Source organism: Abramis brama, assembly GCF_963993115.1.
Source record: "Abramis brama genome assembly, chromosome: 1".
Taxonomy (NCBI): Eukaryota; Metazoa; Chordata; class Actinopteri; order Cypriniformes; family Leuciscidae; genus Abramis; species Abramis brama.
The window spans coordinates 19477893-19549981 of NC_139963.1; the positions used below are offsets into that span (position 1 = coordinate 19477893).

The following is a 72089-nucleotide window of genomic DNA, read 5'->3' on the forward strand; positions in this document are numbered from 1 at the left end:
GCCTCCTGCTGGTTCGTGCTACTGATGCTCCACTTGCTGAGACACTCATGGTCGAGCGGTGTATGGGACATGAGTGCTCTAGCTCGCGTTAGTAATTAGCTTAGTAAAAGTAAATAGAGTAGTTTACGCTCCAGTCAGCTCCCACGCTTAATAACTGCAGTTATTACATTGGTGTCAGAAGTGGGATTTAGGCTGTTTCGAAGACGCCATTATGGAGCAAAGTATAGGCGAATTAGAGCGTGCCATTCAAGAGAACAGCATCATGCTAGAGCGTCTGACGAGTGAGACGACGCGGAGGAGCAGGGCTCCGCACCGGCCTGATGGCGCTAGTGTACACCGGACAGTGTACCACTCTCCTAGTCACAGGCAGAATGAATTTCCATCCATCACACCGACACTCCAAACTAATGGCCGGCCAGGCCCCCTCACACGATCGCCCGCCAAGCTGCCACGATATAGCGGGTTGACGCCCCTGGAGCCCTACCTGGCACAAGTCGACCTGGCTGCCCTCCACGATGGATGGAGCTGTGAGGAGACAGCGATTCACTTGGCCCTCGCTTTGGAGGGTTCTGCGCTCCAGGTCCTCATCGATCTGTCTCCTGAGGAGCGGCGTGATCTCCAGGCCCTCACCGCTGCTCTCAACCGCCGCTTCGGGCAGAGAACCTCCGCAGAACAGAGCAGGGAGGAGCTGAATAACCGACGTCGCCGCGAGGGAGAGAGTGTAGGCGCTTTCGCCGCTGATATCCGGGTTTACGCCCGGAAGGGCTACCCTACCTTCCAAGCCGCAGCACGGGAAGAGCTGAGCCTCCATGCTTTTCTGCGGGGTCTTGCACCTGAGCGGCTCCGCCAACATGTCCGCCTGTTGTCACCCCGAGATCTAAGTGAGGCACTGAGAGAGGCTGAGCGAGCTGAGGAGGTGCTACAGGATGGGACGGCGACAGGTCAATCTCCACTCCGGCGTCATCTGACGAGAGCAGCCGAATGGGAGGGGGACATGGTCCGATCTGAGGAGGAGGTCAGCCGTGTTCAACCAGCAGCGCCCCCCCGACGGAGGTCGAGGCTAGACCGCTGCTACCGCTGCGGAGAACCGGGGCATTTCGCCAGGGACTGCCCTGCCCCGAGCCCCCGGCCCAGAGCAACGTCACCCCCGGGAAACGACCTCGGAGTGAGGCAGTGAGGGGACCCTCACCCCGTTCTTCAACACCCCTCCATTACGACTACCCTACTGTAGGGCGCTGCGGTTTTGCCAGAGGACTGTACCTGGACTGTGTTGTTGATGGGCAGCCCTGCAGCGCCCTGGTAGATACGGGGTCCACCATTTGCTTACTACGAAAAGGACTGTTGTCGGAAACTGCCGGTCCTCTTCCGAAGGACTGGACCCCCACCAATACTGAACTGCTCACCGTCACAGGTGAAAGGACAGTAATGCCTGGAAAGAAGCTGCTGTCTGTGGTGGTGGGGATGAGCCAGACGAGCCACGAGTTCTGGCTCGCCGATATCAGAGATGAGTGTATTGTGGGCTTGGACTTGTTGGCCCGCTGGGGAGCATGTGTTGATGTGCCGGGGGCCGCCCTATGCCTAGGTAACGAGACCGTGCCGCTCCGATTGGGCCGGGGCCGTCATGGAGAAGCTCCAGCCCCCAATCGCCACCCGAGAGCTGCAGAGACCCAGGGTGAGCCTCCGGAGACTATTACAGCTCAGACCAGTGCATCTCAGTCACTATCACCCTACTCTCCATCCACCCCCACGTCACCTGAAACTGTTGCTGCTGTTGAGGAGTTGGGGCGGCGAAGCAGTGAGCATCTGAGTGTACCACAGCAGGAGCAGTTACAACGCCTATTGGGAGACTTTGTGGACATTTTTGCTGCCCGAGAGGAGGATTGTACCAGAACAGCTCTGGTGCAGCATCACATTGATACTGGCCCCGCTGCCCCCATTCGTTTACGCCCCCATAGACTGCCTCTCGCCAAACGCCAGGCTGCTGAAGAAATGATCAGAGAAATGGCAGCTAACGGCATTATTGAGCCCTCAGACAGTCCCTGGGCCGCACCCATGGTCATGGTGCGGAAGAAAACGGGGGGGTGGCGCCCTTGCGTAGACTTTCGGCAACTAAATGCGGTCACCCGCAAAGACTCATACCCACTGCCGCGCATTGATGATGCATTGGATTATGTAGCTGGATCCTGTTGGTTCAGCTCTTTGGACTTGCGCAGCGGTTATTGGCAAGTGGAGCTGGCGACAGAGGCCCGGCCCAAAACTGCATTTACCATAGGGCAAGGACTGTGGCAGTTTAAAGTGATGCCCTTTGGACTGTGTAATGCCCCAGCCACCTTTGAGAGGCTGATGGAGCGGGTCCTTACAGACATTCCCCGCACCCGCTGTGTGGTTTACTTGGACGATCTGTTAGTCCATGCCAGAGACTTTGACCAGGCTGTACACAACTTACGGGAGGTTCTGACAGCCATTCGTAATGCTGGGTTGCGGTTGAACCCGGCCAAGTGCAACATGCTCACCCACCAGACGCTGTTCCTGGGGCATGTGGTCAGTGAGAGCGGGGTGGCTACCGACCCAACAAAGGTGGCCGCGGTGAGGGACTGGCCCCCACCAACCAACATCACTGAGCTGAGGAGCTTCCTGGGTCTGGCCTCGTATTACAGGAGGTTCGTCAGAGACTTTGCAACAATCGCCAGCCCCTTACATCAGCTGACAAACAAAGGCCGGCGATTTGGGTGGTCAGGGGACTGCGCTGTGGCCTTTCAACAGCTAAAAGCCGCTCTCATCGATGCTCCTGTCCTGGCCTACCCTGACCCCAACCAACCATTCCTTGTGGACACTGATGCCAGTAACGTGGGGGTCGGGGCCGTACTATCTCAGAGGGGGGAGAATGGAGAGCGAGTGGTGGCCTATTATAGTTGCAGCCTCAGTCGCCCAGAAAGAAATTACTGCGTCACCCGGCGGGAGTTGTTAGCAGTGGTCCTGGCGGTCCGTCACTTCAGGCCCTACCTCCTGGGCACCAGGTTCACACTGAGAACCGACCACGCTAGCCTCACTTGGATGTTGAATTTCCGCCAGCCAGAGGGTCAGGTGGCAAGGTGGCTGGAGATCCTACAAGAGTATGACTTTGAGGTCCAGCATCGACCAGGGCGGCAGCATGCTAACGCTGACGCCCTCTCCAGACGTCCATGCCTTACTGACGAATGTCGGTACTGCAGTCGCCAGGAAGAACGAGGTCTGGGGCCATCGTCGGCAGCAGTAAGGCCAGGTGGCAGTGGGGGAGATGGGGAGCCATTCACCACTGAGCAGCTGAGGCAACATCAGACGAATGATCAAGTCCTGGTGAAGGTGAGGGGCTGGTTGGAGGCCCAAACCCGTCCGGACTGGCCAGCTGTGTCCTCCCAGGGGCCTGAGATCAAGACACTTCATTCCCAGTGGGGCAGCCTGGAGCTCCACGAAGGCGTGATCTACAGGCGGTGGCAGGCACCGCGGGGGGGGGCATCGACCGCCTGCAACTCCTGGTTCCCCACGCTTTGCGGCCGGAGGTCCTCCGTTGGGTTCATGGGGCAGCTGGAGCAGGTCATTTCGGGAACTCCAAGACAGTGCGGCGACTGCGGCAGCGGTTCTACTGGCCGGGATGTCGGCAAGATACAGAGCTGTACGTTCATTGCTGTGATATTTGCACGGCACAGAAGGGACCCAGCCAACGCTCTCATGCGCCGTTGCAGCAGTACCTAGTCGGGGCGCCTATGGAGAGGATTGGGGTGGACATCTTGGGCCCGTTTCCCATCACAGAGGCTGGCAATCGCTTTGTCCTGGTCGCTATGGATTATTTTACGAAGTGGCCAGAGGCGTATGCAGTGCCGGATCAGAGTGCCTCCACGACGGCGCAGCGACTGGTGGACGAGATGTTCGCCCGGTTTGGGGTGCCGGACGAACTTCATAGTGACCAGGGGCGGAATTTTGAGAGCCGACTGTTCAGTGAGGTGTGCCAGCGCTTAGGGGTGAAGAAAACAAGAACCACTCCCCTCCACCCGCAAAGCGATGGATTAGTTGAGCGGTTCAACCGCACCCTGGCCACCCAACTTGCCATCTTGACCAGTCAGCATCAGAGAGACTGGGACCAGCATCTGCCCCTGGTCCTGTGGGCATATAGGACAGCGGTGCAAGAGTCGAGTCAGTGCACACCGGCGGCACTGATGTTTGGGAGGGAGCTCCGCACACCAGTGGACTTGGTGTTCGGGTCTCCCCCCGAGCCGGAGATTGCTGGGGGGCCAGAATTGGATTACTTCAGAAAATTGAAGGAGCGTCTGAGTACGGTCCATCAACTGGCCAGGGAGGCTCTAGAGGACGCTGGAGCTCGCCAGAAGCGGGCATACGATGCCCGGGCCCATGGGCCTAGGATTGGGCCAGGGGACAGAGTGTGGGTGTTCTGCCCCCAGAGGAAGCAGGGGTTGTCACCAAAACTGACTCATCATTGGCAGGGACCCGGGGAGGTTCTGGATAAAATTTCTGAGGTTGTCTTCCGGGTCCGAATGCCGGGACGGGGTAGACGGGTGGTGCTTCATAAGGACCGGTTGGCACCATACCACCCACTGGTTCCAGAGCAAAAGACTGATGGAAGCCAGAGAGGCTCCCCAAAATCCACTCCCAGCGCCGAGATGGACAATAACGGACTCAGGGCTGAGCCTGGCGCTGGGGGTAGAACACCAGGGAGGTCGAAGCGTGTTCGACGCCGACCGGGACATTTGTTGGATTTTGTTGTGGGAGATTAGGGTTGTGGGGACACTAACCCTCTTGAGTGGGGGGTTATTGTAATGACCTGGCAGTCAGCGCTAGCAGCTAGGTGCATTATGGGTATTTGTTTGTTGGGGGTTGATTTATGCGTTATTTAAGCAAGATGGTTGGGTTTTTGTGTTAGTAAAGTTATGTGTGTTTATGTTTGAGTTAGTTTGAGTGTTCTTGGTTCATTTACTGCTTTATGTAAAAATGTGGTTCTCACCGTCGTGGTAAGAGATGTGTAAGATGGGGTTTTGCCTGTGCAGTTCTTATTCTGTGGTTCTGAATAAAAGAAGAGTAAGATAACAGTACTGCCTCCTGCTGGTTCGTGCTACTGATGCTCCACTTGCTGAGACACTCATGGTCGAGCGGTGTATGGGACATGAGTGCTCTAGCTCGCGTTAGTAATTAGCTTAGTAAAAGTAAATAGAGTAGTTTACGCTCCAGTCAGCTCCCACGCTTAATAACTGCAGTTATTACAATATGATGAGTTTAATAAAGTTTATTGTACATCACACAAAAGATGAAGCGTCAGTTTTACTTCACAAAATCATTTTAAGAGCTGAGTAAACACAGTAAGTTATAAGAAGTGCGCAAGTACATAAACGAATTTCGGTAGAGTTGAGGAAGCATTTTCTTTAAAAACAAAATAATTCCACCTCGTCTTAAGCGGCTGCCTCAGATTTCGGGAGTAAATAGAGAGAGCTATGTGGATTAATATATCCAGCCACACAACACCTACAACTCTTGGGAGACATTCTCGTCAGTGCAGCAGCTGTGAGCTCGATCAGGGCGGGTCTATGTTGAAACGGCAGTGTCTGTCAACACTCGTGGGCGGGGCCTGTGCTTAGTGACGTCACTAAAACAGCATTCTGAAAACAGGTTGTTGGGAGACACTGCTGATGATTTATGGGGATTAATAAAAAAGGAGTGAGTGGATTTTTATCACTATTGGCTGGTTGTGTACATACACTGCCAACACATTTATGTCAAAACAGCATGCAAAAGTGAATTTTGCATAATAGGGGACCTTTAAATATTGATATTTATGGTACTTTTAAAAAGTTTAAAGCTATAAAATACAGCTTTAATTTGCATAGTATGTTTTCAAAAAAAGAATTCCGAAGCTTTAAATTGATTTTAAATTAACTTTCATTTAAAAAAAAAAGTAATAGCATTCTATCAGAGAAATAACACTAGCAAAGAAATGTTTATATATATATATATATATATATATATATAAAGGTTGTAAAACAAATACTTTCCTAAAAGTACAGTATAAAAGGAAATGTCAAGCATCTTAGGGTGTTGATTTGGAGAAGGAGGGGGTTCATGGAATAAACGTGGTTGAGAACCATTGCATTTGTCCGATCAGAATATGCTGCAGGGTGTCTGGCTTTATTGTTAATTATTTTTTTTATTTTATTTTTTTACTGATTTTGATTTGCTTTATTATATAGCTATATGTAAAAGATTTAATATTGACATTATTATAAGTGATGTAATTGAAAATTACAGTTTTGAATGAAGTGACATTATTGTAACGTCTTTGGTTGGTAGGTCAGTCTTTGTCCATTAGTCAGTGCACTATTGAGGTTGCCTTCTTTACACACCTTGTGGTATAAAGGTGTTTGATGGCAGGAAGGTTGGCATCAGTGATATGCTGTGCCATCTTCACTACCTACTGCAGGGCTTTCGTGTCAGATGCTGAGAAGTTTCTATACTAAACGGTGATACAGCTGGTTAGTGCACTCTCAATAACGCATCTGTAGAAACCAGTTAGTATGGAGACTGCTCTTTTCAACCTCCTTAGGAAATGCTGGGTTTTCTTTACTAAGATAAGGTGTTCAGTGACCATGTGAGGCTGTTGGAGATGTGATGTGCAAACTTTACTATGCTATTGCTTTGGTGTTTTGCGATGCATGCAGCCGTGAGTCAGCAGGCCAGGGTAAATGACAGTGGACTCAATACATAGCCCTGTGGTGCACCGGTGCTCATATGTGATGGGTTGAGAGAGGTCTGTGCCATTCTGTTCATTCTGTAGTTGTGCAGGAAGTATCTAGTTAATCAAGGTTAACTTACCATCACATATAACCCAAACCTTGCTTACTCTGGGAATGTCGGTTCCAAAACACACATGAAACATTAGTTCAAGCAACCTCCAATTGGTAACCCAGAGTTAACTTGCGCACATAGTGAGTACATAAAGACATTGTCACAGGTGCCAATTTCAGGAGTCACCATGGAAACGGACGCTAAGAAGAAGCCCACAGCCCGCCATAATTCTTTTTTCTTATTCTTTTGTTTAATGGTGTGTTACAGTCTTAGTGCATCAAACTCACCTGTCAGTGTAACTGCATCTGCGTTTCCATTACCCTTCAAATTGGCAAATTGAAAATGCAAATTGAAAATACGCCCAATGGAAACATGTCAACTTCGCAAATGAATAACAGAGCTTGTTAAAAAAGGCAATAAGGTGTAATCATACAAATGTGACACTGCTTTTCTCAGTTTGTAACAGGTTGAATCACCCATATGTGAGGAAATGTATAAATCATATGTAATCACCTTCAGTGTGTCCAGAGTGGATGTTTGAAATCAGCACTAAAAACACATTATAGTCAGTTGATCAACTGTGCTTTATTTTTCAGAGCCCCTCCTTGGACAGCACGCCAAATACACATATTTCAATTAGGGCTGTGAAACGATTAATCGCATCCAAAATAAAAGTTTGTGTTCACATAATATATGAGTGTGTACTGTGCATAATTATTTTGTATATATAAATACACACACATGCATGTATATATTTAAGATTTTTTTTTTTTATTTATACATAAAATATTTATATTTATATATAATACAAATTATATTTACAGTATATTTAAGCAAATATTTCTTAAATATATACATGCATGTGTGTGTATTTATATATACAAAATAATTATGCACAGTACACACTCATATATTATGTGAACACAAACTTTTATTTTGGATGCGATTAATCACGATTAATCATTTCACAGCCCTAATTTTAATATATCTGATTATATGTAAGTGTGAACTCGTGAAATTATATGGGGGGGGGGGGGGGGGGGGACGCTATAACTTTATCTTGCACTTTACGAATTAACCATAAATTGTAAAAACTGTTGTATACCTCAGTTATGTTTTACCTGATGGTTTTCTGCATGCACATTATTTCATGTTTACTATATTAAAATCACTGTACCGTTTGTTATACATTAAAAAGTGCAGTTTGGAAATTAGATTGAGCCTTGTATTAAAACGTATATACCCATTTATAAAGACATAACATGGGAAATAGATTTATGCCTCGTTTTAATTTCAGCTTTAGTCATTTTGTTGTCCACATTCGTCATTTTTACTGTGGTAACCATAGTGAAAAAAAAGTATACTTTATTGTATTTGAAATATATTCCCTTTATCAATAGTACATTGCAAACATACTAACACAGTTTTTTACTATCTTTAAATATATTAAAATTATATTTTTATCACTCTTTTTTCCTATTTTCACAATACAACTTTTAACACACTTTAAAATAATTGTACTATTGTATATTATTAAAGAATATGTTTTCTAAAAATAAACTTGAAGTGAAAATTCTGTTTATTTTTAAAAGTGTGTTTATTTGCACATATTTTTAACTATATTTTTAACCGTGTACTAAAAAAAATTATCATTGTAACAATGCATTGAAAGTATACTTTCAAAATACATTATAGTATACAATAGTATATCGTACAAAGTATAGCCAAGAAATATTTGTTTATTAATGTGCATTTTTTATTGAAAACAAAATGTGCAATTTGTAGTATTTGGAATAAGCCAAAGGTGTTACTGAGCATATACTTTTTACTCAAATATAATACACTTATTATGGTAGCCTATATTGTTTGTATGTTTTGAAGACACTCGTAATGAATTTGTAATGTACTTGTAACACAAATAAAGTACACTTTAATATCACTAATCAAGCATGTACAGTAATTAGTCCCTACACAGGTATATAAAGTATAGTAAGTACACAAAAGTACTGTAAATACACTTAAAGTTATGCTTTACTACAATTTAATTACAACTAAAATATACTTAGTACAAAATTAGTTGTTTCAAAATAGCACACTTCAAGTTAACTAATCATTAACACACTTGAAGTAGGTTACTGAATTAGTCTAAGTATTTTATTATTTTTTTCACCAGGGAACAAGTAGGAAAATGGGCCAAATCCACGGAATAAGAGAAAAAAAAACCTTAAATGAACAGTTGGGACTGATGAAACTGTATCATGTCTCAACTCAAAATATCTTCTTTTATCTAGCCTACTTCTGACTAGATTTCTCTTGTTTTTGCTGCTATTAGTTTTATTTGTGCATTTATTTGTGTTGTTATGCTTATATTTGATTATGAGCCAAGGAAAGGAGCTTTATAAAGAAAACATTATATTTTTAGGCTACTTTCATCAATTTAATCCATCCTCGGCTGACTATCAGTTTCTAACAAGTATTCAGAGCGATTCTAAACTTCTGAACAGTGTATAATGATTGAACGACTTATTTTAATTCAAATAAAATACATATAATCACTGGTCGTGATAACAGACTAATGAATGTGCGCCACTTTTTAAAAGAAAGGAGGAAGTTGACGCGCGTTGCATTGTGGGATGTGGCATCCAATACACTGCGTTCTAAATCGAATTACACTGTTGAACGTGCTTTAATAACAACTACAACGGAGTGAATAGAGAACAATTAATAAAAAGATCTATCTAAATTATTTTCGCAGCCTTGCAATTTTCCTCCGTTATGAAATACAGCACCTCGTCATGTGACCTGATGTGAGCAGCCGTCATTTAGATGCATGAATCTGTTCTGGACATTTGCTCAGTTTAGGAACGGCTTTGGATCTTCGAACTCTGGAGCTTTTAAAGGTCTTGTTAGATTCTGACTGACATTGCCTTGTTTAGTTGCGGTTATTTTTACGTAGCTCCCTTCTGCTCTTGGTTCCAGGAACTTGTCGTTGGATGTGTAAAATGCTGAATGCTGCAGCAGCCGACAGAAATAAGGACCCGATCCTTGCTGTATTAAAAAGCAGAGTGACATCAGACAGGCATCTGATGGCTTTGGAAATCTCTTCTGGCACGGGACAGCATGTCATTCACTTTGCCAAAGCATTTCCGAATATTACATGGCAGCCGTCTGAATTCGAAGCACAGTCAATATCGAGGTGAATATGCGCAACATCAAACTTCATCTTGAATTCTCGGCTTTCTATGTAACATGAACAGCTCTGCATATGAATCTCTTATTAAAAGATTCTCTGCTGCAGAAACGCATTGATTGATTGATACTTACCTATTCAGGTTATGAAATCGTAAAACATTTACTAACTGATGAAGAGCAGGTCGTTGAAATTAATAATAATAATATAATATTATGTTCTTTATTTTTTCGTTTACTGAGTACAGGTGCAGAGCTCTATGAATAGATGGCGCTGTTTAGTCACTTATAGAAACATGAGTGCTCTAGTGAAAGCTTATTTTGAATGCTTAAAGCATTTTAGTTTTTATTTATGAATGAAATAAGAATAAGTCAAAATCCACGATATTACTTAATAATGAATGAATGAATGAGGCATTTATATAGCACATATAGGTGCCACACACCAGCTATAAGTGGAGAGGAGAGAGAGTGATAGAGCCAATTCAATGGAAGGGGATTATTAGGAGGCCATGATTGGCAAGGCCCAATGGATGGAATTTTGCCAGGACACCGGGGTTACACCCCTACTCTTTTAGGAGAAGTGCCATGGGATTTTTAATGACCAAAGAGAGTCAGGACCTTAATAAACGTACACATTCTTGTCAGTGCACACTATTCCAAAGAACAAAAACTTTGTATGCTAATCTAATCTTTCACCTGCAATCAATTGCTTCGATCCCCTCCGAAGCTACTTACATTAAAGTTTTGGCTGCGCGCGTTTATCCATGTAGCCATTTAAGTATGCTAGCTATTGAAAATTGTCCCATCCTAGATGTATATGACTCTCTTCTTTCAGACGAATACAATCAGAGTTAAATTAAAAAATATCCTGGCTCTTTTATAATGAGAGTGAATAGAGCCTGAGATTTTGAAGCTAAAAAAAGCACATCCATCCATTATTAAAGAATCCATACGGCTCCATAAAGGCCTTCTGAAGCGATGTGATGCGTTTTTGTCAGAAAAATGTCCATACTTATAACTTGGTAAAGTATAATCTCTGGCTTCCGGTAACTGCCGTCCGTGTTTTCAGGAGAGAGTCGAGCTCCGGCGTATGACGTAGGTGTAGCGTAAGCTCCGGTGAGAAGTGACGAAGATCCGTATGGATTACTTTTATGATGGATGGATGCGCTTTTTTGGCCTTAAAAAAATGGCACCATTCACTCCCATTATAAAGCTTGGAAGAGCCAGAATATTTTTGAATATAACTCCGATTATGTTTGGCTGAAAGAAGATAGTCATATACACCTTGGATGGCTTGAGGGTGAGTAAATTATGGGATAATTTTCATTTTTGGGTGAATTATCCCTTTAATGCCAGTTTAATAACAAATACGACAAATTTTGAAATTTTGAATTTACCATTGGGAAAAGGACATGCATGTGCTGTTTCAGGATCGAAGACCTCCACAATCCACTGCAAACTTTCAATTCTCGATTGAATGAAGTCCTGCCCTACTTTTTTTGATCTGATATCTGTTCTCCTCTAAATTGCTCCGTAACGAGCCGAGAAAAAAGAAAGGAGTATAGTGCAGTGATAAACACTTGTGACAGAGCTGTGTTAGTTCTATATTAGTTCAGAGTTCACTCTTGATTGTTCTTTAGATTAGGCTTCATACCATAAAATGTTTCCTGCTACTCAATACCAATATGTACCCCCAGTTTCACAGACAAGGCTTAAGTCTAGTCCCAGACTAGAATACATGTTAGAGATACATATCTACATATCTTAAAATATTTTGTCCTAGTAATATTTGTTTTTTTCTAAGGCACATTTATAAAAGCTACTTAAATGTCCTAATTGAACTAAACTTAAAGGAACACTCCACCGTTTTTTGAAATAGGGCTTATTCACCTTCTTTCCCACATTTAGATAGGTGGGCAAATGCATTTTTGTCTCAGTGCATGCATTGTTTTAGTTTGACAGGGTTGGCACTAGCTTAGCTTAGCATAATGAATGGAATCCTTTGTTGCCAGCTAGCATGTCCTGAGTAAAAGTGATATAAAAAATAAAAAAACACACCTAATTACTTCTTGTGGCCTGCGTATTCACAACAAGTACAAATAGCGATGCAGATTAACACTAGGCGATTTCCTATGCAGATATTGACTTGGGACTATATTAGGGGGAAGCACAGGCGAAGCACTGCTACTTGGGCGCAGAGATAATATAGTCCTCAATATATAAGTCAATATCTACCTAGGAAATCATCTAGTGTTAATCTGCATCGCTATTTGTACTCGTTGTGAATACGCAGTAATTAGGTGTTTTTTTTATTTTTTTATATTACTTTTACTCAGGACATGCTAGCTGGCAACAAAGGATTCCATTCATTATGCTAAGCTAAGCTAGCGCCGACCCTGTCAAACTAAAACAATCCATGCACTGAGACAAAAATGCATTTGCCCACCTATCTAAATGTAGGAAAGAAGGTGAATAAGCCCTACTTCAAAAAACGGTGGAGTGTTCCTTTAATCCTGGCTTAATCTAAGCCCTGTCTGTGAAACTGGGCCTTTATGTACTATATTGTGATTTTTTTATTTAATTTTTTTTTGCAGCATTGAAGCATATAGACAGTATCATAGGCTGCAGAATGTAAAGCCACCCATCTATCTTGATGTGTCTCAGAGTTGGGAGACCTGGGGTGGATTTCAAGCTGAGTCATGTGACCTCGTCGTGAACATCAACATGATGCACATCTCACCTCTGACCTGCACATTGGTATCATCGCTTGCTTGCTTCTATTTCTCTTTATCTGTATTTGTTGAATGTCTGCATATAAAATCATCTAATATTCTTTCGCTTTTTAGGGTTTGTTTAATGCTGTTGGAAAAATACTGAAACGCCAAGGATTGCTTCTGACTTATGGGGTATTTGTTGCATAATAAGCTCAAGCACCTTGAATTATTATACATTTGGTTACATTTATTGGCTTCTAATGTCTTGCATCTGATATTGTTTTGCAGCCTTATGCTTTCAAAGGATCGATTACTCCTCAGAGCAATGTCGACTTTGACCAGAGCTTGAGATACAGGTTAGTGATAAAGGAAATCGCTGGCAAACGAGCAACATCTGCATTGCTGCAAAGTGGTGTGGATCCTCAATACTTTGGATCTTTGGATCCTTTTCACTGGTGTGAAAAGAAATGCTTGCAGATATAAAAAACTTATAATCAGCGTTGAGGAAATGTAATTTTAAAAGTAATGCATTCAATATTGCGTTACTCCCTAAAAAGTAATTAATTGCGGTACTTTTTATGGAAACTTTCTCGCATGGGCTGGGCTTGCTTGTTTGTTTTTAGTAACAAAAAAAGATATATTTATGCAAATGTAAATCCCTTTTACACTAAAAGTGAAATGAATAAGCCTCAGGCTGAAGAAGGAAATGCAAATTCACGCCTGTACAGTAGAGCAGCTCAAACAAACCTTTCAGCTGTGCTGCCATTCTGGATCACAGAAGAATAGGAAAAAAAAGAAACACAAATGTGATGTTTATCTAAAGTCATTTTTGATTGAATCGGATCATTTAAGGTCAGCAGCAAAGACAATGGTTAGTAAAATGAGATTAAATACATAAAGTATATTTGTGCAATTTAACGTATTTACTTATTGCAGGATTATTACATAATCTGAGTTTGCATTTCACTGTTTTTTTTTATTAATTTTTGAGGAATACTGAATCTGTTTTTGTGCAAGTGAGATGAATAAATATAAGCTCACATACAGTCTAGATCTTCACACAGCGCACACGACGCCTCTGCACTTACTCACGATTTCTGTTACTAGGACAAACTCGTTTAATTTTGTTAGATTTTTCAGAAAACAACACTTACTATCTAATAATCCTAACAGTCATGTTGCTTCTCGAGTAAATGCATCTTGTTTAAGAATGTTTTGATATTTGTACTGGAATACAAGACAAAAAAATGATTACACTGCAAAAGTTGATCTTGTCATATTTTGCTGTACCAATGTTGTTTTACAGAAATCCAGAGTGGGGTCTAAGAGATGTATCATTTCTGAAAAAGCTAGGCCAAGAAAATGGACTACGATTGGAGGAAATTGTAAGAGTGTTTATTACCAAAATGAATTGCTTGCAATGCATCTGGTGTAGTTCAATGCGAGTGCATGCTTGATGATAATTATAGTTTATGCAATGTCAATTCTCCCTTGCCTATTTCTGTTCATTACAATTCTTGCTGTAAAGGTTTTTCTTAGAAGCTATGATCTATTTTTTGACCATGATCCACTACAAATGAATCTATCATGCCTTATTCACTTCTTTCTTGCTTTTAAATATGATTGGCTTGATAATGTGATGATTCACCACCTTGGGACATTGTAGGTTTGTAAATGCATCTGTTTTTGTTTTGATTTTCTAGGTTGATATGCCCGCCAACAACCAGTGCTTACTGTTTCTCAAGGACAGTGTGGTTTGATTTAATTCAGTTTCATCGCACTGTATTTGCATATGTGTGGACTCTGCAGTGGTCAAAGATACTGAATAATACAAAGGCTTTGCTGAAATTTGTCATCACTATCTTTTTGGCAAATATGTGTTTTTTGCAGGATGTATTAATGTGGGGTTTTCCCCCCCAAACTTTTTACAAATATGTTTAAAATGATGCGTACTCAGATGAAATGAAACATAACATAATACAACATACTTCATTCCAGAATGATTTTCACTACACGGATACCAGAGAAAGTAAAATTTAAAGTGCCTGAGGTTTTATTGCAGGACATGATCATAGTTACTCTGAATTTCTTAGGACATTGTCATTGGTTGTCTGGATTATAGGTGTTGTTATTTTATATGCAGTGTTGTTATTTACCACCATATTATAGCCTACTACAAAAAAAATTGCCATGCTAACCATAGTAACTGCTTTGTGTGTGTGTGTGTGTGTGTGTGTGTGTGAGAGAGAGAGAGTGTGTGTGAAATCCAGCTCAACCAAACCGCCATGCTTCAAAAGCAAGCTAATCTAAATCTATAAAAATGTATATCTTGAATGCGAGTTGCTTTGAATGTGCATTTATGCCAAATGCATAAATGTATGCATTATTTTAATCAAATTGGTGGGTAATATAAATTGACCAGTATACATGGTGAATATTTTTACGCTTGTAGTATAATAAATGTGTAAACTCTCACATTTCAAGGCAGAATATTTGTTTGAATTTTCATGAAACACTAATACATTATACAGTTAATTGCTGCTCTTCTTTTATGCGATTGAAGATCCTTGATCAATAAAGAATATCTGTCTGTTAATGTGCACTGAGTCTGTTTATTGACTATAGATTTTTGTCTTCCTCAGACTCTTGTTTTTGTTTTTGAAATGGTTCACTGGCGATTGTAAGTCGGAACCAAAGATCATGATCTGAACGTGTTACACCGAAAATTGCCCCCAACATGGGAGGTGCAGCGGATATGAGTGGATCGCAGTAGTCGGCAAAAGATTATTTGAACACAACCCGATTTATTATACTGTATCGTTTTAATCTGATTTCATTCTTAAGACTTCAAACACACTCCTTCCGCTTCTCTGTCGAAAATCATCCGGAACAGGCAACAGTTTAAGCCACGGCGGAGCAAGTTGAGTGTCTATTTTTGTCCCCTGCCTCAAAAGCACAGTGTGTCAGTTCGTATGAAGCTTTTATTTCCATAAAGACTTGAATAATGTCAACGACATCGCTGGATAAAGAGCTGCAGGAGCGTCTGAGAGAGGCCAGTGCCATCGGAGACATCGATGAGGTGAAGACTTTAGTGGAGAGCGGAGTCAACGTCAACTCTCAGAATGAGATCAACGGATGGTGCGTATATAAACAATGATCCGACTCGGGCTAAACCACTTATTTTATTTACTTACTAGTGTACAGTTATATTAACCTTTCATTCGAGTGCAATTCACCTTTTTTCTTAAGATAAGAGAGCTCCTGGCCACAATTGATACCTGACACGTTAGAGGAGGGGCCAGGAATTTAAGTTGAATTTAAAATAATAATAATAATAATGATAATGTTCACAGATAAATCATTTATAATAATCACTGCAATTTTCTATTAAAAACAACAACAAACAAACATGACTTGTCCATTTTAATTTCATGGTAACTTTAATATTTTAGAAAAGGGGTCAAATATGATCATATTTGGGGGTCCATGGTATCTGAAAGATTGATCTAGGACACCAGTGTCAGATTCATGGGATACCCTTACCTTATACAGGCTTTTCACACTTGAGATTGTGAAAAATGCAGTATGTCATGTTAAAATACTTTCAGTTTAACATGCAGAGACAGCGAGTAAGACATTTCCTTGTAAAGTGCAAACAAACACTGGGGGTATTCCAGACAACAGGTTATTTTTCTCGAATTATATTTTTTCTTATTTAATTCTCATATCGTAGATGTCCATTCAAAAGGTTTTTGAACGAAAATGGGACATTTTCTATATAATGTAATAATGTATCCTTTGGGTTGACTGATCTTACCAAGAGGTTCAGAGTTGACAAAACCATACAAATTCAACCTGGTCAATTGATTTATCAATTTGATTGAGAGTTAGTGATTAACTAGCGAACAGCCGATCACACAGACAGTGGCGGAGCCAGGATTTTTTCATAGGGGTGGCCAGGCAAGGGCCAGCAACCAGTTTGGGGTGGCACAGAAATCTTAATTATTGTTTGATAAAAAATAATTTGAATATAATGTATTGGACTGTTTTAGTGCCTACATAACTGAATAAAGTTAATTTGTACTTAATTGTAATTGAGTTAGTAGTGAATTAGGAATCATGGAATACTAAGTGAATTTTATATTTTTTTTATTATTACCCACCACCTCATATTAAAATTAATTAAATAGTAATAAAAGGGCACACACTATAGCTAAAGTTCAACTTGCTTGTTCTACATTGTTGCATCTTCATGGATGAGATAGCATGCAGATAAATACTGTAGTCCAAAGATTATTCAACCTTCAATGCGTTTTTTATAATCAATGAACTCTTCAACCAATTCCGAGTTTGTCAAAAAAGTTTAACTTTCTATATTAGTTGTCAAAATAAATAATTGCAACAGTTCTATCATACCTAAATTAAAAAGGAAAACAAAAGTTCTCTTTTGAATCCCCATGTGCAAGAATGTGAACAAGGCGGAAGTCAACAGCACATGATGTAAAATGAACAAATTACAAATTTTTTACAAATTAACAAATTAACGCAAAATGAATGCATATCTTCTAGTACAAATGCACAGTGCTCACATTTATTTGGACATTAAAATATTACATATCAGTTTGTGCCTTATATTGTGATCTCACATTGCAGAATAATTTAATCCAGACACATGTGACGCATAGTATAACAAATACATGCATGCAGTTTTGACAGCTTTAATCGCCTTTTTGATTCTTACATGAGTTAATTAACGGCAACTACGGCTATAGCACGCCGCATTTGCGCGTAATGTGCAAGCACAGTACAACGGCTGTCAGCCATATGACAGAAAAGTTGACATTTGGCCTGATAACATCTCATTTTACCGAAGATAGCCAACTGAATAAGGACAACGCCGTTTTCTCAGCATCTGACAGAAGTGTCACAAGCTTTCACACACACCTTCTAAAATAAAAGTAGCATGAGAAAAAAAGAGAACTACGTTTGTTGTTGACTGCACTATATTCGACTTACTCAAAACGTTCTTGCAACCAACCAGTTGAGAAAGATTGACTCTATTTACTATGTGCATATCACTGTCTGATGTTCTGCTGAAGCTCATTCTGAGGTGAAGTTGGAGTGTGCGTCTGAAAAGTCGAACAAAGTTTTTTTGTGGTCTTAAAGAGACGGTTCAGCGTTTTAAAAAACACAATTTTTGTCAATAAAAAAAGAGACAGAAACAGCAGTTGTGAGAGAGGTGGCCAAAGGGGTGGCCAAGCTTAGACCAAGGGTGGCCACCCCCTAGCTCCGCCAGTGCACACAGAACATGGAGAGCGTCAGTTTGATTCCCTTCTAGCGAGAGAGCCGGCAAAATTCACTTCTCCATTGAACATGAGATGGTTATGAAAAATATCATACATTTAAATGCCTTCACAAGTCAGGAATAAACACTGCTGCTTCAGCGACAGATTGAGAAGGCAACTACTGATTATTTCAATGCAACTGAATTTAAATAATAATCTATATATGTTCACAAAGCGCTCGAAAGAAAGCCCGTAAGATTAATCAGTTTAAAAGCTTTATTTAAGCATGTATTTATATTCATTTTAATGCAAAGTTTAATATTAATTACCAATATAATAATTGTGTAATTATATTATATGAATTATACATCATTTTAATCCATAATAAAAAAGTAATTAGCAGCAAAAGAAAGGTAAAATGTCTCTAAAATCAGTTTGGGGGCCGTTTACACAACATAATTTTGGTTATTCATGTTTTGGGGGCCTGAAAACGCAAACTTTTGAAAACGGGTTCAAAAACGGGTTCAAAAAGTTTTACCGTTAACGTCTTCTTGTAAACCACAAAAACGTGACTTCGTGAAAACGGTGATGTCATGCGCATGCGTGTTACATGTTCAGTCTCTAGGCGCGTAGTGTTTCTTTACAAAGTGACGAATAATACAGCGTTTTTAGTCGTTTTCATGGATCCGTGAGAACAGGGATCGTTTTGAAAGTGTTGTCGTCTGTACGCGAAACTTTTAAAAAACACAAAAGAAAAACTTCCTTTTTTTAGTACATCATTGTCATGTAAACATACCCATAATCTGCTGCAGGGACGTGCGGTCAGGGTAGGCAGGGTAGGCAGTGCCTCACCAAAGGAAATGTTGACATTACATTTATTAATTCCAAGAACTTTATTAATTCACCACATTATTAATTGCATTTATTTTATTCCAAATATTATTTTTTGTAACAAAAATTCTCAGGAATACACATATAATATACTCATTTTGCCATTGTTTGCTCCTAAAACCATTGTTTCATGCAGGAAATTCAAGGCCATGACCATTGAGGCAGAGGTTAGCAGTGCCTCTTTGGTCCATAGAACGTAGTTTACGTAGGTTTGCGCATGCGCAGTCAGTTCTCATGCTGTCTTGAATTATCAACATTGAGGCAGAGACCGAGCTTGCTTCATGTCACGTGATCCACTCGCTCTCACTCAATCCGCACTTCCCGATCTAGCGGCGCCTAGCGTTGGCTGTCAACAGGCCCGGGGTGGGTAATCGGGAGAATTCCCGGTGGGCCGCTTCACTTTTGGGCCGGTCGAGGATTTTTGTTTTTTCACATTTGTCACGTTAGTTACATTAGACTACACACGTTCCGCATTCTGACACCGCAGCGCGCAGCCTCTGCATAGGTTGTACCATGTGAGGGAGTTCTCCCCTCCCCTCCTATAGAGTTGGTTGGGTCCATAGCCCGTCTTTTCCAAAACGTTTTCTCAGGAAGGCTACCGCGGCACCGCCGGCGCCTACCGATAGCTGGGCCGGCCCGGTAGCTATGCGTCAGGGAGGATGGATGGGAGGAAGAGGCCAGGAGGTATGGAAGCTTGTTTCCGCCACAGAATAAAACATTTTAAAAGATAATTGCGACTTTTTATCTCACAATTGCGAGTTTACATCTCGCAATTCTGTCATTATTTCTCAGAATTGCGTGAAATAAAGTCGCAATTGCGTGTTATAAAGTCAGAATTGCGAGATATAAAGTCAGAATTGCGTGAAATAAAGTCGCAATTGCATGTTATAAAGTCAGAATTGCAAGATATAAAGTCAGAATTGTGTGAAATAAAGTCGCAATTGCTTCTTATAAAGTCTAAGTGAATTATTATTTAACCTTTACATTATTTTTTGAACCATGGCATTAATACAAACTACACAATAGTGACTAGGCTGCTTGTCGGTTCGCTGACATCGCGCCGCCTCCCTCTTACTGTGTCCCGCACAAAACATTTGTTTGTTGTATAATATATATCTATCATAAGATAGATGTGTCAATTAATTTGATTATTAGATTTGATTGTGCATTAGCCTCACATATGACTTTGCTGTATGCAGGCAGCGATGTGATGATGCCTGATATGAACTTGGGTTGCTTCATTAACTGAATGAATATGAACATATGCCACATTGATAGGTCACAGCCTACCCATGACAAGATTTCACCGCACGTTACTGATCTGCTGTAATATGGAGTGAGAGATACGGGGATTGTGGCTTTAATGCATCAGATACCTGTCACTTTCCTCACAGCTGATTGGTCCAGTTTGGGTTTGCGATCTCTAACCCAGAATCAAACCTGCTCAGGAGCAGGTTAGCCGTGTAGCGCAAGTTACCATCGCGATGAACACCGCTAAATACCAACCCGCCTTCTTGAGCCCGAAAAGCCAGAGTTTGCTCAAACTAATCTCAAACTTACCTGGGTAGCAAACAACTGAAAATGCCTTCATGCAACAGGACACTGATTGTTTTACATTGTATATCATTTAATGTTGCTTAAATGTTTAATATATATAACGTTGCTTAACTCTGGTTTAAAAGTGGCCCTAACAGGGTTTAAGATGCATTAACCCTGGGCCATGATGTAATGCGAAAAGCTCTATATAACATGTAGAGCAGGACTGATGAAAATATAATGGTTTCTGATTGCTATAGAGATAGCCCTAACCTTTCAAGTCATGTAGCTTGGCAGCATTCCTGAAATGCTTTATAAGAGAGCATGTGAAGCTCTCTGTTTTCTCACTGCTGATATTTGTTGATCAACTGACTTTAGGTGTTAGATTTGTTCTGACGTTCATGCCAGGCCTTAGTAATGCCTGAATGCATTCAAGCTCATTTGACTGATTTGCTGTGGAAAGTCATGTTTAAGATAATCTGGTGTCCCCTGTTCATCCAGGACATGTTTGCATTGGGCCTGTAAAAGAAACCACAAACAGATAGTGGCCTATCTGTTGAATGCCGGAGCCGATAAAGACATTCTTACAGCGAAAGAGGAGTTAGCTGTTCAGCTCACTTCTAAACCTGAGATCAGAAGACTGCTGGGAGGTATGCTTTTTAGGAGAAAAAAAGGGACATGATGCATTACATGCTCAGATACTCTCAAAGCCGTCATACAAAGACATTTAGACATTTCATTCTAGACATTTACAGTTTAGAATTATCTAGCGAAGTGTTTTGTTGACTAGAATATGAACACCAGAATATAACGCCGTGTGGATAATGTAGCAGCATGTATAAATGCAAATCATGTATTCCATGTAAATAATGATAGAAATGCAAAAGTCATTTTAAATTGTGAGTTCATAAAAGATAATTAATATGAATTCATATATATATTTGCATTAAAGTTAATTATACATATATTATACATTATACATACATTTTTAATAATTAAATAAATTAAATATTTTTTAATAAATTATTTTAAAGAAAAATTAGGTAATTAAATAAAAGGTTTTAATAAACTTTTTTTTGTTCAAGATGCATAATATTTCAGTGCCAAATTAGTTGTTGACTAATATAACATTTTTGTTATTATTATTATTTATAAGTAATATTATTATGTATCTGTTAATAGTGGTTTAGCTAATTTCTATATTTAGATTACCTTTACCTTATGCATGTGTGTATATATATATATATATACACAGTAGTCAACATTTGAAGTGGATCAAAAATGATCACCAAAGTTGTCCTAAGGTATATACATATACATTATATTAAAAACTATTGTTTTATTTTTTAATTATTTAAAATATAAAATATAGAGTGTCTATTTTCTTTTTTGCATCCCTATTTTTTTATATAATCAACTCCTAAAAACACTAAAATACATATTAAAATAGAAAATCTTCCTTATACTACTGTTTTTACTTTTTTTGAAAGCTTGCTTAAATTAATTTAATCTTTAAAAACACTAATAATTTAATAACATCATTAAATGTAATCTTTAGCAAATCTCAAAAAGAATTACAATTTTTCATTCAGTACATTAACTTTTACAACTAGTTTTGATTGTTTTATTTCGGCAATTTGTCGATCAACGGCCATTACAGTATAATTTAATTATTAATTTATTGTAATAATTTATCATTTTTGTTCTTAAAAATATTAACATGAAAACAGAAAACCTTCTGTGTAAAGTCATAATGCCCTTTAATGCCCTTACGCCTTCACATTCATGTTTATCTTCCTTCTCCAGTGGAAGAGGAAGACATGCCTGAGGTGAAGGAACCAGAGCTGCCAATCATTCCAAACTATCTTTCCAACCCGCCCTTCCTGTACAGCAAGATAGATAAAGATAACCTGAGCATAGCACAGCAAAACGGCACCAACAGTCACCCAGAGCCCCTGGAGTCAGAACCAGCGACCCTGTCGCCGACGCAAGAGCAGCAGCTCCCGCCTCAGCATCAGCAGCCCAAGAGCCTTTACACAGACAGCCAGAGCCCGCAGGAGCTACCCTACGTCCCCATGGTGGAGCAGAACGGCGTGGTCAACGGCGGCCTGCCAATGGAGCTCTCCTCAGAGACTCATCACACCAACCACTGCGAGTTTACACACGCTCATCCTATCGCACAGAACGGCCCAGTGTGTCCCACGCTTCCTTCTCCTGGCGGAAGCAGCAGCCAGACGCAGGTTCCCAACGCCACGGTCACCCGGCAGCCGTCCATCCCGCAGCAGATCAACTGCTCCCAGCTCGGTGGCTCCATGCCGGCCTTCCAGCCCTTCTTTTTCACCAGCACTTTTCCAGTTAACGTTCAAGGTACAGTGTGGGTTTGCTAAGAAGCTTGTTGGTCTGTGAACCGTGCCCTGTCATGTGACTAAACACACCTCCGCTTTCACCTCCACATAAAAAAAATGCTGCAGATAGAGTCACTGAAAGGTGAGGTTGCTAGGTAGCAAGAAAGCAGATTTACAGTGTAGTATACACCGTAAATAATGAAAATAATGAAAGAAACTTGAAAATATGTATATATTTATTTATTTATTTTATGCATATAAATATAGCAGAACATGATAGAGCTAGATATATGTTAGAGAGTGCATATTTTTCAATAGGGAATATATATATATATATATATATATTTTTTTTTAAAATACATTTTTATCTTTTCAACTTTCTATTTACCGAAAAACCCTGAAAAAGTATCCGTTTCCACAAAAATATTAAGCGACTGTTTTCAACATTCATAATAATCAGAAATGTTTATTGATCATCAAATCAGCATGATTTCTGATCATGTGACACTGAAGACTGGAGTAATGATGCTGAAAATTCAGCTTTGATCACAGGAATAAATTACATTTCAAAATATATTTGAATAGAAAACAGTTATTTTAAGTTGTAATAATATTTCACAATATTTCTGTTTTTACTGTATTTTTGATCAAATAAATGCAGCCTTGGTGAACAAGAGACTCTTTAAAAAAAACATTTACAAAATCTTACCGACCCCAATCTTTTGAAAAGTATCTCATCTGAATTTATTTGTTCGCATCTATTTTACTGTAAATCTTGGCTGCTCGGTCATACACTTAAATCTAAGGGATTTTAGCAGACGTTCTTATACATATTGGCTTGATGCGCTCATTCCAACATGACTTGAAGGCAGCAGATCTCCACAAACAGGTTTGCACACGCTTTCTTTAAATGCACATGCACCAAACAGACTGGTTTGAGGAATTCACAAAGATGCCTCGAGTCACAATCGTGCTGTCTCTTCCCAGAGCTCGTCCTGAAGGTCCGCATCCAGAACACCAATGTCAGAGAGAACGACTTCATCGAGGTGGAGCTGGACAGGCAGGAGCTGACGTATCGCGCCCTCCTCCGCGTCTGCTGCCGCGAATTAGACATCAGCGCAGAGCACGTGGAGAAGATCCGCAAGCTGCCCAACACTATGCTCAGAAAGGTGAGGCCTGAGCCTATTAACAGCTTAGTCAACTCACCCAGATCTGATGTATGTGGTCCACACAGCTGACTGCCTTCTAAGGCAGTATCCTAACAGGGATGGAACTTCATAAATGACTGATTTGGAACGATCTACATAAGCAGTAGATGACAAAATAAAAGCTTAAAAGGTTTAAAGCTGCGGTCCGTAACTTTTTTGGGTTAAAAATGATCCAAAATCATTTTTTGAGCAAGTACATAACCAGCCAGTGTTCAAAACTATCTGCTTACCTTTGCTCGATTCAAAACGGTAAGCTTGTAATGTTTTTAATTCCAGTGGTACTGGTAGCCTGGAAATCCAGACCTAAATCTGAAAGATTAATGGTCTGGCATCGACTAATGAAAATCGGCCAGCTCGAAGGGCAGCACCAAGCGTGCATTTGAAAATCTCACTGCACGCAATTGGATAATACCACAACCAATCACAACATGCCCCATACGCTTAGCTACCAGTGGAGCTAACTGGTAGATTAGACTCTTGCCGTATCCGGTCGGCAAAACAGCAAAAACGCCCTTCTTGCAAGGCACAACCCACGTGAAGTGGATAATTCCATGAATAACTGCAATTGCAGATTTCAAACAGAGATGGCGACAAAGAGGAAAAACTACGGACTGCAGCTTTAATGTATAAATATAAAGAAATTAAAACATAATCACAACATTTCTGGCCAAATTGTGCAGCCTTACAAACAAGCACAGCAAATCTGGAGATTTAAATCGCAATTGCAATTTTTATCAGAAAAATCGCAGATTCTTCCCCCAAACCGCACAGCACTAAACTTTAAAGGGGTCATGACGAAGTTGAAGTTTCGATTAAGTTTTTTGCACAAAAACAAATATATATGTGGAAAAACGATTATTTTCAACCCTCTGTCTGAAATGATCTATTTTTAAAGGTCCCGTTCTTCGTGATCCCATGTTTCAAACTTTAGTTAGTGTGTAATGTTGCTGTTAGAGTATAAATAATATCTGTAAAATTATAAAGCTCAAAGTTCAATGCCAAGCGAGATATTTTATTTAACAGAAGTCGCCTACATCGAACGGCCCGTTTGGACTACATCCCTCTACTTCCTTCTTTAATGACGTCACTAGAACCGTTTTTTGACTAACCTCCGCCCACAGGAATGCTCCCTCAACTCTACCGAAATTCGTTTATGTACTTGCGCACTTCTTATAACTTACTGTGTTTACTCAGCTCTTACGGTGATTTTCTGAAGTAAAACTGATGCTTCATCTTTTGTGTGATGTACAATAAACTTTATTAAACTCATCAGTATATGTTTGATCATCATTCACACAGCAGACTTGTAGGCTATTAATAAATAATGGATACATACAAGCAGATGACAAATACTTTATAATAACCGTAATTAAACTACTAAACTATACCTGTTATACAGCACTCTGACTCTGTAGGCATTATTGTCCGACTCGAAATGAACACCGTTACTGAGAGTTTCTGATATTATCATCATTCCATGAGATGAAATTGTCCTGAGAGACTGAGCTCGTGAAGCTCCGCCCCCTGGGTCGTCCAGCAGCAGCTTATTTGCATTTAAAGGGCACACACTAAAACATCGCGTTTTTCTGAGCCCCAAAAAATGTCAATTTAAACATGCTGTAAAAAATGATCTGTTGGGTATTTTGAGCTGAAACTTCACATACACACTCTGGGGACATCAGAGACTTATTTTACATCTTGTGAAAAGGGGCATAATACGGGACCTTTAAGGGGCGGCTCCTTTAAAATAGCAGAAAATAGAGTTAAGAGCATTGTTAGGCATTGAAAACATAGTTTCCTACACGTTTGAGAGTTTTGCAAGTCGTGTTGTTTGATCTTGCACTTGATTGAATACAAAGACAAATCTTCCCATGCAAATGCATATTTCTTAGCCTGACTACGTCAGACTTCGTACTTGCGCTCAATTTCAGTTCGCTTCTGTACTCAGTCTGAGATAGCGACCTATCTCCCAGTTTTCCTCCGGCCTCAAAACAGCCGGCCAATCAACGAACAGAGGGTGGGCTGAGAGCCATGACGTAGACGCTGATTGTACCGTGGATGCGTAGATTTACTTCACATAATCTGCAAAAGTCATTCACAGCCATGTTCACTCCGGTATTTCGCTCGATGGTTTTGTTTTCGCATCATACATGTGTTTACAGTGGAAGTTCGATGCGGCTGAGCCGGCTCATAACACACGTCATAAACCAAACGTTATGTGATTGGCTTACGGGTAACCAATGATTTTAAATTTCAGACAAGCGCCCCCCCCCCGCGAGAAAGAAAACGCTTTTCAATTATGCCCTTCCAGACTCTGTCTACGTAGCAAAGCGAAGTAGCAGAGTTTGGTATTACCAGGCTACATATTTCTAGCTATTGGTTAAGGAATGATGTTTTGGATCTGTTCCTCTTGGTTTAGTTCGCTTGAAGGGCCATCATGATGCTTCGTAAAAGTGACATTCTGTTTGGTTGAGCAAAATCCTCTCCTGTTTAAGCTTGTCTAAATCTACAGACAAAGTTTGTTGAGATGGTAAATCCAAACAGTGCTTTTTAACATTGAGTAGTAGAGGCAGTTCTAGCTTCAAAAAGAGTGGCCAACATGATGATAATGGCTGAAACTGGACAAGCAAACGCGCTTGTGTTGGCCGTGTTGTGCATTTTATTATATCCAACTGCAGACACCGGTGGAGTTTAGTTCTTAAGGCCTGTTCACACCAAGAACGATAACTATATTAGCATAGTTCGTATATTTTGGCACACGATATCCATAAAAGACAAGAGGAGTTGGGAGAATCCGTCACTCTGATTAGAGAGTCGTCGTCTTTTGAAGACAAATTTTATTCATACTTTAGAATTAATCAATAATAGTTCGTTGCATTTACACGTCTTTTACCAGCAGATGTCCTCAGCATGCTACGTTCTGAGCGCATCTAAACAGTCAATTTAGCTAGTCTAGTAAAAATCTATCTAATCTAACAGTGAATTTAGCTGTCGAAGTCAATAGTGGCATAAAAACAACGCCTAGTCAACACCTTTTTATATATATATATATATATATACACACACACACAACGCCTTTTTCACTGCAACTTCAAAGGAAGCAATACAATGTTGTCGAAACTAGCGCTGGATACCTGGGGTAATTTTGTTACACTATTTGCTAGCCTACATAATGATCTCATTAATACTTCTCACCATTTATTCCAACGGTACGACCGATTGCTTTCCATATATCTATTTTTTTTAACGTATCCTTGAAAAGAGGGTTTGACTTGTCAAACAGTGTTGGATTTTTCTGTACCTCGGCGATTAACCAGTGTCGTCTGCATTTTAAATGCGCGAGCCCTTTAAATTCGAGTGGATTCTGATTGGCTGTCAGTGTTTTATCGTTCGACAGCTGGAAAAAAATCGTTCTGAAAGTGATCCCAACGATATCATTCCTCATATCTTTATCGTTTATCTTTATCGTTATCTTTATAGTTATCGTCCTTGGTGTGAACGGGCCTTTAGTGTTTATGCCAGACAGCGATGGGTACAAAAGTTTTCTACAGTGCAACCCTACTGCATCATGGGAATGTCTCTGCTGCCATATCGAATGGCTTCAGCTCTCATTTGCGACACTACTTCCAGATCATTCGACGCTACATCTGTCTAAATGTGTATACGTTCCTTTGGCAGGATAAAGATGTGGCACGGCTACAGGATTTCCAGGAGCTGGAGGTGGTGCTGGAGAAAACCGAAGGCTTGTCGCTGTTCTCTGGAGGTCAGGGAGGTCTGACCGACAGGCCCTGCTACAACATGAAGGCCTCCAGGCTCACCTACTAGCTTCACATTAGAGACTCTCACGGTTTACCTGCTTCCTGAAATCCCAAACACATTTTGGATCCCAAAATATGCTCATGCTTTGGGTTGGTAACCAGATATAACATGTTAGCCTTATTCCTCCTCTCCTTCATTAACAGATGTATCCTTAGTGCCTCCTCTTCCATTGTAACCATAGATAGCTTGTTATACGGGCTTTGACTTGCTCCGGGGTGGATGAGTTTTTTGCATCGCTTCAGTTTGAATATTTAAATCCATCCAGGCCATGATTGGACTTCGGGAAATATTAAAACGCACCACTTTTGCATACTGTTGGGCCTTGGAGTGTGTTCAGATCTGTCTTACTGCCTTGCCTTCATATCGGGTCACTGTGTGAGAGTAGGCACATTTCATCGTACATCCAACAAATATACAGTGTCCTATCTCAAGTTCAGTCCAACATTCTGGTGAATCAGTTTATAAAACTTACATTTAGCGTCTTTTATGCTTGCGTTGATTGAAGGAAGCCACGATGATTTCATATCAATGCTTCTAATTCAATAAATATTTAGTTTGCCAGAAAACTCTCTGTGCACTTTACCAAAGCCTTGCCGTTATTGGGGAAGCGTCCTTTTTATTTAACCCTTGAGAACTTCAGTGCTGTCTTTTGAATGCTGTTCTGTCAGTCACTGTAAGCCAAAACACTCGTCCTGTAAACTAGCATGGACTGTTTGGAGCAGAGAGGCCTCATGGTCTTGTATGAAGACAAAATATCTTTTAATTCTCTTGAACTTAATAATGTAGCAAAAAAAATCTTTGTTTTTTCCCCTAGGATGAACTTAATTGGAAAAGAATAACAGGATATTTAACCACAGAGCATACTTTTGAGTTTGACCATGCTTCATTCTCACATATTTGAGAAGCAGGACCTGTATTTAAGAAATAGCGGTTATAGTCGTGCCATTTTACTAAACACTTTGCTGCATTGTTGATTATGTTGAGCATAGAAATACATTTTTTTTTTTTTTTGCAGTTTGGATAACCCATTTGTGGGGAATTCTTGAGGTTAGGTTTAGGAGCGATGCATAAACACTACATTGTTGTAAATTAGTTTTTTTGACTCGATAGAGATTGTGTTACTGTGGGAAGAATTTCTAAAGATTTGTCTTACGAATTGTTTGTAGTTTTCTCTGAGAGTTTGACTGTCTAACCAAGCATATGATCATTAAACATTTAACAATATGCTACTATTGTTCAGACGTAATATTAGCCCCTTGAAAAGACATTGTTAAATTATTGAAATTAAAGGTTTTTTTAAAAAATGTGCAATTGTTTTAGTATTATATATGATACTAGAATCTGACGATTAAAAGAAGTATTATACACTTCAGTTGAAATAAAACAATCTCATTTTCTTTTCTTTCATATGTTCTCAATTAACTTAAAGACAACTGGGAAACAATTTCCAGAAATTCCTTTGCTTTTTTTTTTTTTTTTGTGTGTGTGGTTAACATGATTGACAATTTACAGAATCTATCAATCTATTCTAGAATAATGCTATTTTTTTAAATATACTATTGTTCATTGTTAATTCATAATACATTATCATTACACAATGTATTGTTAACTGATTGAACTTTATTGTTCATTTTTACTGAATTTAACATAGAATGATGGATGGATGGATGGATGGATAGATATTTTGACAGAAAGATAGATGGCTAGATAGGTCGACAGAACGATAGATAGATAGACAGAGCGATAGAAAGATAGATGGATCGCTATATCGACAGAACTATAGATAGACAGATATATAGATAGATGGATGGCTATATCAACAGAACTATAGATAGATGGATGGCTATATCGACAGAACTATAGATGGATGGATGGATGGATGGATGGAGATTTATGTTTCTTTGAAAGTAAATGCAAGTGAACAGATCTTTCTTTGGGTAAAACAAAAATGTAGTGCAACATGCCATTGCTGAAGTTCACCAATAGAGGACAGGCTCAGTCTTGAAGAAAGAGACTCCAGACAGCAGGAAGGAAGTGTTTCCACTCCGTTAAACTCAGTGGAGCTCCACACCGCATAACAGAGTTACTGCACCACACTGCAACATTTACAGTTTTAAACATCAGAGTTTCAGGAGAATATTTAGCTTTCACTAAAAGCTTGAAATTCTGAGGACAATATTGTGGAGAGAAGGGGGAATTGCAGTAAATAAAACCTTGTTACATTTGCATTTTATTTAAACGTCTGATTTACATTGTAAATATAAAATTGGTGACAGGTGTATTGATGATTTTTGATCAAATGAATTATACAGAAACCCTCTGTTTATTCAAACTTGTGAATTTCTTTCACATCGGGAGCTAACTCGGCTCACCAACTGCCCTTTGACCTCTTTCGCTCAATTGCACATTTTAAGGGAAACGGAGCCCCGCCCCGTTCAGCACTATAGATCACATGAGCGTGCAGGCATCTTACCCAAGACAACAGGAAATTACACTAGAATCCTTGCATTTGTGCAAGAACTAATGATCCAATGCAAGCTATACATTGTAACTGAGAAAAGCATAATACATTAGCATTCGTATTAAGTTGTGTGCTGTAGAAAGATCCTGAAGCTATTGTGTTCTCAGCTTGGTTTCCCATCTGAACTTTAAAACAGTTGCGCTATCTTTTCATGTTCTCGAAGCAGATCACATCTCTCACCCCTCACGGTGAAACTAGCATGAGATCTCTGTCCGTTTTTAGTAAACAACAGTGTGTCCGTCTGAAGACCAGACATCTTGCTGCACCTGGCAAACGGATCATTCTGCACCACTGATCCGCTGATCCGGGAACAACCGTCCCGTATTAAACTCAACTACTAGCCAATACAAGAGAAAGTGACAAACTGTTCAAAGGTTTAGCAGATCCGGGTCAGCTTTAAGTATGTGTGTGTTCACTGGCCAGTTTATTAGGTACAGCTTGCTAGTACCGGGTTGGACCTCCTTTTGTCTTCAGAACTGCCTTAATTATTCATGGCATAGATTCAACATTGTGCTGGAAACATTCCTCAGAGATTTTTGTCATGTGGCATCACACAGTTGCTGCAGATTTATCGTCTGCTCATCCATCATACGAATCTCCCATTCCTTCACATCCCAAAGCTGCTCTATTGGACTGAGATCTGGAGACTGTGGAGGCCATTGAGTTTAGTGAACTCACTGTCATGTTTACGAAACCAGATTGAGATTATTTTAGCTTTGTGACATGGAGAGTTATCCTGCTGGAAGTAGCCATCAGAAGATGGTTCACTGTGGTCATAAAGGGTTGGAGATGATCAGCAACAATACTCAGACACAATGATGCTCAATTGGAACTAAAGGCCAGAAGTGTGCCAAGAAAATGTCTAACACACCATTACACCAGCAGCAGCCTGAACCACTAATATAAGGCAGGATGGATCCATGCTTTCATGTTGTTTACACCAAATTCTGATCCTACCATCTGAATGTCTCAGCAGAAATCCAGACTCATCAGACCAGGCAGCATTTTTCCAATCTTCTATTGTCCATTTTTGACTGACTGGGGTGTTACGTGGTGTGTGTCTTCTGCTTCTGTAGCTCATCTGCTTCAAGGTTTGGCGTGTTGTGCGTTCAGAGATGCTCTTCTGCAGACCTCCGTTGTAGCAAGTGCTTATTTGTGTCATTGTTGCCTTTCTATCAGCTCGAGCCAGTCTGGCCATTGACTTCTGGCATCAACAAGGCATTTTCGCCCACAGAACTGCCGCTCAGTGGATACTTTTTTGGACTATCCTCTGTGGAGATGGTTGTGAGTGAAAATCCCAATAGATGAACGGTTTCTGAAATACTCAGACCAGCCCGTCTCGCACCAACAACCATGCCACGTTCAAAATCACTTAAATCACCTTTCTTCTCCATTCTGATGATCAGTATGAACTTCAGCAGATCGTCTGCGTCCGAAATCGCATACTTCCCTTACTATAGTAGACGAAAAACAGTATGTGACAAAAGCAGTATGTCCAAATTCACAGTACTGATAAAAAAGTAGGCAAAAAATACCTTCTACTTCCAGCGAGATTGTGCATATGATACTATAGAACATACTTTTTAAGCAGCCCTGAAGTAATTACTCAAATTAAAAATAAGTACCTACTCAAGAGAGTATGCGATTTCGGACGCAGCCACTGTCTACATGCCTAAATGCATTGAGTTGCCGCCATGTGATTGGCTAATTAGATATTTGTGTTAACGAGCAGTTGAACACATGCACCAAATACAGTGGCATGTGAGTGTGTGGTACCATATATAATATTTAAGAAATGTATATTTTATTTCTTATTGGCTAAAGAATATAAATAAATAAAAATGTTTGTGGCTGTTTTTTATAAGGTGGATATTTTGCCCTAAACACAATAAGTCTGAGGAAAATTGTGTAAAATGAAAACACATCTCATGTGTCCTCCAGATGTTGCGCCACACATTCTGCCGCTCTTGCATAAGAACAACCTGCTGTGTTGAGAATAGTGACAGGTCACCCTGCCGCGTGTGTGTGGAGGCGACTGAACGTTTCAAACAGAGCTTAGCTGAGAGTTGGTGGCTCTTTTGTGTGCCAGTCAGACGATATAATGAGCTTATGAGAGGTAATAACACGTGCATTGTTTTTTATGACCCTTCCCTCGGGTGGGGAGCCCATGGCACACAGACAGTGTGAATACCTTTCAGAAAGCTCATAAGTTCACACAATAGATTCATCTGAAGTAGAAGCCCCGTTAAATCACTGCTCTATTTCAGTGTATTCATTTACTGCAGGTGGTACATGTTTCCGTGACTTAAAATGGAGACAGCTGCTCATTTCTGTCATAGTGTGTTCTCAAAATCTTGTGAAATCAGTCACATTATATACTTTTTACAAAAGCTTGCTTTCTCAAAAAAAAATAAAACATTGAAATGGAATTAGAGTGATTTAAAGTCCAGGTCAGTTAGGTTAAACTAGCAAACTGTAGGAAGATCGCTTCATGTTCTGAACACAGAGTTTCTATTAAATGCAAGTCTCCCATAATGTTGTTCCTATGTAAGGTGGACATTTTGTGTTTTTCCAGTCAGAGCTCAATAGACTACTTTAACGTTGTCTTATACTTTTAATCATTTAATTTTTATTTTTTTTATTTATCTTTAATCATTTTGAACTATTTAAGTATCTGTTATGTTGATGGGCTACAAATTGAACGACTAAAAATATGAGGAGAGGAAAAACCATTGTATGACCGTTTCATATGACGTCTGGTGACAGCAATGGTTGTATGTTTGAACCACATGACCTCCACCCTGTACCCTCACAGCTGGAGGTAACTTTCCCATGTCTGCTAGAGTCGGATGGGACACAAATTAACTTTTAGGTGAATATGTTCCTGGCTGCAGTGTTTTTATTAGTATTATTTTATTGTGAAAAATTCATTTTAATCGTTCATTTACATGACAACAGCAGTTTGCAAACTTCTGAAAACAGGATTCAAAGTGCAAGTTTTTGAAAACGACACCATTATAGTCTATGTGTAAAATAAACACAAAAAAACCCCACATGAATTTGTGAAAATGGTGACATCGTGCGCACGTGTATTATGTAGTGTTTCTTTACAAAGTGATATCGCCACCTACTGACCTGGCATGAATAATACAGCGCTTTTAGTTGATTTCTCAGATCCATGTCCGGATCGCTTTGACAATATTGTCGCCTGTGTGCAAAAAACACAAAGGAAAAACATTTCCCTTTTTAGTACATCTTTGTCATGTAGCCTAAACGTACCCTTAGTAAATAATGTGTGTATGAAATCATTGTGAGACTGATTCTTTATGTATGTTTAAATTATTATACTACCAAATAAGTAGCCTACACTACCTTTCAGAAGTTTGGGGTCAGTAAGAAAAGTAAAAGTTAATTTTTTTTAAAGTAAATGATTTTATTCAGCATTAAATTGATCAAAATGGACAGACATGAAATGTTACAAAAGATGTATATTTCAATTGCATTTTAATTAAATTAAATAAATTATGTTCTTTTGAACTTTTTAAAGAATAATGAGAAAAAGAAAATTAAACATTAAAGAAAATATTTTCAACATTGATAATAATGAGAAATGTTTCTTGAGCATCAAATCATCATATTAGATTTCTGACGGATCATGTGACACTGAAGACCGGGGTAATGATGATGAAAGTTCAGCTTTGGCATAAATTACATTTAATTTTCATATTTTCGATCAAATAAATGCAGCCTTGCTAGCAGAACAGACTTCTTTCAAAAACACCAGAACCCCAGAAAGAAAAAAGATGATATGATCAATAAGTTATGACAATTATGTTTTTACATTTTTACAATTTTTTTGCTTTTTTCAATTTTTTAAGTTAGCTTTTACAAGATTCAACTAATTTATTAATGCAATATAGGTTGAAATTACTTAAAACATCCAAGTAGATTAAGGCAGCAACTTTTCTTTTCTTTGCTTTTTTTTTTACAGTGTACTGCATAGTGCTCAACAGAAAATTAGTAAGCTGTTTTCAGTGCGCACTGCGCATTACACCAGTTGGGTTGGCCATTCCAAAGATAGCAGACTTCTTATTGGGTAGTGAAGAGTTAAAAGGTGTTCTGGTGCGTCACGCAGGTGCCTCTCTGCGTCTTAAATTTCAAAAGCATTCGAGAAGTTAGTGTACCCTTAACTGCTACATTGAATAAAAAACTGTGGCTATAGGCTTCGTTTTCAAGTGTTTGAAATGTGTAATAATAGGGTTGAAGCGGCAACCTATAATCTCCCAGCACTGATGAACGTCGCGCGCGGATCGACCTCTCTTCCACTCCACAAACCTCTTGAACGGATCACACGTCCTCCACTTCAGCCACTTACTTGTGCCCTATTTTACGCATTATTTTGGCTGTGACTGCGTAGCTTTTCGACCACTGGAACGTTTCCTATTTCGAAAGGACTTTTTTTCTTTATCGTGTGGATATGTGGTGGATGCTGTTTCCCAGATGGATTTGGTTTTTGTTCGGACACTTCTGCGTCTTGCGTTTAGACTTGCGCGCGAGAGCGATGCCAATGACTCTGTCCAAAGTGGTTTATTCTCACGCGGGAATGTGTCCGAACGAGATGAACCCGAACCTGTGGGTGGATGCCATGAGCACCTGCACGCGCGAGTGCGAGTCCGACCAGGTGAGTCCAGCTGCTCCATTCCTACGCGTCTCTCTATCACATGGCTAGCAATTAAAAATAAATGCACCATGTAACCATAGAAAGAAAGAAAAGAAAAAAAAATTCAAATAGTTTTACTATTTTTAGATAGTGTAATGAAACTGCTGTAACGTGACATCAGCAACTGTCTAAATATAGGTCATTTTCATTCATTCATTTGCAGTGTATTCATTTAGATTTGTAACTATCTCACATAACTATATTATTTTGCCATAAACAATAGTTAGCATGGTGCCAAATTGACCATGATAATCATAGTATATATATTATATATAATTGTCACTACAGTAAAACTGTTAATGTGGCATTATTATCAACAACTGACATGAAATTAGTAACAAAACAAAGACAGAATGATTATGACTAATTTATCATGAACTGTAACTCTAGTATCTCGTATGGTTAGCATGGTAAATTTTATCGAATTTATAATCTTACTAAATTTCATATGGTATGAAACCATAGTTTTACAGTTATTGCTGCTAATGTGGTATTAGCAAGTACTTTCATCAAAAAGAAGTAAAGGAGAAAAATTACTAACACTATAAAATGAAAAAAAAAATGGGGAAAACAAAAACAAAAGACCATACACTGTCTGGAGATATTATTTTTATATTAATTTTTTAATTTTACTGTTTGGCTGTTACCATGCTCATTTTGTAAGGGTGGATTTACAGCATTCAGAAATGTCATGTCATTATAAAATAGCATGTTTTTTATAAGAACAACAAAAATCTGTCCTTATTAATCCAGGTGTCATTAAATGTAGCAAACTGACCCATTTGAGTTGCTGTGACACCAGAAAATGTCTAATTCAATATGTTTTAAATAATTTATAAATGATTTAAAAAGAATATGCTTGATTTCCCAATCCTCTGCATACATTTTATTATTTTATTTTTGTTCTAAATGTTTGAAATGAATGAAAAACATGATTTTTTTAATTAATTTTTTTTAACCTATGCTAACAATAAAATAAAAAAACTGGACTTCTAAAACTATCAAACAGCATCAGTCATGCTATTAATTTCTACAAACTTCCACAAACATTCCTAGTGATATCCCATTTCTGTTCCTCCAGGACTGTGAGCCATTCGAGAAATGCTGTTCAAATGTTTGCGGACACAAGAGCTGCGTGGCTGCCCGCTACATGGACCTTCAGGGCAAGAAAGGTCCAATGGGGATGCCCAAAGGGGTCACCTGTGACAAATTCATGTGCACCCAACAGGGTTCGGAGTGTGAAATCTGGGACGGACAGCCAGTGTGCAAGTGCCGGGACCGTTGTGGACGAGAGCCCCATTTCACCTGTGCCTCGGATGGCATGACATACTACAACAAGTGCTATATGGATGCTGAGGCTTGCACCAGGGGTGTCACCCTCACAGAAGTCACCTGCAGGTACCACTTTAGTTTGTCCAACACCAGCCCTCCCCCAGCGGAGACCACTGCCCGGCCAACCACCGCCCATCTTGAGACCACTCCCATGGACGTTCAACGTCCCAACATGGTCAGCAACCCAGCGCACCACATTGTGTTTGTTGGCGAAACGGCCAGCTTCCTCTGTGAGGTGACAGGAAAACCGAAGCCGGCGATTACATGGGAAAAGCAGATTGAAGGTAAAGAGAACACTGTGATGCGACCCAACCACGTGCAAGAAAATATAGTGGTTACCAACATCGCCCAGCTGGTCATATACAATGCCCAGGTCCAGGATGCCGGCATCTACACCTGCACTGCCACGAACCAGGGTGGATCTGTGCAAGCCCATTTCCCACTTTCTGTGGTCCCTAGGGAGCAGACCAAACCGGAGCCGGTGATGAATTCCACACGCCTACCTGCTGAAGAGTGTCTGAAAACACCTGATATGGATGACTGCGGCGAGGAGAGTATGAATTGGTACTATGAAGCCAAGCGCAACAACTGCTTTACCTTCACGTACAGCCAGTGCAACAAAAACCGAAACCATTTCGATTCATACGAATTGTGCATGCTGTCCTGTGGAACGGAGCTTGCAGCACCTTGCTCCCTGCCCAGCGTACAAGGTCCCTGCAAAGCTTACAAACCACGCTGGGCTTACAGCCATGCACTCAAGAAATGCCAGTCATTTGTTTATGGAGGCTGCGGCGGCAACGAGAATAACTTCGAGAGCAAGGAAGCCTGTGAGGAGATGTGCCCCTTCCCCAAGACCCACAACTGCAAGCCATGCAAACCCCGGCAGAAGATGGTCCCCAGCTTCTGCAAGAGCGACTTTGTGGTCTTGGGTCGTATTTCGGAGTTGAACGAGGACCACGATTCCGGCCACGCGCTCATCACGGTGGAGGAGATCTTGAAGGATGAGAAGATGGGGCTGCGGTTCTTCGGGCAAGAGCCTCTGGAGGTGACGCTGCTCAACATGGAATGGAACTGTCCCTGTCCGAACATAACGAGAGCCGAGGGACAGATGATCATCATGGGGGATGTTCACAACGGCATGGCCGCGCTGCAGCCCGACAGCTTCGTGGCCACTTCCAGTGTACGGCGTGTTCGCAAACTCCGTGAGGTTATCAACAAAAAGACTTGTGATGTTTTAAAGGAGTTCAGCAGCACAAAGTACTAAGACGCTTACAATACCTAAATCTCTGGACACCCTAAACCAGGGGTGTTAAATCCTGCTCCTGGAGGGCTACTCTCCTGCAGAGTTTAACTCTAACACACCTTCCTGTAAGTTTGTAATGATTCTGAAGACCTTGATTAGCTGGTTCAGGTGTGTTTCATTAAGGCCAGAGCTAAACTCAGCTGGAAGGTGTCCCTCCAGGAGTAGGTTTGGGTTCCCCTGTCCTAAACCAACGTGCCTGCCTCTCACCTGCTTTTCTTCGTGAAGCGGACTCACTCGCAAACTTGACTTGTAGTTTCTACAATCATATGTTGTGCTTCTGCCGCAGCATAAAGCTGCTTGAATTATCCATAGAGAGATGAAATATGTGGATTACACTGTGTGAATGACACATAAACATGCTTATATACTAGATGATTTCATACGAAAGTATTACCTTATTTACATCTACATGTTGTAGTGTGAGTCCAGTTATTTTAGTTTGACTAAAAATCCACAGATGTTTTTATTAAACTGTCCACCTGTCTCAGAACAAATGCCTTTCAGGCGGTTACTGAACATGAATCTTCAGTGGAAGCAGGCGGTTAAACATTACTAACCTAAAACTTTATTTATACTCCATGAAGATTTCATTCAAGCTGAAGTGTGCAATTTTAGGCAATTTTAAGTAAGTTGATTACCTGGTACACATTTTTTATTTGTTTGAGCAGCCCGGCACAGCAACATTGGCTAATCCAGTACCGTACGCTTATGTATGGATTCTGTTTGTCTGACCAATGAGAGTGTTTAAGAAACCTGTGTGAATAGAGTCAATTTTGCAATTTCATTTGCCGCAAAAATTACACACTTCACCTTTAATTATGAACCCATGTCATTCTAAAACTAAAAAAAAATGACATGTTAAATACTCTTGCACCTTATTATAATTCATAGTCTTTCGTATCTGTAATCGTTGTACTTTGTTCCGTCTATTTATGCTTTTACATTACTACCATAAATTGAAACAAAGGTAGTCCTATGTACGTGCTTTACAAAGTATGTTACGTGTTTTTTGTCAAACCATACAATGGCAAACATATAATGAGATTATAACTATTATTTTATGAGCAGTTGAAAATGTATTAAACGTTTATGGAAATACACCAGAGAGCCGATTAAAGACATTTTTCCAATCAAATCCTGGACCTTTCTTGCAAAACTTTCTGCATAGCTGGGGTTGTGGGACTTCATGAGGCGTTTTTGAATGAGCTTTGATAAGGGGGGACATGCTTTATGATAGAACAGCGGCCCCACCCCCCAATCCCGATGGATTCTATTGTCGGTCAGTCCTGGCCTTGGTTCTGGAACAGGTCACATTCCAGCTGTTCTTTGGTGGGAAGTGTTGCGGCTAAGGGGGGTGGGGGGCCAGTCTGATCCCTTGTGTTGTGTCTAGGTCTGGGACTCTCTCCTCGGCTGCAGACCTTTCATGTGAGAACCTCCGCCTCCCCCCAGCCGCCCGGCCCTCTCATCTCCCCAGCTCCAACTCCAGCCAAGCTGTGACCCTGCATGGGAGGGGAGCCAGCACACACACCACTCTCTGTTTTAAAGGCACGGCTTTGAACTTTTGACTGGAGCTGGATGGGAGGGAGAGGGATAACACATGCTTTTTCCCTAGGGTGGGCCTCCGATGGCTGCTACCTCAGGCTGGCTGACAGGGCCTCATCCATGACCCCGTAAGAGGCTAATGAAAGGAATGAAAAGAGCGAGGGAGAGAATCAGAGGTAGGATTGGCTTGGGGGTGGATGCTGGGAATGCAGAGTGGGGAAGTTTCATTAAAACTGTTGACAAGTGTCAAGTGAAGCACTCAGGCTCAAGTTCAATGGGCAAAAAAAGAAAGATTGTTGTTTTCTAGTTTGCTTAACCGTTAGTTATGAATGCTGGATGTTCACTGAGCAACACCGCAAGTGCATGTATTTGAGGGAACAAAATTTATGTTTAAGAACTAGCCATTGAAAAGACCGTATCAGTTGGGCGCTAATCTGAATATTTGAGGGGACGTGTCCCCCTTAAAGCCGTGGGAGTTACAGCTATTGATAAGCATCTCAGTCTCAGAATAAGTTTAATATGACCTTTACATCACCAAACTAAACTCAAAGGCAAACAAGAGATGATGGCACAGTATTTTTGCTCTCATGTTGCTTTTGTATTCCTTACATATATGCTGCAATGGTAATCAACCCAAAATGTCTTCCTGTAGCTTAACAGGAAAAGCAAGGTGCTATAGCAAGATCATAGATTAAATTCCCAGAGATCCTGGATATCCTGAATGCACTGTAAGTTGCTTTGTATAAAAGTTTAAACGCAGGCTATGTAACATTTAAGAAACTGTTAGCAACCGTTCAATGTGTTTTGTCAGTAAGAAAGACTTCCTTGTGAAATTTTCCTTCTAAAATGTACCATATTAACCATAGTTTCCGACAAAATATCTTAGCTACTAGGTAAGGTTGCTAATTTTCTGTTAGCTAAATGCTAACAGAATCTCCAGACAGTGTAAGAAGTCAACAAAATCTGTCCTTTTCTTTTCTATTTTTACTAATTGTTTTATTATATAATACCACAGTTTATGGTAGTGTGGCAGTAACTGTAGTAACTAGGGCCTATTGTTGCCATTGTACATTTTGATTGTTTGGCAGATTCACTGACATCTACTGGTCAGCATTGGAAGTGATTACTTTTTAGAAAATACTCTACTGTTCAAAAGTTTGGGGTCAGTACGATTTTTTTTTAAAGAAATGAATACTTTTATTCAGCAAGGACGAATTGAATTGATCAAAAGTTAATAGTAAAGACATTTATAAAATAGATTTCGGTTGCACTTTATTTTACAATACATGTATTTACAATGAACTTACCTTAGAAAATACTGGGTAATATAAGGTAACTACATGGGTTACGGTTAGGTTTAGGAGTAGGTTCATGGTTAGTACCTAGTTATTACGAAGTTATTATAATTACTATAAGTACATCGTATTAAGGCTGTACAAAATTATACGATCAAGAAGTTGTGACAACATGTGTTTTTACATTGCTTTAACTCATCAAAATAAGTTAAGCAATTATATATTATATAATACAAGATTCAACTCGTTTTTTAAGTCTGCTTAATGTAACTTAAGTTGAAATTACTTAAACATCCAAGTTGATTGTAGCTACTTAAAAATTTAAGGCAGCAACTTTTTTTACAGGACCATAAAATAAAGTGCTACCAAGATTTCTATTACAAATAAATGCTGCTTATTTTTATTCAACTTTTTATTCATCCTGAAAAATGTCTCACTTTCCATAAAACTATTAAGCAGCACATCTGTTTTCAACATTGGTAATAAAGTGCTGCAGGGATAACATGTTTTTGTAGGCCAAAACCCGGAAATTAGTTCGCATTATAGCATTTCCTGTTCCATCCCACAGGAATCTAATATCCCAATTTTTTTTTTTAATAGGAGTTTGGTTAAAAGCCTGAAATAGGGTCTGTGGTGAACGTAATATATTTTCACATTTTATTCTATGACATTAAAACACATCAGTAATACCCCACTATTTTTTTAAAGTTTTTACTGTCTTTAAAGCTTTTACTCGTCTTGTAAAAGCTAACCAGTTGCAGTAGGTTGTTGACATTAAACGTCGCTTTCACAGCCTCGTGTTGTCAGAAGGTGATGGTCGTGTCGAAGTCGAGCGACGGTGGTGTAGTTCGTTCGTTTATATCCTTATAGCTTTTATTTCTGGCAATATTTAGGCTTCAAAATTCATAAAAGTTGTGTTCATTTGTTAAAATGATCTTGATGGACAAAACGAACAAGTATCAAATGTTTGTTGATTACATGCAGAGCTTATTTTCTGCAATAATCCAAAAGCCAATGGTAAAATCCTTTTCCGTTCTTGTCGAGGGAACCAGTGTGATGCTAACTTCTGGGTTGGTCTACAAAAATACGTCATCCCTGCAGCAGTCTGTAAGAATAAATGCTTTTTGAGCACCGAATCAGCATATATTAGAATGATTTATGAAGGATCATGTGACACTGAAGACAGAAGTAATGATGCTGAAAATTCGGAACAAGCTGTCCCCCTCGACATCTGTGGTGGGTTATTATGGTCTTCATTATAGTGGACTATCAGGTAAAATTTCAGTAGAAAGCAATTGGACTTTTAACTGATTTATCCGATGATGGGATTTTTTGCTATTAGGATGAGATTTGCAACGGCATCTATTTTAATCATCTTGACCCCTGCAATTTCGCCTCGAAGGGCCTCATGCACTTAACGTTGTTCAAGTACTTCTGCTACAGATTTATCCTGCCTCCTTATTCCTGGTGCCTCAGAAGTCACTCTCATGGAGGCACTTTTCTTTGGTGTCCACTGATTTGCGTGCTCTGCTTTGACAGGGGAAATTGTTTCTTCTCGAAGTAAATTATGCAAATGAAATGTTTCATTCCATATGCAGAAGTGGGCGTGCATATGGCCCATTCATACCGGGAAGAGGTTCCCACAGCGATCAGGAGTCTAGTGGCGTCCCGTATGCGTGTGAGTCCCCAGAAGTAGACAACTGATGTGCAGCATCTAAAAACAAGACCAGTTACTTTCAACTAAATGTATCTGACAGAGTACATTAGCTTGCTGTCTACCATATTTCTTTTATTCATATACTTCCGTTAACATTTAGCCTACTTACTTATTTATTTGAATAATAACAGGTCTGCTAATTGTTTAGTATACTGCATACTCCTGCCAGGCTGTTGTTGTCAATAATAATTAGTTCTTAAGTGACTTTCATGGTTAAATATTACCAACTATTTTTTAGAAAATAGTATGTGAAACAGTATGCAGTACAGCATGTAAACAGTTCCATAGTGTTGTCCCATGACCTCTTAACAGTTTATGTTTAATTCAGTGAATGGCTTCCAGTTATCATTTTGGAAAAACAGTTGTTGTGCATTTGAAATATTTAAAGTCCTCCTGTAGTCAATAATTTGATCCCTTAAAACTCATCTTTGATCACCAAAAACTTTTTTTTTTCCTGTGAAATGCCTTAAAATAGCTTGAATGTAACTCCACACCCTTGCTTCATTTAGTATAGGCGGATTCATGAATATACAAATTAGCCCCACCTCCATTCACTCACACAGGCTCACAGATTCACTCGGCCAACTTACTGAGGTAAACGCTGCACAATGGTATGGCTCTTTACAACATCGAACACATAACAGTAATTAATATGATTAGCCTTTTGCTTGACTATGTTATCAAACAGCTAATATGTGTTGCTAATGTTACACAAACCATATTCGCCATATCAGCCTGCCTTCTAACAAATATCAGAAATGCTTTGAACAACTCAGAACGTCAGTGGAGAAATGCATATAGTTCATCATAGCATCATAATATACATCATTCACCCGCTATATTGCTAAATCCCGATTTTTCATATCAACAAAAAAATATACTGGGATAACCTGGTTTATCTTGAGACTCCCCTGCTTCAGAGAATAGTTAATGATACGCTAAAACCCACCAGCACGTCGTGATTGGTTGCAAGGTAGTTTGTGACGTCAGAAACCCCAGCGATTTCAAACCCCTTTTTTTCACTGCAGTTTTAAGGAGAAAATACGTGGTTATGGTTGCACATGGTTTGTCTTAAAGCATGTTTAAAACACCACAAAGACATATAAACAACATTGATGAGATGGGAGAAAAAAAAAATATTTCAATGCGTTCTCTCATAAAAGTTTTGCGTACCCCCCAGAAAATTTGCATTCAAAAGTATTGCGAGCAAACGAAACGTTTCTCGGGAGAACCCAAAACATTTGTGCGTAAATGCAAAAGCATTGACATTGAATTGACAAGATTTTTTTTCCTTCATCATGTGACTTTAGGGGCCTCGTATATTCGTCAGCATTGGAATGGAGGTCAGTTCAGTTGCAATGCATGAATTCAAACCATGTTCATTTTCAAACCTGAGGTGATCTGAGATCAGTTTTATAGTTTGTCCTGTGTAAAGTTATGCTTTCAATTCCAGCTAATAGATCAGGTTTTCAGGGTCACTGAATCCTCCACTGGGGGGCGCAATTGCACCAGTGCTAGTGTAATTTATTTAAATGGCCATGTGTCTGTAGCATTATATCCAGTAGGGTATTCTCATTAACTGTCATTGTATGTTAGTTACACTGTCATATGCTTTGACATAAATTATGCACTGCATATTATCATATTGACTTGACAGTGACACTACATGCAATCTTGATTTGAAATAAAAAAAATGAATGATTAAGTTGATGAATGAACAAATTAAGATATGAATGAATGATTCACACTCTCACAATCAATGTCTTGCGAGTTTTTAAACCAATCTCGTGGGTGAGTGAGCAGAATAATGGGAAATTACCATGCTGCAGTCTTTTTTTTGCCAGAAGAATCCTCTGCTTCGGTGCTTAATTCATCAATAAGGAATAATTTATGTGCAAGCTTAATGGGTCAGTAGCTTCATTTAGAAAGCTGGCTGAAGTGGAAGGTGGGAAATCTAGAGCATGATGCACCTAATCTGATTCCTGAAATTAAATGGAACGTAATTGTAGAGTCTTAAACATATCTAATGTAGTATGGAGTCATATGACTGTGAATATCACCAAACATCACAAAAAAAATTCAAGATCACAATCCACCTCAAATTCAAAGTGAGAAATTATGTTTTGCTTAGAATAAAACGAGGTGGATTTTTAGGACCATTAAGGTTATTTTCATTGAAAGCTCCTTCAGCATGTTAGCTTTTGTATGATATAAGCCAATACTCTGATCCAGCTTGTTTTCCATGAGATACAGATATTTTCTCTCGTTATAATGCTGCACAGATGGCGGGCAAACCTCTCACTGTAAATGGATGATCTTCTCAGGCCGTCATCGCATCCCTGCTCTATAATTACTTTTAGCCAGTAGCAAGTGGGAAGAAATAGACGCGTACACTGTAATAACAAAAGTGAGGGAGTAATATAGTGCATAACCGAGTGCATAAATCAGCTGCATCATTGATTCAAATGGCAGAATGTGTGTCTGCTCGGCCTGGCATTGTTAGGCCGAAGTGAAGCCTGGCTTTACCGTTTAACACATAACTCTGACTTTCTACGGACCACAGCAGCCATCGCGATCATAAATAACGCGCCTCTCCACACACACATTCAATATTATTTGAATTTGTCACAGCATGACACCGAGTCCATTCCCCTAAAAGTCATGGATGGCTGTGCAAAATGAACTGACTGTCAGGTCTCACGGAGAGACGTTATTTATTGTGCGTGTAAAGGTGTGTTTTCCTTCCAGGGGAAAGCTCCAGGGAAGAGGAGAGAATAGAAGAGTGGAGCTGAAAAAGGAGTGAGAATGTTCTCAGAAGGAAATGACATCATAATGACTATTCCTAGTTGTTGCTCTGCAATGTGTCCCTTACTGTAAGAGAGACCTTCACACCACAGTCACCCACACGAGCGTATTTATGATTGATATTGCTAGTAGCGGGTGACTAATGGGCATTTTGCATGCAAATGTATTTCAGCGGAGCCATTTCATGTTGCCGCAGAATCGTTACACGACTCATGGGGATTTTATCTCTATTTTCAGGGCCGTTCACAAGAAGGATTATAACTATAACTTAAAATATAACTATTAGGTTTTAACAATCATTCTAATTTTATGAGAATAGTGCCACAACTATAACAATAATGGCACAGAGGAACCAAATTATTGGATTGATTTCAGAGCTGATGAATGATAAAAACATTGATAGCCAGCCATTATAAATAGCTTGAGCATTTCGCCATGAAATCAGAATTGATCATGCTTGTTTTCTTAATGGAATGTTTCAGTATTTATTGTAAATGATTTACCCATGCACATCATTATTTTATTTTTTTTTAATTCATGTGCCCTCATAATGTTTAATCAGAATAACTTCCCCTGGCGTGAGGGCGGGATCAACCTGTCACTCACATGGGATCGACCAATAGCAAACCACAACCATTCAATCAATTCCCAATAGACAAAATTAAGTCCCACGCTACTTTTCACTCATATATACGCCCACGTAACCATAGGGAAGAAAAGACTATCACAACTTCCGTTTCATTCCGACTTAAAGCGGCAGATGACAACAGTGGCACACTTTGATAATAACCAGAAAGTTATTCATCCATTGGTGTGGACGCTAATATAGTTATCGTTAGTTATCCGTCTACACCAGACGCGAGTGACGCGCTCAAATAGAACCCATTATAATCAGTGATGATGTCTACACTGGATGCGGCACCACAAGACAAATTCCCGACCGTAAACCAATGATATAAATGATTTCTAAACGTTTATATAGATCAGTGACGTAAACTGATGCCCCAATCTATTTCTGTCATAGCCTACTTCTGACATGAAGAACAAATGGATTTGCAATGGTCGCTTTGTCGGTGCGGTGTTGTTGAAATATTTAAAGTCCTCCTGTAGTCAATAATTTTATCCCTTAAAACTCATCTTTGATCACCAAAAACGTTTTTTTTTTTTTTTGGTCCAAGGCCCCCTGAAATCAAAATAAAATTTTATTAGCTTTTAGTATAAATATGTTAACCTTAAGGTTATGAGCTGGTGTGTTCCAAAACAATGACAAAATTCACATTTAGGAGATATAAGCATTCAAAACTTACAGTCTCTCACTTCCGCTAAAATGGATCACAAATTTTTATGACATCACCGCGGACTTCATCACATCTTCTGTCCAATCAAATGCTCTCTATAATCTAAAGCTCCGCCCCCTATGCTATATATACCACCTGGCCAAAGCGACCGATGTCACGTCACAGAGCAATATGGGTTGGAGATGTGTGTTAGGTTGCTCAAACGCTCAAGTTTTATTCCGTTTTCCGACTGTACTTTGGTTAAGAATGAAATGGCTAGAATTTATTCACACCTCTACTATTGAATCCAACGTATCACCAGCGCTTGGATTCACTTTCATGTTGCTGTCAAGTACGACTTGCAGTCTGTGAGGTAAACTAAACGCTACCAGAGCCAGTCTACGGAGAGCCTTGGCACTTCCTATTAAGTTCTATTGTACCGAATTGTGGTTGTAGTTCCACCAGAGTTCCACTGGGGGCAATCGCCCATGAGTGCAAAATGAATGGGAGTCTATGGGGCTAGACGGCTAAATTTGTCTCTTTCACCCGATTGCCATTGAGAAATCTCAGATTTGATTGTAGGTTTTGCAAGTTCAACATGGGTTATAGGTCGAAAGTTGAATGAACGAGTACTTATGTACTTTCGATTTCTTACAGGTTGAGTTGTTGTTGCCCATAACACGCTAGCATTCTGCTAATGAACGCTGATTGGTCAGTGAAGGACTGATTAGGACCAGAGATGCCGCTTGATGGCATCGTGGCATCCGAAGCGGGACCAGAAACAAACAAAACAAAAACTCTTCTAGCACGTGTGTTTACCTGTGTCAGCTGTGTTGTCGATGCCTCGAGAGAAAAGAAAGTGCAGAGCGCGAAAGCACCAGAGTGAGTGAAGGATTGCCGTAAAGCAGTATCTCTGGTCGTATGATGTGTATGACGTCATTGACACTTTAAAAGACTTTTTAAAGCAAATAAGTGACTAAAAAATCTAACACACAGCAATGTGTAATTTCTTTGCATCTCCTTTCGAATACAATATTCAAATTACTAGACAAAAAATTATATCCTGAGAAAAGTGGATTTTGATGGTATAGCGCCATAGACCTCCATTCATTCTGCACTCGCCTGCGAGCGCCCCCGCATGGACAGAGACGTGTTACTGCAGCCAGTCCAGAAACCGGAAGTAACCAGAGAGTGCCAATTCTCTTCCTATTAGACATTCTCTGATGCTACTGGCTATTTGAAAAGGGGGAGGGGCCATTAAATAGGTCCCGCCTTAGCTTCCTGTTTCAGTGGAAATTACGTCAACGCATCATACAAAGCTGCACGTTCCAAGGCACTTCAGTGGGCCTTTAAGGGCCGGGTATATTTAATTTTACTTGTGCGCGAGCCTTTCAAAGTTATTTAACAAAGATGTTTTGGCCCATAAAATGAACTAACTTTTGTGAAACATTACATCTTAGTTTAATTTAATAAATATATGTGTCCTTATTGGTAGGAAATGCATTTTGCATATTGTTTCCTCTTTTGGCTGTAGTGATGTTTACATTTTGGTGTTCACATACTCGGAATTGTTGAGATTGTTGTGATTATTTGAAAATGTTCTTTTGGAATTTTCATTAAGAACTCCATTTTAAGGAGAAAGAAGAAATTGTGTGCTAAAAATGTATTAATGAACTTTTCTTAGCCACCCACAAAAAAAAATGTTTGGTGGAGTTTGAGGAAGGATCAATCTGAGGGTGTTCTGATCCACCAGAGGCTGAACAAAAGGCAATTCTGTGGAGTGGTGTTAGCTCTACACCCCCATGTGAATTACTGCGCCTGTCCTCTGTCCTTTTGTATTCGAGCTGAGAACAGAAAGTCATAAATTCTGTGAATTTATAGCATCCAATTAAAGGTGGGAAATGCTTTATAGACTGACAAAATTGAAAAAGCTCACTGCAACAGAATTTAAATGTTGATGAGAGCGTTTACAAACTGCTCACACAAAACAAGATGAGACAAAAAACTGTATTTGTGTCTTTTTCGGTAAAAAAAATAAATCCCTAAAACAAGATAAATTTACTTGAGGAGTAAAATTGTGTCGCCCTATTAATGTAAATATTAAATTCTGTGGCTTGAAACAAGAAGTATAATTTGCCAATGGGTAAAGAAAAATATATTCAATGATTCTAATGATATATTCTATGAAAAAATATCACATGCAGTTTTGCTTCACAAGAAACTGTATCTTGTTTTAATGATGTTTAAATAGTTTTATTGGAAAACGAGAAATACTTTAGGGAAATGTGTAGTGTACTGAATATATAATTATTTTTTTAGTCTGAGCAGTAGCCTATATATAAAACCTCAGCAAAAGAAGAAAGATAAAGGGGAATGTCACTTGAATGCTTTCTCTTACTGTGCTTTACAGAGATTTAGCATCTTTCTTGTGTTGTTCAGGAAACAAACAGAGGTCTTATTCAGCTCATGCTCAAGAAATCACATAGAGAGGCAATAGTTGAATATTATGAAGAAAATGTAAAGATGCACTTAAATTGGTTGTCATTATTGCTCACATGCTGAATGAATAGTTTTCTGTGATTGTGTCCTGTCAACAAAGCCGTAATTAGCACAATGAGGAGCGAGTTGTTTTTAAAGACAAACCACAGTGCTGTGACATGCGGCAGATTTGTATTTTTACCCTGTTCAGGAAGCCGAGACATGTATTTATCACGGCACACTCAGACATCTGCAGAAAATACAGCTATCTCATTCAAAGCATGTCTACCCACTGGAGGAACAGCTAAATATTCATGCTGTTTTATTGTTTATATGTGGCAGCAGTGCGCTTTAGATAAGATAATAGTGTGTATGTGAGTAGAGAAAAAGAAAAGAACACAATGCCATTACATTTTTCAAGGGGTTTTAACAGTTTCAAATGTTAAAAATAACTATTATTTATTTGTAAAAAATAATTATAATTTTTTTTTGATGGATGTCATAGTGAAAGAAAATCATCCAAGAAGTAATGTGATCTTTTATATATATATATATATATATATATATATATATATATTAGGGGTGTAACGATACACCAATGCCACGGTTCGGTTCATATCACGGTTTTGGAGCCACGGTTCGGTTCGGTTCGGTTCTGTTTGCTGTGGGGGCAGGGTTCATGGCAGGGCACCAGCAATAATAACACTAGATTCACTTTTAACTTAATAAAAACAACAACAACAACAATAATCTAACTTATTAACTTTAACTTTATTAACTTAACTTTATACAGTGGCTTCACGTTTTCTTTAGAGCAGTTAGCACACCTGAGTTAACTAAAATGAAATAAATGCCTCCACTGACTAGTCAGAAATAAACTGCACACCTGAGTAGGGTTGCCAACTTCAGAAAAGGAAAATGCGGGACAATCGTGGTTCTTTATAGGAAAACGAGGGACACTCAAAATATTTGTACTGTATCGCACAATGTACATAATTTCAGTGTCTGCAAACTGTAGTTAAGTATATGTTTAAAAGGTTATCAGACAAACACATTTGTATTGCTTAACCTATTTATGTACAATTTAATTCTAAAAATAATTTTAATGTCATACAAACAAAATGTCACATTACAAACAAACCACCATTCAAAATAACAGCATTTATCTGAAATAGAAAGCTTTTTTAACATTATACATAGGCCTACAGTTCAAAAGTTTGAGGTTAGTAAGAGAATTTTTTTTGGGAAAGAAATTAAAGAAAGTAATTGCCTACTTTTATTCAGCAAGGATGCATTAGGCTAATCAAAAGTGACAGTAAATTATAGTGTTACACAAGCTTTCTATTTCAAATAAATCTATTATGATCTTTACATTCTTCAAAGAATCCTGGGGGAAAAAACAAAACAGTTTTAAACATTAATAATAATCAGAAATATTTTGCGAGCATATTATTCCCTCAGGTAGATTTCATGTTTTCTTGCGTGGCTGGATGTTGGACTCATGAACAATAATCACGTTGTTTGCATTCGCCAAAATTGATTTGCCGAAATCAAAACGTGGACAGTGAGAATTACCGTTAGCGCGAGACGAGTCCGGCTTGAAGCGGAAGCGACCAGACGGCAGAGGATTATGTTAGCAAATCAAACAATGATTTGTCTCAAAACGATGATTAAAAAAAGCTGTGATATGACATCATATTGGATGATGACGGTGTCGGTGATCATTCTCAAGTGTCGTGATCAGCACTGCTGTTGTTGTATCAGTCAGTGGTTGTGACCGGAGGGTCTTCAATCTCAATATGCCGCGGAGTTGCCATCCTGAAGTGCGTATGTAAACTCCCGAGCGTGATCGATCACCCAAATCACGTGACATGCATTTTATTTAGTAAATAATATTTAGTAAAACTACAGCTCTTATTAGTTGTTAAAAGTGTACTCATTAATAACTATTTAATCAAATGTCAAGGAAGAAAAAAATAGTTTTGTGACAAAGTGATGTGAGAGTTGGGCCGGGGCAGCAGGGGGCGGGGCGCGTTCGGTTCGACATGAGAGTATCGCGGTTCGAACCGTGGCTGTTGTATCGCGGTTTTTCGGTTCGGTTCGAATATCGTTACACCCCTAATATATATATATATATATATATATATATAATATTTTATATGTTTTGTTTTGTTTTGTTTTGTTTTGATCACAAAGTGAAGGAAATGCAGCCAAGAAGTCATGGGAACTCTTTCAGTACAGTTTTTTTTATTTTATTTTTATTAAACTGTAAGCTATAATAATAATAATAATTTATCACATCCCCACATAAATAATAATATCATATCAATACTTTGCACTTTCACACATTCTGGATGTGAAGATATATGTGAGTGAGATGTGTATATATGTAGCCTATGTATGTTCATCTACATTGCTTTTTTAAATGTTTGTTTGTTTGTTCATTTGTTTCCTCTTGTTTTTTTTTCCGTGAGCTAGCTTATTTGTCTGGTATTTGAATTTTCTACATTACTACATTTGTCTATATTTATTTATTTATTTATTTATTTTGTGTGTGTGTGTGTACATGTTTTTCTATCCCAGTGGGGACTTAAACCTGAATGCACACAGTGTGTCACTGTGGGGACCTAAATTGAGGTACACAAGCTTATGAATCATACAGAATGAGTTTTTTTGAAAATGTAAAAATGCAGAAAGTTTTGTGTGATGGGTAGGTTTAGGGGTAAGGTTAGTGTAAGGAGACGGAATATACAGTTTGGACAGTATAAAAACCATTATGAGAGTCCCCACAAAGATAGCGAACCCGAGAGAGAGAGAGAGAGAGAGAGAGAGAGAGAGAGAGAGAGAGAGAGAGAGAGAGAGAGAGATTATCTGTATTGCTTTGCTTAATAAAACACACAGGGGAAAAAATAAATAAATTAAAATTAAAAGCAAAATTAATTAAATATGTTATCACCATTGCTTGTTTTATACAAAAATCACTTTAATCTGATTGCAGAACTATTGTTTTATTTATTTGAATATGTTGTGCATAGATGGAGTGCTTTAAGTCGCAGCAAAGTGTTTTTCAATTCTGGCGTCATAGTGTTTTAAATATCCACAAGTGCTGATGTCCGCAGGTATGTATGAGCGGTGACTGGGTGCCAGTGCCCGGACGGGTCAGTATAGGAGTCCTTGCTGTGTTGTCAGCGCAGAGAAATGCGTGGAACGTGCGTACAGAGTGTTCCCTGGCAGCACCCGCACATTCTGGGCTGTGTGGGGCGAGGCAGCTGGGACTATTATTAGGCCTTGAGTAAACCTGATGCTGCCCTGGCCATGTTTGGTACCACAGGACTGCCGATGCTAGACAGTGTGCTGGGTTTCTCCATCGACCACGGAGGTGAGGACACTCATGGAGCTGGAGGTTTATGATATAATATATAAACTGCTGAACATAATTTTAAATGTTTTGCATTGATTTGTTAAGTTTATTACACTTGAATGTAATAAACTGTAAAAAATGCTTTAAATAAAGATTATACTAAACTAAATACTATTTCATTTTTTCCGACTTCAAAATTTCATGTTTAATTCAATGCGTTACTTGCCGTTTCTTTATGACTGTTTGTGAAAATTGAGCAGTTTCTGTGTGAAAATTGCATTTTTTTCAGTATAGTTTTGCAAATGGTACAGCTGTAATCAAAATTATTCAACCCCCATTGCAGACTTTCCGCTGTTTTTTTAATTGAAATAGCTCAACACAACAAATGTTTCAAGTGGTTTCCCCAAATTCAACTGAAAATGCAACTTTTAATGACTTCTGCAGTCTCAAAATTATTCTGTAATCTGTAAATGTTGCAAATAAACCTGATTTGTAATGGAGGATGAATAATTTTGACTACAACTGTATATACATGTCATGACCCCACTCAGTCCATTGGTCCCTTATCGGAGACAAACATGGATAAACATCTGACTATTGTTTGTTCTAGAAACTATAGCCATTTCACATTTAGAACAACTTTAGTGTGTAATGTTGCTGTTTGAACATAAACAACATCTGCAAAGTTACGACGCTCAAAGTTCAAAGCAAAGGGAGATATTTTCTTTTACAGAAATCGCTTTTTAAGGACTACAACAAACGGCTGGTAGGGACTACATGACATTCCTCCCGGGTTAGTGACATTACAAACCCTAAAATTTACATAAACCCCTCCCCCGGGAACATGCAGTATGTGTTGAGAAGAGGAAGAGTTGTTGAAGTAGAGCACATCTGTTAGTCTGCTCAAGCTGTCGCATCCGTCTTTTCACATTTATTGCAATACAGTACGTAACACAAATGCAATATCATGTCACGCTGTAGGCATCTTACAACAGTTCCCACACAATTTATAGATTATCATGACAGAATATGCTAATCAATGACTAGAAGATAGTTAACTCCACATCAGCTACATAAATTCATCAACTAACCATTCAGAAACGTCCTGTTGCACTCAACATGTTGTCACTTCTTCTTGAGTCTCTCCATCATTGTCCGACTCCGGTTTGAACATAAAAGGCAAAACAGTTTCTGACATTTTAGTGTGTGTCTGCAAGCTGCCTGCTAACACTCGAGCTCTTGAAGCTCCGCCCTCTGTGCGGGGAGCAGCAGCTCATTTGCATTTAAAGGGACACACACAAAACGGCACGTTTTTGCTCACCCTCAAAAAGGGACAATTTTAACACGCTGTAAAAAGTGATCTGTGGGGTATTTTGAGGTAAAACTTCACATACACACCCTGGGGACATCAGAGACTTATTTTACATCTTGTAAAAAGGGGCATTATACCACCCCTTTAAAGATACACTAATTGTATGTAACCTCTTAAGGCCAGTTTATACAAAGGACAATATCTATAATGATGAGGATATCTAAAAATCGCTTTAAATATAAAAGAATAGTAGAGTCCACACCACAACTACAATGATAACGGCACAGAGAAGCGATATGTTGGAAACAATTTCAGAACTTTTTTTTTTTTTTCAGCTGATGAACAGTAAAAACATTGGCAGCCAATCATAATCCTTTATGGAAGCTTGATTAAACTTAAGGAATAAAACAATTTAAAAGATAATTGATACTTTTTTTCTCACAATATTTATATATTTTTTCCTCCGTTTTTATTTCGCAATTCTGACATTTTTCTCACAATTACGAGTTTATATCTCGCAATTCAGACTTTTTTCTCGCAAATCTAACTTTTTTCTCTCTCGCAATTGTGGGTTTATATCTCGCAACTCTGACTTTTTCTCACAATTGTGAGTTTATATCTTGCAATTCTGACTGTTTTTCTTGCAATTGCGAGTTAATATCTCACAATTCTGACTTTTCTTGCAATTCTGACTTTTTTTCTTGCAATTCTGAATTTTTCTCGCAATTGCGAATTTATATCTTGCAATTCTGACTTTTTCTCCCAATTCTGACTTTATTCTTGCAATTCTGACCTTTTTCACACAATTGTGAGTTTATATCTTGCAATTCTGACTTTTTTCTTGCCATTGCGAGTTTATACAGCTCAATTCTGACTTTTTTTTCTTTCAATTCTGACTTTCTCACAATTGTGAGTTTATATTCCGCAATTCTGACTTTTTTTTACTTTTTTCTCACAATTGCGAGAAATAAAGTCAGAATTGCGATATATAAACTCACAACTGCAAGAAAAAAAGCCTGAATTGCGAGAAAAGTCAGAATTGCAAGAAATAAAGACAATTGCGAGTTTTTTATCTTGCATTTCTGACTTTATAACTTGTCAGTCAGAATTGTGAGATAAAAAGTAGAAATTTTTATTTTTTATTTAGTGTCGGAAAGAAGCTTCCATACATTTCTGCTTTAAAGAGCTCAAGCATTTAAAGCGGCAGACGACACAACTGCAGCGCCTGCTTATAATAAACAGAATGATATCGTCCGCTAGTTATTGTTATAGTTATCTTTATAGTTATCTTTCTTGGTGTGAACGGGTTTTTAAAAAAGGTTTTACTGCAAATGCATTTAGTACTTTTGACAAAAATGATAAAACTGTGCTCATATGAAATAGTCATATCAGTGGTCTAAGCTGTCACTTTTCCTTGTGGCAGAGAGTCGGAGAACTGCAGATATTTGGAAATTTAAGCAATTCTTGCCACTTGCCATTTCAAGTAAAGGATTTGGAGGTTGACTGGTGTTCTTTTATATGCTAATGACATTAATAAGGGGGCGTTTACAAGGCGGAGATCTGAAACCAATCAGCTGCACACAATTTCAATTTCATTTGCGATTTAATAGATTTCACATCTGTATGAGAGTTGTATGCAAATTTTTTTTTGTGCGTGCATTTGTTTCTCTGAATCACACGTACGCACATTTGAGAAATGATCTTAGATCAAATGCAGGACGGTTTCTATGCAACATTTTGTAAATGATGCCCCTTGGTATCAAGAAGTACTTCATTGAATTTTGCTTTGCTGGCAGCGGAAAAACAACTCTGAGGAGAGATGTGCAGTTCCCATTCCACTGCAGTCTGCTCCAGTGTGTCTGCACATGCATGATGACATCACACCACGTCACATGCCACATTCTCCCTGCAGGCCGACTGCTCCATGCATTAATCTCATAGTTAAAAGACAAACAGATTAAAATGGAGCTGGAGGTTTGAGCTCTTGAGAGGATCCCAGGGCAATATCCTGTTCCGATGAATCTGAAAGGATAAGTATCCCGGAGAATCACACTACATGTTGGCATACAACATACCAGCCATCTGTCATGAAGAGCACCTCCGTGGCCCCGCATATTACCACGTACATTCTCTCTGTTTTTCATTTCAGAGCCGCCTGAGGGGAAATGAAAGAGGGTCCAAAAAGGACAAGCTGTTCCCGGGACAGGAATTAGAGACGCCACACAGTGAAAAGGCGCCATATGTGCAGATTTCAGGTCCCGCACATGGAAATTTTCCATATTAAAAAGACAAAAAAAAAAAAAAAAACGGTTTTGTACTTTTGTCTTTTTGTCAGATTTTCAAAAACATTTTTGCCTCAAATCAAAGTTTGTAATGATTCCCCTCGGAGCTGATTGTCTTGGTTCATGGCTTATAAAGCTTTAACAAAGACTATTTTAAAATCCCTAAAAATGTATTTAAAAAAAATACTTCTGGAATCTTGCTCAATGCATTAATACATTAACAATATAGAGTAGATGTAAATTTGTTAGCCAACAAAAACGAGAAAAAAACGTGTACGTATCATCAACTTTTGTTGATCACAGAGCTTGTTTTTTGCAATAAACCAAAAGCCTATGGGAAAAACCTATTGGGTTTTTGTCAAGGGAACCAGCGTGATGCCAACTGCCGGTTGGCCTACAGAGTGAAGTCATACCTGCGCCTCTCTATTTGTTTGTATTTAATAATCTTTGTTAACATAAGTTAACAAAAATACAACAGTTCATTGTTAGTTTATGTCAGCTCAGGACAGGTCCATTTAATAACGGATGGCTATAACTTTTGATTTTAATAATGCAAAAGTAGGCATGTTGAAATTAACTAGCCTAAGATTAATATAGCCTATGCTTTAGAAATATATTTCATTATTGATGATATTCCAGGTCTTTACTATTATTGTTTTATATTAGATTAGTTGATTTTAGTAAGATTTCTGAATTTTCTTTGTGACAGACAATCATTGTCAAATTTAAAACCGTTAACCTAAAGACAGATTTTTAGCCGTGTGCACATGTAATCCTGGGTTATTTTGTTTCATTTTTCACACTGTGGCTTAGTAATTCACACTGTACACCTTTGCTCCATCAATTTGACAAAACGCCATACACAGGAACAGGAGCGGAGAGGATTTGCTGAACACATGCAGCCGTCCAAACGCAGCTCAAAAATAGCATCGCATTTATTTGAAGTGTTCGTCTTGGACCCCGCCAGAACCATTAAGACTATCAGACTCCAATTACAGGGCAAGTTTCCATAACAAGCACACATACAGGACATATTCACCCAGCTGAAGCTTTTCTCCTCAGAGTTGCGTCACCATGACAACCGGCGGGTAGCGCCAACATTTGATTTCATTACTTCTGATTTCTCCAGTCACTGAGTGTAAACTCGGGTCAGGTGGTTTGCACTTAGCAAGCGGCATCCTGAGTGAAAGCTCATTAGCGGCGTGTTTTACCAAACTTGAGAGGTATGGCAGAGAGCAGCTGTTTGGTGAATCTTGCTGTGTAATGAATATAGGAAAAGTGACACGCACCCACGTAAAACATGTTGCTGGAGCTGCGCGCCACGTCAATTTCTCTGCTGTTCATTGCGATCAAATGAATATCATATTTATAATTGACTGCTGTAATATGGCTTTACACGTGGGTGGTGTATAGTGCCCTTGACTCATCTTAGTATTCTGCAGTTTTCCCTTGTACATCATTACCTAAATATTATGTTTTTATGCTAGGCTACTTTAATCAAGTAAGTTACTGAACTATAACTACTAACTTGTAAGCTATTCTCGAGCCATAAGATAGCTTTGCGTGAGAAACAGACCAAAACTCAAAATAAAAGTATTTAATTTTTTTATAAGTCAATGAAATCCATTTCAGGGCCAAATGAAATAGTAATTTCATGATTTATAGCATTTCAAAGGCCCACTGAAGTGCCTTGGAACGTGCAGCTTTGTATTACGTAATTTCCACTGAAACAGCGAATAAATTCTAGCCATTACATTTTTAAGCAATGTACAGTGCAGTTGGAAAAAACTGAATAAAACTTGAGCGTATGAGCAACCGAACACACATCTCCAACTCATATGCTTTGGCCAGGTGGTATTTATAGTATAGGGGGCGGGACACTTTAGATTCTAGAGAGCATTTGATTGGACAGAAGATGTGATGAGAAGCTGAAGTCAGTGGTGATGTCATAAAAATCTGTGATCCATTTTAACAGAAGTAAGTAAGTTTTGAATGCTTTTATCTCCTAAATGCAAAATTTGTCATTGTTTTTTGAACACACCAGCTCATAACCTTAAAGCTACACTGTGTAACTTTTTAAGTTGATTCTTAGCAAAAAAACATTTTGTTCTATCAAAAGTAGGCTATATGTGCTCATTCATGTGTAATTACTTCCACCAACTAATAAAGTATTCTCGTAAGCGTAGAATCTGCCATTTATAATACGAGTGAGTCGCTCGAATGGCGGCAGCCATGTTGTGCTTCCATCTTGAAAATACATTCGCCAAAGAGGGACATACCTGGAAATTCAAGCTTCGCCTTTCACGTTTTACACTCAGTGACACCGTGACGAATGCGAGGGGGAGATTACTCGCGACTGCCGGCAGATTTGAAAGATTGGCGAAGATGGAGGATCACGCCTATTTTCGAGGACATGTAGCAGAGTCGCCAAGGAAGTGAAAGAGAGAATTAAAACGTCAATGCGACAGGCAAATCAGCAAGACCAAAGTCAATATTGGAGTAACTTTTCCCAGATGGAAAGAGCTCATGAGGAGCAAAGATTTTAAAATGGACGCCGAAGTTGCCTGCTTTCTTCTCGACAGGTAATTCAGCCTATTTGTGTAAATTCGAAGTTTTATAGTTGCTTGTCTAACCATAGCATGTTGTGCATAACGCCAGAACGACCTCTAGTATAACTTGCGTTACTTTTCCTCGCGTCAATGGTGAAAAAGCATTGTTTACCTTGTAACATAAATCTGTGCTGCGATGGATCACAGGTGATGAATAGTTCTAACCTCATCACTTGAAGGAACACTCATGGACGAAGTCGAACTGGAAGCCATGTTAATCTTGGAATAATACGGCCACCGTAGGAGTTAAAACGCCCTCGGAATTGAAAGGAACAGAAACTAATATTCACTGGGTAGTCATATACAATTTCACCGCTAGATGGGGGAAAATATCACACAGTGTAGCTTTAATGCTAACATATTCATACTAAAAGCTAAGAAACTAAAATTTTGATTTCAGGGGGCCTTTAAAGGTAGGGTAGGCAATTTTTATGTATTTATATAAACACTTGGTTATACTGGTTGAAACTCTCTTCACATCCTGATAGCAATCAATAATATAAGTGGTCTAAACATTAAAACATGCATATCTTCTGTGAAAGTCTCAGGACCAAAAAAATCTTCGTCCAGTCATTGCATTCAGTCCGATACAATGTCCTACTTGCCTTTCAACATATTTCCATACCTCCGTGCACCTGCTCGCAAGAATTGTAGTTTCTCCTGTACCAAAACAACAAGCTTATGCTGCGTTCACGTCATTACTACCGTAATTACAAGATGGCAACCCGTGATGTTCCACCTGGAGCTGTTTACGTTTTCAGACTCGGATTTATGCGTTTCGATATCAACATTATCAACGCCGAAATGAATCTGCAGCAGTCAGGTGGTACAACTAGAGCTCTGTAAGTTGTTTACATTCATTGCCATTGTAATATTATGTGTTTTGAGACATGAGGTAATTTAATGCCGTCTCTTGTGGCGCTTTGCAGACTCTGCTCTGACTGTATGCGTTCATGTGTTTCGAAAGGAGGCGTGGCTTTGGAGACGCTCTGAAGGGAGGGTGGGATCTTGTGTTTTCAAAGCTAGCTTGCTATTGCTAGCCTCTCCGAAATTGCTTACCCTACCTTTAACATCTCATGTGTTCAGGAGATGATGCACATTTAATTAATTTGCTTTTTTGAACAACTTGAATTAATCAACAAAATTGTCAGTGTCACATGATCTGTCAGAAATCATTCTAATATGCTGATTGATGCTCAAGAAATATTTCTTATAATTATCAAATTTGAAAACAGTTGAGCTGCTTAATATTTTTTTGGGAAATGCGGTGATCATTTTTCAGGAGTTTTTGATGGATAGTAAGTTCAAAAGAACAGCATTTATTAAAGTATTAATTTCTCTCTTTTTTTAATCTGACCACAAATATTTGAATGTTATCATTGTTTCCACAGTGTTGAGCAGCAAAAACTGTTTTCAACAATGATAATAAGTAATTTATTTGTAATACCGTGCTCAATAACAACATAGCTCAAAATGTTAAGGCAACAAGGTTACTTTAAGTTAAACCAACACAATTTTTTACAGAGCAGGAACATGTATTAATAAAGTAAATGGGTTTAATTCAGATTACCCAACTGATGACTTCATTTTGACTTTTGAACATCCAATGCATGATCATGTTTGTGCCTTTTGCCAATAGCACACATGAACCCTTATCAACAGGTCTCTCTCTGTCACTGTGTCTTTTAGATCCATTGAAATGCGATGCAGAGATAACCACACACTGCCTTGACAATGCCCGCTTGTTTGCTTTGAGTGTTGGGCAGTTTGCCTGCAGGACCTCTGGATCTGACCTCACCCTTCACACACACACACAAGCACATCACAACAATGTCAATGGCGCGTATGCAAGTGGGCTGCCACAGAGGAAGGGGTGCCTTTGTGAACTCATTTCCAGAACAGACCTCATTTTAGTAGGTTTTGTGTACAGAACAAACTGTTATGGCTCATTTAGCATGTGTCCTGAAATGTCCTTTTCTTTGTATTTTAATTAAATAAATTGTGCTAAATGTACTTGTAAAACTAGATTTGCATTCATAAAACTCATCGCCATGTGCTTGCCAAGGTATTCTGGGTGATTGACAGGTCTTTGCTTACCAGAAAAGGTCTGCAAGTCTCTATAATGTTCTGGTTTTTAGATATGGAGATATTTTACACCATTTTATTGTCCACCAGGCAGAAATGTATACGAGAGAAAGTGTCTCTCTCTCTCTCTCTCTCTCTCTCTCTCTCTCTCTCTCTCTCTCTCTCTCTCTCTCTCTCTCTCTCTCTCACTTTTTGATCAGGGCTATAATCTTTATAAGTAATACCTACAATGTCCATAAAACAATAAACCTAAAGCAGAAGCACTATTCATTTTACATTTTTATAGTCTATTGTTTTCACATTTTGAGTACAACTAATAGCCAATGTCTTCGTGAAAAAAAGTGTTAAATGACAGAGTAATAGAAATCCTATTTATATTATTCCTCATAAATAATCAGTGCATATTGGATATACATATTAATTTGACCAGTGAAAGGAGGCTTTAATAACTCTCCCATTAAAGCCATACAACTAAAGCCAGAGAGTGTGAAACAATAAATATAAAACCAGGAAGTGAGAAACATTAAAAATTAAACACAGACAGTGAGAGAAAATAAAACTACAGGGTGTGAAAAATAAAAATAAAACCAGAGAGTGAGAAGAATAGATCATTACAGATCATTATACTCTCTGGTTCTGTTTTCTACAGTTACTTGCCACAAATTACAACCTGTTTATTAACCAGAAAAGAGGGCAATTCAATCCTAGACTATGTCCTCATTTCACATTTCATTTGGGACAACTTTTTTACTTAAAGTCAGGTGGGAGTAAAATGTTGTTTCCAACTGAAATTCTCTGTGATTCTATATTAATTCAATGTATTTAAAACAGAGTGTGTGTATTTCTTATTCTATGTATGTATATATATATATATATATATATATATATATATATATATTTGTAATCAACCCAAACAAACACACTCTTCCTTTCATTGTTCCACCCCTAAAATGCTCGAACACACAGATCCAGAGTGGATGTCTCATATAGCTGAAGCGAAGCAAAATAATGTTACTCGTGTATGGAGCAGAAACAACGCAATCTCTGCGTCTGTTTTCAGGCCTTCCTGCTTCGGTCTCTCCAGCGCTCAAAAGCTTTTCTAATATTAACGCGGGTCCTAAAGCTCTTGTCTGATCATAGCCCTTCTTTTTCCACTGATATTCATCTGAGCTTTTTTCTTTTGTAATGTCTCTCAGCCATCTCTCTTTCTACAGTCTTTCTTCAAATCTCCCTCTTGCTCACTCTCTCTCCTCCCCCATCATGAGTGGACACGCCCCCTACTGCTGATTGGCTCACTCTCCTCCCCCATCATGAGTGGGCACGCCCCCTACTGCTGATTGGCTAACTCTCCTCCCCCATCATGAGTGGACACGTCCCCTACTGCTGATTGGCTCACTCTATCTCCTCCCCCCTCCTTGTGTGGACACACCCCATACTGCTGATTGGCTCTCTCTCCTCCCCCATCATAAATGGACACACCCCCTACTGCTGATTGGTTAAGTGTGTTGTGCTGCACGGTCCGATCCATTTTCAACAGCGTTTCTCAGAAATAACTTACTGCACCTTTAAGGGCCATGACACACTGAAGACTTTGTCGTTGTGTGTCGCTAGCCTCTGTCCTATGAAGACGCTTGTGAGCATTCACAGTGTTGTCGCTCTAATCCTATTGGTAGACTGCATGTCCGGCCATATCTTTGGAAAATGCAATCACAAATTAAATTTATAGATATATTTGAAGAGTTCAGATTCAAAAGCCTCTAAGTGCCATCTGAAATTTTCTTCTAGAATGATCATTTTTATCAAGCTTGTATATTTAAGTTCAATAATTTCACTTAAATGGCAATCCAAATTACCTATTAATTATCATTTAAGTGAAATTACTTAAATATACAAGCTTTATAAAAATGATCATTCTAGAAGAAAATTTCAGATGGCACTTAGAGGCTTTTGCATCTGAACTCTTCATATAGACATAATTCTATCATTTAATTTGGGCTTAAAAGAATTTAAAAGTAGCATCCTGCTGTTGTTATATAGCAGTGATCAGTGCATTAAATCATCATATCATAACCACGTTTTTTTGTTCAACTTGATTTCTCAAAACTTGTGTGCTTTTTCTGGGCGACACGGAGCGAACTGCGGCGCTAATAGAGTCTCACAAAGTAAACGATGACTTCATTTTCAATTTAGGGTGAACTATCCCTTTAAGGGAACATTCCAATTTGCAAACATTATGGGAATGTTACTTTTGAATGTTCTCTGGATATTCTGAAACAATAAAATTTAAAAATGCATTTAAAAAAAACCATTTTGTTTAAAAATAAAAGCATTCCATGAACGATGTACTGTATAGATAATATTTTGAAAACATTATTAAAGACTTAATAATAATAACTTTGAGGGAACGATCTATTAACGTAATTGAAGAACGTTTGTTCATAACTTTGAGAGAACCTTGCCAGAATGTTTGCTAAAGTTCTCTAAGTTCTATTAGCTGGGTGGGTCATGTAAATTTCAGCCTTAGGACCAGAGTACAAGAGAACAGAGATGGTGCGCACTTATGCTATTACAGCACGATAAATGTGACTTAATCACGGCATCCAAAGCCCTTGAGACTCAAGCTCTGTTTGCCATCATTCACCTTCACAGAGTCAGTGTGTGTTTGTGTTTGTGTGTATGTGTGTGTGTGTGTGTATGTGTGTGTGAGAGAGAGAGACCCTGTCTCCTCAGCACAAATGTGTTGGTCCCACCCCTGGCTTTACTATAATCGTAGTGCCGAGCTAAGCAGAGTGAAAGCACAGGAAACAGTGGCCTGGCCCACAGCGCTCCATTCAGGGGGAGAGAGGGTCAGTGCTGGCACTGAAAGCTCAGATTACACACAACATAAAGGGAGGCCTGTATCAGCAAGGGCACCATCACATTATACTAAAGTCCTTCTCTGTTGTGTGTGAGGGAGAGGAGAGAAAGGAAACAAATGTCCGCTACTTTCAACTCACAACAAACGCATGCATGGAAAGGGAACTAAATTTGTGGGGGTCTACTTAAGCTTTAGGAAACTAGCAGTAATACGAGGAGATTTGAATGAAGACCATTATTAGAAGCCTGAAGGATTTATTCAACCAAAGCAACCTCCATTGTTGACATTTTGTCATTGACTAAAATATGCAACTGAAACTGACCTTTGACATTGACCTGTAGGGCTAATGCTAAAATGTTCTCACAGCTGTAAAATGTTTTCAAACTGTGTTTTCAGAGTCCAATGAGAAAATGCATTTAGTATTGTCATTTAGCGGACATGTTCATCCTAGGGGAGTTGTGGTGCACTAATTACAGCAGCCTGAGGTTAAGGTTACTCAAGGACACAATGCTGGCAGTTCATGTATCAACACTGACAGGATTTGTTTTTAAGTGCCTTGCAGTTGAAAACTTTGTGTGAGAAAGAGACAGAAAGTCAATATTCACTTACAATAAACATTAAAACTGTACAATAGGGTATGTATGAAACTACTTAAAAACAAAATTACCAGAAATGAAATAAAAATGTAATAAGAAATTAATATGTTAAGCAATGTGTAATTCAGTGCTTTTATTGTTAACTAAAACTAAAACTATTACAATTTTGTTGGTAATTGAAAAATATAGCTGAACTAAAATAAAATATAAATATTTAATGAAAAATTAGAAATGACTAAAACTAAAACCAAAACAAAATTAATTAAAGCTAAATATAAAATAAACTAACAAAAATTACAAAAGTAGCCTACATTACAAAACAACTAAAACATAAACTAAAATTAAAATTAAAATAAAAGCTATTTCAAAATGAAATAAATACTATAATAGTACATAATACTAAAATAACACTGATGTAATTCAAATACTTTATGAAGTTGAATAAAAACTTTAATTCACTCTGTTCGACTTGGAATATACTATTCTTTAAAACTAGCATGGTTAATGGGGGCCACTTAGTACTATTATATTACTGTTAGCACACCCGCCTCCCATGCCGGAAACACTGGTTCAAATAGAACCGGAGGGGATATATTGGTGCCGTGACCTGGATGTGAGTGAGGTTTATGGGGATGAGTATAACGGAGGCCCTCTAGTAAGATCTGTGCTAGTAAACCTCACTACCCTGGCATCAAGAGGCACGAATCAGTGGTCCACCTTGTAAGCACACCCAGATCTCCAGACAGAAACGCCGGTTTGAATAATGCATGCATAAAAATAAAAAAATTATTTCCTTCAAATCTCTCAAAGCCGCTGAATATAGCCAATGAGCAAAACAGCAATAGACTGTAAGAATATATGAGGTGTCAATAGGCACGCTATAGAGGCTGAGGTCTTTAGCGTCCTTGTTAGTGCACCATGCCGGAAATGCCAGTTCAAATCCCGCTCAAAGAGGGGCATGTAGATTCGGAAGGGTTACATTGGTGCCGTGACCCGGTTGGGAGTGAGGTTTAGGGGGGTGAATGTAACAGAGGCCCTCTAGTAAGAGCTGTGAAAGTAAATCCTTCTCAAAACAGGGCGAGTAGAACTGGAGGGGTTACATTAGCCGCGCTTCCACACTAGCCGGGCTTAAGGAGTGGTTACAAACAGCGGATGATTTCATATACCAGCTAACATCAGCATTAACTTTTAAAATAATTTTAGCTCAAAACTCACTTTTAGACAGCAGCGAGTGTTTTAAATAACTTCTGTTTGTGATCCGATGTGGATTCTGATTATAAGGCATAAATATTTATATGCGATGCAAAAGACTATGTGTGCTAACCATTGTAAACATGGTAAATACGGCCGCTTGAAGAAATCTCAGACAAATCATACAGGCAATCACAATTGTGTATTTATTTTATATGTCAGTATGTCTCGTCTCTTTATACCGGACTGTCTGATATCCATATTTAGCTCTCCATGTCATAAATTAAAGCAATTCCGTTTTTTTGGGAGCTTCCTCTTTTTCTCTGACTGAAAGTATAACTGTATTGGGACTGTTACTGGAAAGAGTGCTAAAGCGCCTCAGGTCCTATTTTTGGTGGAAAATTTGTAGAAATGATCATTCTTTCTAAATGTGATGTACACATACTATCCTGTGACTGCAAATAAAGAGTGTGACGGATGCCCTCTAGTAAGGGATGTGCGAGTAAACCTCACTACCCTGTGCGAGTAAACCTCACTATCCTTGTTAGCACGCCCGCCTCCCATGCCGGAAACGCCAGTTTGAATCCTGCTCGAAATGGGGTAAGTAGAACCGGAGGGGTTATGTTGGTGCCGTGGCCCGGATGGGAGTGAAGTTTAGGGGGGTGAGTGTAATGGACACCCTTTAGTAAGAGCTGTGCGAGTAAACTTCACTCCCCTGGCATCAAGAGGCAAGCTAGAAGCAGCGGTCTTTAGCGTCTTTATTAGCGCGCGCATCCTATGTCAGAAACAGTGGTTCGAATCCCGCTCAGAACGGTGTGAGTAGAACCAGAGGGGTTACATCTGTGCCGTGACCCGTATGGGAGTGAGGTTTACGGGGGTGAGTGTAACGGAGGCCCTCTAGTAAGAGCTGTGCGAGTAAACCTCACTCCCTTGGCGTCAAGAGGCTGCTGTCTTTAGCGTCCTTATTAGCGAGCGCGCCTCCCATGTCAGAAACACCGGTTCGAATCCCGCTCGGAGCAATGCGAGTAGAACCGGAGGGGTTAAATTGGTGCTGTGACCCGGGTGGGAGTGAGGTTTAGGGGGGTGAGTGTAACAGAGGCCCTCTAGTAAGAGCTGTGCAAGTAAATCCTGCTCAAAACAGGGCGAGTCAGAAACACCGGTTCGAATCCCACTCGGAGCAGTGCGAGTAGAACCGGAGGGGTTAAATTGGTGCCGTGACCCGGGTGGGAGTGAGGTTTAGGGGGGTGAGTGTAACAGAGGCCCTCTAGTAAGACCTGTGCAAGTAAACCTCACTCCCTTGGAATCAAGAGGCACACTAGAAGCAGCGATCTTTAGCGTGATTGTTAGCACACCCGCCTCCTATATGCCGGAAACGCCGGCTAACGCATGCATCAAAAAAAAATTATACTTTTCTTCAAATCTCTCAAAGCCGCTGAATAAAACCAATGAGCAACACAGGAATAGACTGTAAATATATATGAGGCTGTACACACACACACACAGATGGAGCGGCCGGGAGAGCTGGGTTTGTAGGAGGACACGGCTGTGATTTGCGGTTCACTGACGTGTCTTTGGCTATAGCAGAGATAAGAGATGAGAGTCCAATCCATAGCTATTTATACTCAGAGGCTGTATTTGACGGCTGACAGAGTTATGATTTGTGTGTTTCTATCTTAGGGAATGGCCTGTCTGGTTGGGTCAAGGCCTGAGTTGGTCGTGGGCAATAGAGGTTATATTTGACCTTATTAAGAAAAGGGTCGTTTGTGGCTCTGGGCAAAATAGCATTGAATAGTAGAGTATCGAGTGCCGGGAATGAATCGACTGTACCCTAACATAATGGAGTTCCCAACACATATTCAAGAGGAGCATGTTCATTTAATCCAAGAGGGGTATAAACGTCCTCGTTTCTCTCAATAGTTATATCTTAACTGGAGTCTCTTTTCCACATGGCTCATATAAATCATGCAAACTCATAAATCACGTGAGTATGTGAATCATTGTTTGAACACTCCCTGAAGCTTTGCTTACTGAATGAATTATGCTTGGAGCATCAGCTGGCATAAGAAAGGGAAAAAAGCTCTTTAATATCTCAACTGTTTGTCCTATACAACAAGATAAATGGCAAATTTGGACTAGCTAGAAACCACAAAATCTTATCTATCATCATAATGTGGTTGTAGCTGTTTTTTGAGCACAGTTTTTTTTACAGTAAAAAAAAAAGTACCTTGTAAAAAAAACATTTTTATCTTGATTTATTATTATCTTTGACACAAACCCATGCTTCAGCGAGAGCCCGAGCTTTTCTCACTAATTATTCTTGAATTTTGCATTGCATAACCTAACGGCTTAAAATAACGTTTCTCCCACCTGTGCAGTGAACAGGTTCTACCAGCCAGCATAATTAAACCTACAGCAGCTCCCTGGAGGGCTACAGAGTGCTCTAGTTGTGGATGTAGGTTCAGTGTTTTGGTTGTTCCTCTGTTCATCTCACTGAGAGCAGCCTGTGTTTACACCCTCCCCTGCTAAAACTGGCAGTCCTGAGTGCTGACGTCGACAGAAGCAAAGCTATGGACCACAGCCAGTAAATAACACCATGCAGCTACTAATAAATATCCTATTAAAAAATGCCTCCAACCAGAGAATCTAACGGTATCGGTAGCAAAACCTCAAATACTGCTACAAATTTAGGTGTATCTAAATGCAGTCAAACAAAGATGGAATATGTGCATTTGAAGATGAACAGCATATATTGCACACTTAGAATACTTAAGTTGCATGCAAAAGCAGTTTTATTCATAGGCACTTTTTAACTAGACAAGCATGCACATTTTTCACAACTATTTGGCCACACTGAAAGGCAGAACATGACACACATCTTGTCATACACATTCTGTCACACGTGGTAATAAGGCAAAGTGCATATACACACTCTCTCTCTCTCTCTTTCTCTCTCTCTCTCTCTCTCTCTCTCTCTCTCTCTCTTGCACACATTTTCTCATCAGGCAATCATTAACAGAATTTGAGATTATAAAACCACATGATTTGGTTTTAGTGAACTTACAAACTCTTATTACTTGTCTCAAATTGGCTTTTTACTTTTTAAATTAGAATTTGTGAGAGCAAAAAAAGACCAAAGAAAAAAAAAGAAAAAAGACCATTTTAATTGGCTTACACATTTCTGCTTCACTTGCAGCATCAAATTGAAATTTCTTTATTAATTAAAATATTTTAAATATACCAGGTATGGGCAAATTCGGTCCTGGAGGGCCACTGTCCTGTAGAGTTTAGCTCCAACCCTCCAAGAGAACTAGCTTTCTATAGCTTTCTATAGCTATCTAGTATTTATTCAAGTCTGTTTTATTAGGGTTGGAGCTAAACTTTGCAGGACAGTGTCTCTCCTGGACCAAATTTGCCTATCCCTGAAATATACCATCATTATTAGATACCAACTGTCCCTAGAGCTGCCAAAACCATCATAATGAACTGATACCATATCAGACTAAAGTGCAGTCACATTTACTGTTGCTTGGCGAAATATCATGGGCGAAATCCAATCATTCTACTAGGAATCCATGCATCATGGAGTTATTAATTAGCCACGCTGACTAAAAAAAAGATGCTTGGGTTGAAAGTGGCTTCTGTGTGAGCAGTTCTTCATACATATTTTAAAAATAAAGGTTATTTATGGCACTGATGGTTCCATTAAGAACCTTTACGATCAACAACAAAATAGTTATTTGACCTGTTCACTGAAAGGTTCTTTAGGGAACCAAAAAATGGTTATTCTATGGCATCACTGGGAAAACCCCGTTTTGAAACTTTTATTTTTAAGAGTGCAGATCAGTCCATATCAAGAGCCTCTGAGATGAAGCTCTTCGAGCGGCAGATTGCAGCTGAGCATGGGTCATCTCATCCACCCACTTCTGATTCTTCAAGGCTCTGGGTTTCTTTGAAAGACAAACTCGGACTTTCTGTTTGTATCCATGGCCTCGTGTGTGTAAGAGAATCATACCGAGTCCTTGAGCAGAAAAAAACAACAGAAAGCAAAGTCTGTTTTAACTGCTCATCTCTATTGACACCTTCGGGAATTGGAGTAATAACAAAAACAGATATTTCTGAAGAACAAACAAGCACACAGCTAGCTCAGGAGATCCTGCACATCGCCTATCATGGCATTTGGGAAGCTTGCCATCCTTTCCCCACTAATGTGTTGTTGAAGACAGCGGCATCCACGCAGTTATGCAACACCTCCCACGACAGGCTGAGCAGCTCAGAACCTCCTACGTTCATTCAGCGAGCTCCAACACGGCCACGGGCTTCCAGCTGAGGAAAATATTACAAGTGTTATGACGTGTTTTGTTGGTTTAACATTGTATCTCATATATTGTAAAACAATGCTTGTAAAAACAGGTTACACATTACCAAAATGAATGAGTCACTGAAAATATCCATGCAATACAAACACTGGTTAAAGATTAAACAAACAATAATTCATTCTAGATATGAATATTGATTATATAGTAGAGTTTTATCGTCTAGTTTAATGTTTAAGCTGGTATAAGATGTTGATGCAGGGCCTCAGAGGACAAGTCATCTGGGTTAACAGATAAACTTTACATTGTAGATAATGAGCTATAGTTTTTAGTCAAAAAACAAAATGATTAAGATCGCTTGTCAATTGTGCATGAATAAAATTTTGCTTTGTATTATAGATAAAAATAGAACATTATAGTAATTTATTGACTTATAGGTTGACCTTTGACTCTTAGTCATATTTCTAATTGACTGTCCTCTTCATTTGTCACTGTATGTTTTATAATACATCAATTCAAAATTGGCTGACAATCATCTTATCATCTTATATTGCAGAATATCTGTTAAATGTAAGTACACAATTAGATAATACCAATTTAGGTCAGCCAATTACCAGCAATGCTTAATTTTGTTCAGTCTGTGGTGTAAAAAGGTCGCATTAGCAATTAAAGCAAAAACACTTAAGCAAAACATGTTCAGGTCAAAGTGTCTGAATAATTTTCGGACCCAAACTTTTATAAATTTTATTGGTAGTCCACTGTATAAAGAATTTCTGGGTATAATATGTCACAGTTTACTTTATTTTGCTATCCTCACTTACATTAATGAACTATATGGTCCTGCACCCACTAGTAAAACATAAAAAAAAAAATATCTGGTGTCTGAATAATTTTTGGTTATATATATATAATTTTAATGCATTTTCCAAACTGTCAGATAGATAGATAGATAGATAGATAGATAGATAGATAGATAGATAGATAGATAGATAGATAGATAGATAGATAGATAGATAGATAGACAGACAGACAGACAGATAGATAGATAGATAGATCGATAGATACAAGGAAAATGTATGGGGAGAAAACAGTCTGGTCATGAAACGGACATCTGGTCAGTCTAATGAGGTTCATTAATTAAATACAGCAGTGAATCTTATCTTTGCAGGTAAACCTGTGAGAGGCCTAAAGTCAAAGCCCTTCTTTCTTTGAAAAAATTAAAACATTGTGTCAGCAAGCTAGTTGCAGCAGTGCTGTGTTTCGTTCTTGTGATATTGGGAACGTCTCCCATCTGCACCACATAAGTGGAAGTCTTCACACAACACACTGCCACAGTATCACTGTCACAAAAATACTGCTGCTATCTGAGCCTCTGCATTACTGAAACCAGGCCAGTTTGATGTCGCAAAGGTATTTCAAAGTAAATTATTAAAAGAGAAAGCTTGTGGAATGAGTCACTCTCTAATATTGCACATCTGACAACTGTTTTGGATTCAAATAGTTATAGAAATAGCTCACCGTGTAAAAATGAATTGTGGTTGGTCGCTGTACATGTTGGTCAGACAGTTTCTTCCTGTCTAAGTGGGTGCTTCTTGGCTGGAAAAAGCAGAATATGTAGAATTTATATGCTGTTAATCTAGTTATGTGAGACAAAAGCATATAATAGTTTAAATAGTAAATAGAATTTTTCATAATTTAAATGTCTACAGTAATATATACACTACTATTCAAAAGTTTGTGGTCAGTAAGTGTAAAAATTGTATAGGGTTGCTAACAACCCGTGGTGTGTAACAGTGTAAGTAAAATGTTTTAACAACAAATTAATTTTGTGATGACTGAATAAGTGAAAGTCACATTTATTCCACAAGGTGGCAATGTCTGATACACAATGATGAAGTGACGTTTCACTCATAGTCACCGCAGGCAGAAAACAAAAGAATAGGAAGAATCATCAGCAAAACTTGAAATTGCTCAGAGATTTACTGCAGAGCAAGAACTGAACGCAATCAAATATTAGTGTCACTGTCACTTGATGGTGGATCTGGTGAAGAAGCTGTCAGCGATCAAAATATTGATTTTGAAGATGTTGAAAACGATAGTTTTGAGAATATGTTTGAGATGGCGAACATGATCCAGATGCTGAATGTACAGGGAAATGGGCTCTGATGAGGACAGTGATGATGGGATAAAACATCTGCTCAAACTGAACCCTCCCCAGCTCCAAAAGGTATCAAAATATGTTTAAATTTATTTTTCTGTAATTGTTACTCTAATATCAGAAGTATTATATTATCGCAACATATTTATATAATTATATTATCTGGGTTAAAGAAATTAATAATTTTATTTAGCAAGGATGCATTAAATGAATCTAAAGTGATGGTAAAAGCAATTATATGTTACAAAAGATGCTGTTCTTTTGAACTTTTTCATCAAGAATGATTTCCACAAAAATATGAAGCATCACAACTGTTTTCAACACTGATAGTATTAAGAAATGTTTCTTGAGCATCAAGTCATCATATTAGAATGATTTCTGAAGGATCATGTGACACTGAAGACTGGAGTAATGATGCTGAAAATTCAGCTTTGATCACAGGAATCACATGTTACAGTATGTTCAAATAGAAAACAGTTCATTTAAATTTTAATGTTTCACATTATGACTGTTTTTA

General features: G+C 39.1%; 3 protein-coding genes across 4 annotated transcripts; all 3 read left to right on the forward strand.

Annotated features, from left to right (window-relative positions):
* Positions 1–9431: 9431 nt before the first annotated feature.
* On the forward strand, positions 9432–15330 carry mettl26 (methyltransferase like 26). Its single transcript, XM_084128222.1, has 7 exons — positions 9432–9728; positions 9808–10024; positions 12615–12777; positions 12867–12926; positions 13023–13090; positions 14041–14119; positions 14438–15330. The coding sequence occupies exons 1-7, from the start codon at positions 9659–9661 to the stop codon at positions 14492–14494; spliced, it is 714 nt and encodes a 237-aa protein (XP_083984348.1). The 5' UTR covers positions 9432–9658; the 3' UTR covers positions 14495–15330.
* Positions 15331–15445: 115 nt separating this feature from the next.
* Positions 15446–29124, forward strand: ankrd40 (ankyrin repeat domain 40). Its single transcript, XM_084089539.1, has 5 exons — positions 15446–15872; positions 20948–21096; positions 22253–22813; positions 23779–23960; positions 27678–29124. Exons 1-5 carry the CDS (start codon positions 15739–15741, stop codon positions 27822–27824), a joined length of 1173 nt encoding a protein of 390 aa, XP_083945665.1. The 5' UTR covers positions 15446–15738; the 3' UTR covers positions 27825–29124.
* Positions 29125–34270: 5146 nt separating this feature from the next.
* On the forward strand, positions 34271–38826 carry wfikkn2a (info WAP, follistatin/kazal, immunoglobulin, kunitz and netrin domain containing 2a). 2 transcript variants are annotated; one of them, XM_084096462.1, is made up of 3 exons: positions 34271–35020; positions 36141–37697; positions 37854–38826. In XM_084096462.1, exons 1-2 carry the CDS (start codon positions 34817–34819, stop codon positions 37653–37655), a joined length of 1719 nt encoding a protein of 572 aa, XP_083952588.1. In that variant the 5' UTR covers positions 34271–34816; the 3' UTR covers positions 37656–37697; positions 37854–38826. The 2 variants fall into 2 exon arrangements, with proteins under 2 accessions (XP_083952588.1, XP_083952587.1); XM_084096461.1 differs by having other exon boundaries at positions 36141–38826.
* Positions 38827–72089: the final 33263 nt, after the last annotated feature.

Bases quoted from the DNA above. Each gene is read 5' to 3' on its own strand.
- ankrd40 (XM_084089539.1), top strand. From the start codon at position 15,739: ATGTCAACGACATCGCTGGATAAAGAGCTGCAGGAGCGTCTGAGAGAG. The intron at 22,814-23,778 runs GTACAGTGTGGG...GTCTCTTCCCAG, and splicing joins TTTTCCAGTTAACGTTCAAG to AGCTCGTCCTGAAGGTCCGC. The intron at 23,961-27,677 runs GTGAGGCCTGAG...TTCCTTTGGCAG, and splicing joins CCAACACTATGCTCAGAAAG to GATAAAGATGTGGCACGGCT.
- wfikkn2a (XM_084096461.1), top strand. From the start codon at position 34,817: ATGTGGTGGATGCTGTTTCCCAGATGGATTTGGTTTTTGTTCGGACAC. The intron at 35,021-36,140 runs GTGAGTCCAGCT...CTGTTCCTCCAG, and splicing joins GCGAGTGCGAGTCCGACCAG to GACTGTGAGCCATTCGAGAA.
- mettl26 (XM_084128222.1), top strand. From the start codon at position 9,659: ATGAATCTGTTCTGGACATTTGCTCAGTTTAGGAACGGCTTTGGATCT. The intron at 9,729-9,807 runs GTCTTGTTAGAT...TCTTGGTTCCAG, and splicing joins GAACTCTGGAGCTTTTAAAG to GAACTTGTCGTTGGATGTGT. The intron at 12,927-13,022 runs GTATTTGTTGCA...ATTGTTTTGCAG, and splicing joins GATTGCTTCTGACTTATGGG to CCTTATGCTTTCAAAGGATC.